This window comes from Triticum aestivum, chromosome 5D (genome assembly GCF_018294505.1).
Source record: "Triticum aestivum cultivar Chinese Spring chromosome 5D, IWGSC CS RefSeq v2.1, whole genome shotgun sequence".
Taxonomy (NCBI): domain Eukaryota; kingdom Viridiplantae; phylum Streptophyta; class Magnoliopsida; order Poales; family Poaceae; genus Triticum; species Triticum aestivum.
Genome location: NC_057808.1, coordinates 517,417,433 through 517,489,521, shown reverse-complemented (window position 1 = coordinate 517,489,521; position 72,089 = coordinate 517,417,433). Strand labels below are relative to the sequence as shown.

At 45.8% G+C, this 72,089-nt stretch overlaps 2 protein-coding genes and 1 pseudogene across 2 annotated transcripts; 1 reads left to right on the top strand and 2 right to left on the bottom strand.

Annotated features, from left to right (window-relative positions):
* Positions 1–16,378: 16,378 nt before the first annotated feature.
* On the top strand, positions 16,379–18,004 carry LOC123121079 (BTB/POZ and MATH domain-containing protein 1-like; annotated as a pseudogene).
* A 2,894-nt stretch (positions 18,005–20,898) lies between these two features.
* On the bottom strand, positions 20,899–22,420 carry LOC123125888 (uncharacterized). Its single transcript, XM_044546332.1, has 5 exons — positions 22,288–22,420; positions 22,015–22,082; positions 21,711–21,909; positions 21,527–21,613; positions 20,899–21,376 (listed from the first exon to the last, which is right to left on the bottom strand). Exons 1-5 carry the CDS (start codon positions 22,313–22,315, stop codon positions 21,003–21,005), a joined length of 756 nt encoding a protein of 251 aa, XP_044402267.1. The 5' UTR covers positions 22,316–22,420; the 3' UTR covers positions 20,899–21,002.
* Positions 22,421–22,480: 60 nt separating this feature from the next.
* On the bottom strand, positions 22,481–23,198 carry LOC123121078 (putative glycine-rich cell wall structural protein 1). The gene is made up of 4 exons (XM_044541005.1): positions 22,976–23,198; positions 22,802–22,888; positions 22,566–22,676; positions 22,481–22,533 (listed from the first exon to the last, which is right to left on the bottom strand). Exons 1-4 carry the CDS (start codon positions 23,112–23,114, stop codon positions 22,481–22,483), a joined length of 390 nt encoding a protein of 129 aa, XP_044396940.1. The 5' UTR covers positions 23,115–23,198.
* Positions 23,199–72,089: the final 48,891 nt, after the last annotated feature.

Here is a 72,089-nt window from a genome sequence, read left to right as displayed (position 1 = left end):
CTTTGTTATTATAGTTGGATCATATGGTGTTTTTCCCCCTCTACCTTCTTGTGGTGAATTGAGTTTTACCTTTGAGGTTTCATTATTATCGGATTGAATACTATTATGGATTTGAGAACACTTCATGTATGTCTTGCGTGAGATACCCGTGGTGACAATGGGGTGTTCTATTGATTCACTTGATGTATGTTTTGGCACTCAACTCGCAGATTCCCGAGGTGACATTGGGGTAATCTATGCATAGGGGTTGATGCTCGTTTTCGTCCTTGTTTCTCCGGTAGGAATCTTGGGGCACTCTTTGAGGTTCTTTGTGTTGGATTGAATATTATGAATCTGTTATGTGATGCATATCGTATAATTGACCCACGGATACTTGTGGTGACATTGGAGTATCTAGGTGACATTAGGGTTGATTAATGTGTGTCATATGGTGTTATTTTACTACGAACTCTAGGGTTGTTTGTGACACTTATAGGAATAGCTCAATGGATTGATCGAAAAGAATAACTTTGAGGCGGTTTCGTAGCCTACAAGAAATTTTCATCTTATGTTCTCCATGATAGGAACTTTGGAGTGACTTTTGTCGCACGTTGAGGGATTGCCATATGTACTAATTATGTTATCATTGTTGAGAGAACTTGCAGTAGTGAAAGTATGAACTCTAGGCCTTGTTTTCAAGCATTGCAATACCGTTTTTGCTCACTTTTACCACTTGTTACCTTGCTGTTTTATATTTTCAGATTACAAAAACCTATATCTACCATCCATATTACACTTGTATCACCATCTCTTCGCCGAACTAGTGCACCTATACAATCTACCATTGTACTGTGTGTGTTGGGGACACAAGAGACTCTTCGCTATTTGGTTGCAGGGTTGTTTGAGAGAGACCATCTTCATCTTACGCCTCCCACGGATTGACAAACCTTAGGTCATCCACTTGAGGGAAATTTGCTACTGTCCTACAAAACTCTGCTCTTGGAGGCCCAACACGAGTCTACAAGAAGAAGGTTGCATAGTAGACATCACTAAGGCAAGACCTTGTTTCAGAAATTCTGATCAGTTAATCTCGGTGATTCCGAAATGAAGCAACTACATCATAGAAACTTGGTCAGGCCATCTCGGTGAAACCGAGATTGTCACATCCCAAATTTTCAATTTGGAATGTTATACATAGATCATTCATGCATATCATATTTCATTTGCATATTTGCTTTGCGATCCTAGCAATTCTCAGCAACTCAAGGACCCACGGAGAGAGTTGGGGATTTCATCGTTTTCATATTTGAATTCTATCAAATATTGAAACAAGGGTCATTTGTTTTAATTATTTTTCTCTCCGAAAATATTTCATATCAAAATATATGAGAGGGGATAATATGACTTCCCCAAAGTAATGAAATATTGGAGGAAAAATATTAAAAAACAAATAAGCATTTTTATTTGGATTTTATTGCTATTTTATTTGAATTAGGAAAAATACGCGTTTTTCAAAATTGCATTAGAGTCCTAAATAAATGTCCACCTTGTCCGATATACTTTTAGAGAATGGGGAAATTTTATTTCAGGATTTTTGGAGTCCCTTTCGTATTTCTTTTCTTCATTTTTTCTGCGCGTCGGAATATTTTTTTAAAAAAGTGCAACCGCCTTACCGGGCCGTGTCCGACCTGGACACCAACCCGGCCGGCCTCTTTATAAGCCGGGGGCCCGAGACCCTGCAGCCTACCAGCCGCCGCGCCGTGCCTCCCGAACCCTAGCCGCCAGCCCGCGCTGCCGCCTTGATCCGTGAGCCGCTGCCGCCGCCGCCACTCGCCGCCGCCGCCCGGAGCCGCCACCCCGCCCCGCCGGATCCCGCCGCCGAGGTAGCCACCGCCGCCGCCGGTTTTCGCGAGTTGACCGTCATTTTTTTTGGTTAGTTCGGGTTTTTTTTCTAGAAACCCTAGATCTGTTTTCTTTAAAAATAGATCGATTCGGTTTTTCTCGGTTCGGTTAAATTGCGGACTATCGTCCGTACGTTCGATTTTAACGAATGCCGTTCACCCATTAGTTGCAGACAGCGAACGTCCGTTCGTTAGCCTGTTCGTCAGTTTTCTTTTTCCAGGGTTTTTCGCGATTATTTTCGATCGCGATTTCTGACCCGATTTTCGTTTTAGTTTATTTGTTCGCTCGTTTATCGGAATTAGGCGATTCAAGTGCCTAGATCTTCGTCTCGAATCCCTCTTTCTGTTTAACCAACTTGAACAAGATTTTGGTACTGTAAAATTTGACTTTAGTCCAGATTAGTAAACAGATCTTGTTTCTTTCGTAGTTTGAGTTTCGTTGCTCCGTTTGATTTGATTCTTTTTGCAAATCGAATCTCTTCAGTTGCATTTTCAGATTCGATCTTCTTATTTGAGTTTACCTGTGCATCTATGATTGATGCTTATGTAAGCTATTGTTTGTTTGCAATAGAATTCCCGGAGTGCGAAGCGTGCTACTACGAGTCTCTAGGTTTTGCAGATCGTCAGCAAGGCAAGTAACACATTGATCATACTCTTTTCATACCCAGTTTTTATGCATTAGTTAAAATCCTCAAACACTACATGATTAGGATGTGATTAACTTGTGGGTATTGGGAAGTAGATGATGAGGTAGAACCTATTGCCCTGTTTATTATCAAACCTTGGGAGTTGCTTCTACGTTATGCTATTATTGCTATGCTATGCTCGTAGACGTGGTTTGGGTGAGTGAATCCATGACAGATGTGAGATTGTTATTTAATGGTTCAACTTAAGGTGGCAACTTTAACACACATCTGGGTGGATTGCTTGTTTTGGGCACCTGGGGAATCCAGTGTTGTCCTAGGAGATCCCGGGGATATACCGTGTGATCCTCCTACGGTCCGCCACCCAGGCTCAAAGGGATCGCGAGATATTTCATGCTAGAAACTTTCGTGTGCAGCCACAAGCCATTATGGGCTCTCGCATAGTTGAGTATGCTACATGACCTCTTGAAGAGGTGGACTAGCAGATGTAGGGGAAAGTAGGTGTACCGGTCCACCCGGAGTAAAGAGTTAATGTTTCGGAAAGACTGTGTCTCGGTCATCCGTTTCTCAAACACCATGTAGAGTGCGAGAAATCCAACGGAGGAGATCGAGTCTTGTGGGGAAAAGTGCGCAAACCTCTGCAGAGTGTACAATCTAATCATGGTTAGCCGTGTCCCCGGTTATGGACATCTTGAGTATCTAGTACTTGGACTATTCTATTGTATCTCATCACTCTAAAATTAACTGTTGGGTTGATGAATATTTTCCTTAATTGGGATTGAGATGGGGGGTACCATTCTCAGTGTTGTTCAACCACCATGATAGTTAAATAAAATTTATTCCTTTGTTGTAGGGAAAAATTGGCTTTTCGCAAAACATATTAACCATACAGCCTCCACCAGCCATATATGCATGTAGTGATAGCAGTTATTCTGTTCATTGCTTTACTGTGTCACTTTGCCAGCAAATTCCATGTGCTGAACCGTTTTTGGGCTGCTACGTATTATGTTCCAGACTTTTCAGACGATGAGTAAGGAAGCGGTTAGGCCGTTGTCGTGCACTCAGCTATGCCGTTGGAGTTGATGGACTCACTTTATCTTCCAAGCCTTCCGCTGTTAACTTATTTAGATGGCCTTAAGCCATATTTATTGTAATAAGTTTTCTTTTGAGACGTTCGATGTAATAAGTGTGTGATTGCACTCTGTTATAAATCCTTCGAGTATTGTGTGTGTCAGCATTACCGATCCAGGGATGACACTTATGCACAGAGATTTGACCGTCTGAGGTCAGATCGCTACAAGATGGTATCAGAGCACACGTTGACTGTAGGACACGACCACTAAGACAAGCCATAGGTCACTCTTCTCTACTCATTTTTGACTTCTCTCCATTTTTCCACTCTTTAGGATGGCGGATTCAAGGAACAAGTTTGCACAACCGGATGAAGACACACCTTTGGACGACACTTGAAGGAGGTCACTAGGTACCTGAACATCAGAATACCAAGCTTCACCGGGACCTACACCGCCACTTTACCAGAAGAGGAGCGTTGGAGTGTTCGAGCTCATATTCCAGGAAGGACATTAACGCCAGTCACTGAGCCCATAGAGTTTTCCTTCGATGCACCCACCTGGAGTCTAGGCAAGAGCATGGCAGCCCACATTGCTATGGGACGTATTGGAGAAGTCTACAAACAGGAGCTGAAGGGCACTATCTACCAGATATGTGGGCGCCGAGATGAGCAATGGGAGATGATCAGCACCAGGAAGGACAGGTCCATTGCAGCTTTCATCCAGGAGTTAAACCAGCACATTCGACGCGAGGAGAACCAGATGTGCGCAGGCATGATGGATCTGAAGAAGGCAATGACCAGGATCACGGAGCTAGAAGAGGAACTCAAGTCTACGCGCGACGGATATGAGGAGGAAATCGCAATACTACTGGAGAAGAATGACGACCTGATAAAGAAGATCGGAAAATTCATGGGAGATCCCACGCCAGGAGGAGAAGACGACGAACCCAAGGAGATTCGTTCCGAAGACTACACCATCATCGACGACACCGACTCAGACCCTGACAGCAGTGATGATGATTATGAAGACAAGGCTGGAGCAGATATCGTGGAGTCTTCCACCGATCAAAATTTCTAGATGACCCCCATATGACTAGTAGTATTCCCCCATGTATATAGTAGTAGTCTGAGCACTGTAACGATAGTTAGACCGTTTGTATGCCCTTGCTTGATTGATTGAGTGATATGATATGATTGTGTTTGTCTCATGTGCATATGGGTAGTGCTTTCTCACTAGACCTCATTCTATTCTAAATCTCTTCCCTCTAAACCCATCAGATGCCTCCGAGACGTGATATCGGATTTGCCTTCCCACCGGAGCTCACTCAGTTGATCCAGCAGCAGAATGCCTTGATGCAATTGTTAGTTCAGAACCAAGGCAACAACAACAACAATAACAACAACCCACCGCCACCACCTCCAGTTGACAACTTAGCCCGTTTTCTGAGGTTGCAACCGCCGGTGTTTTCCAGTAGCACCGAGCTGATAGTTGCAGATGATTGGCTACGCCGTATTGGAAGGGAGTTGACCACCACAGGTTGCACAGATGCTGAGAAGGTGCGCTTTGCCGCACATCAATTGGATGGACCAGCAGCATCATGGTGGGAGAATTACACAACCACCTTCCCTATAGCCAATGTCACTTGGAATCAGTTTCAGCAAGCATTCCGCACAGCACACGTCTCAACTGGAGCTATGAGCGTGAAGAAGCGTGAGTTTTGCAACTTACGCCAGGGAAACCGTACTGTAGCTCAATACGTGGATGAGTTTAGCAAGTTATCTTGCTATGCCCCTGATGATGTGGCCACAGATGCCGCGAAGCAGGAGAAGTTTATGGAAGGGCTGAATGATGAGATGAGCATGTAGTTGATGGTGGCGACATTTAACAACTACCAGGAGTTGGTAGACAAGGCTCTCATGATTGAAGGGAAGCAGCAGCAGATTGATAGCCGCAAGAGGAAGTACGAACAAGGGAAGTACAATTCAGGAGCTCAGCAGAAGCCTCGCTTGACTCCGAACTTGGGAGGATTTACCCATAACCATGGAGGCCACACTCACAATGGAGGAAGTTCTCATAACCACAATGGCCACAAGAATGGGAATGGGAATGGAGCAAGCAACAATCAGAACCGCTCTAACCCAGCCACACCTGCCAAGAAGGACCAGAGTCACATTACTTGTTTCAAGTGCGGGAAGACTCGACACTACGCCAATGATTGCCCTGAGTTTGAAGAATGGCAATGGAAATGGAAGCTCTGGGAAAAAGCCTAACCCATTCAACCGAGGACAAGTGAACCACGTTAACGTGGAGGAGGTTGAAGAGCAGCCAGACGCCGTTATCGGTAAGTTTTTGGTTAAGTCATTTACTGCACTCGTTCTTTTTGATACTGGTGCATCGCATTCATACGTATCAAGGGGATTCGTGGATAAGTATAAGTTGCCCACTAAAGTTCTTAAGACACCTATGCCAGTAACCTCACCCAGAGCTGAGTATATGGCAAGTAGAGGATGTTTTCAGATGCCATTAACCATAGGTAGTCATACTTTCCCCTCGGACCCTATAATTCTGGAGTCACAAGGGTTGGATGTGATACTGGGCATGGATTGGCTGTCGATGTATGGAGGGAACATCGATTGCGCCAGTAAGTCGATTTATCTCACCACCCCGGAGGGAAAAAGGATCAAGTATGTATCCAGGCATACGTCAAGGAGAACCCAAGTAAATTCCCTCTCAGGAGTTGTTCAGGAGGAAGTACCTGTGGTGAAGGATTACCTGGATGTGTTTCCAGAGGAATTACCAGGCATGCCACCGGATCGAGACATTGAGTTCTTAATAGAACTATTGCCAGGCACCGGGCCTATATCGAAGAGACCATACTGGATGCCCGCAAACGATCTGGAGGAGATTAAGAAGAAGATTAAGGAGTTATTGGATAAAGGTTACATCCGACGAAGTTCATCACCGTGGGGAGCCCCAGTGCTCTTGGTTGAGAAGAAAGATGGATCGTTGAGGATGGTTGTTGATTATCGGGCATTGAATGAAGTGACGATCAAGAACAAGTACCCACTGCCGATGATCAATGATTTGTTTGACCAACTGCAAGGAGCTAAAGTGTTTTCAAAGATCGACCTGCGTTGGGGTGTACCACCAGTTGAAGATTCGGGAGAAGGATATACCTAAGACAGCTTTCACCACAAGGTACGGGTTGTATGAGTATACGGTTATGTCATTTGGATTGACTAATGCCCGTGCCTATTTCATGAGTATGATGAACAAAGTGTTCATGGAGTTCTTGGATAAGTTTGTTGTGGTGTTCATAGATGATATCTTGGTATACTCGAAGAATGAAGAGGAGCACAAGGAGCATTTGCGTTTAGTTCTCGAGAAACTCAGGGAACATCAGTTGTATGCCAAGTTTAGCAAGTGTGAGTTTTGGTTGAAGGAAGTTGGATTCCTTGGACATGTTATATCAGGAGAAGGTATAGCAGTAGACCCCACCAAGGTTCAGTCAGTCACTGAGTGGTTGGCACCCACTTCAGTTAGCGAGATCCGCAGTTTTCTTGGACTCGCGGGATATTACCGGAGATTCATTGATAATTTTTCCAAGATTGCGAAGCCCATGACGGAGTTGTTGAAGAAAGACACCAAGTTCAAATGGACGGAAGAATGTGAGGCCAATTTTCAGGAGTTGAAGAAACGTTTGACTACAGCCCAGTGCTAATTCTGCCAGATATACATAAGGACTTCCAAGTGTATTGCAATGCTTCATGCTTAGGACTTGGAGGTGTACTTATGCAAGACGGAAGAGTTGTCTCGTATGCCTCACGACAGCTTCGACCGCATGAATTGAATTATGCCACGCATGATTTGGAGTTAGCAGCCGTGGTGCATGCACTCAAGACTTGGAGACACTTTCTGATTGGAAACCGGTGTGATGTGTACACGGATCACAAGAGTTTGAAGTACATTTTCACACAGAAGGAGCTGAACCTCAGGCAGAGGAGATGGTTAGAACTCATAAAGGATTATGACATGAAGCTGCATTATCATCTAGGAAAGGCCAATGTCGTAGCAGACGCCTTGAGCCGTAAGAGTTATGTTAACACCCTCGTAAGCGGAGGGATGCCAAAGGAGTTAGCCGAGGATCTCAGGGAACTTCGTTTGGAGATTGTTCCTAGAGGTTTTGTTGCAGCTATGGAAGTTCAGTCTACATTGTTGGGAAAGATTCGGGAAGCTCAGAAGGATGGTAAGGAGATTACCGAGATAAAGGAGAGAATGGGCGAGGGAAAAGCCAAAGGTTTTCGTGAGGATGATCACGACACCTTATGGTTTGAGGACCGCGTTTATGTGCCCAATAATGCAGAGATCAGGAAGTTGATACTTCAGGAGGCTCATGACTCACCATACTCAATTCACCCCGGAAACACCAAGATGTATTTGGATTTGAAGGAGCGTTTCTGGTGGACTGGTATGAATAAGGATATTGCCGAGTATATAGCCGTATGTGATGTATGTCAGAGAGTGAAGGCAGAACATCAGAAGCCAGCAGGATTACTGCAGCCTATGCCGATACCCAAATGGAAGTGGGATAAGCTTGGCATGGATTTCGTCACCGGATTGCCCAGGACCCGATCGAGATATGATTCTATCTGGGTAGTAGTTGATCGCTTGACTAAAGTGGCTCACTTTATCCCAGTGAAGACCACCTATACAAGTGCGAAGTTGGCCAAGATATATATGACCAGGATCGTATGTCTGCATGGAGTTCTGAGGACCATCGTATCAGATAGAGGAACGCAGTTTACTTCAAAGTTTTGGCATCAGTTGCACCAGACTTTGGGTACGAGGCTAGAGTTCAGTACAGCCTTTCATCCGCAGATAGATGGACAGACAGAGAGAGTCAATCAGATTCTGGAGGATATGTTGAGAGCTTGTGCGCTGGATTATGGATCTAGTTGGGATGACAATTTGCCCTACGCAAAGTTCTCGTACAACAATAGCTACCAGGCCAGTTTGAAGATGGCACCGTTCGAGGCCCTGTATGGAGGAAGGTGCAGAACACCATTGATGTGGGATGAAGTTGGAGACCGACAGTTGTTTGGACCAGATTTGATCAAGGAGTCCGAAGAGAAGGTTAAGTTGATTCGAGACAGACTGAAGGTAGCTCAGTCAAGGCAGAAGAGTTATGCGGACTCAAAACGCAAGGAGGTAGTCTATGAAATCGGAGACAGAGCATATCTGCGAGTGTCGCCTCTGCGAGGAGTTAAACGTTTTGGAGTTAAAGGAAAGTTAGCCCCGAGATTTATAGGACCATACCGAGTTTTGGAACGTATGGGAAAGGTTGCCTACAAGTTGGAGTTACCCGAAGGACTGTCAGGAGTTCATGATGTGTTTCACGTTTCCCAGTTGAAGAAGTGTCATGCTGAGATGGCCGATATACCCCTAGGAGATACAGTGCCCCTGGAAGCGGTTCAGTTGGACAGTGATTTGACATATGAGGAGAAACCCGTCAAGATTCTCGAGTTTGCCAGCCGAGTCACACGCAGTAAGGTTATCAAGTTTTGCAAAGTCCAGTGGAGCCACCATACCGAGGATGAAGCCACCTAGGAACGAGAGGATGATCTTCTCAAAGACCACCCACACCTATTTTCTAGCCAACCCGAATCTCGAGGGCGAGATTCATCTTAAGGGGGGTAGGTTTGTAACATCCCAAATTTTCAATTTGGAATGTTATTCATAGATCATTCATGCATATCATATTTCATTTGCATATTTGCTTTGCGATCCTAGAAATTCTAAGCAACTCAAGGACCCACAGAGAGAGTTGGGGATTTCATCGTTTTCATATTTGAATTCTATCAAATATTGAAACAAGGGTCATTTGTTTTAATTATTTTTCTCTCCGAAAATATTTCATATGAAAATATATGAGAGGGGATAATATGACTTCCCCAAAATAATGAAATATTGGAGGAAAAATATTAAAAAACAAATAAACATTTTTATTTGGATTTTATTGCTATTTTATTTGAATTAGGAAAAATACGCGTTTTTCAAAATTTCATTAGAGTCCTAAATAAATGTCCACCTTGTCCGGTAGATTTTTAGAGGACGGGGAAAATTTATTTCAGGATTTTTGGAGTCCGTTTAGTATTTCTTTTCTTTGTTTTTTCTGCGAATCGGAATATTTAAAAAAAAGTGCAACCGCCTTACCGGGCCGTGTCCGACCTGGACACCAACCCGGCCTGCCTCTTTATAAGTCGGGGCCCAAGACCCCGCAACCCACCAGCCGCCGCGCCGCGCCTCCCGAACCCTAGCCGCCAGCCCACGCCGCCGCCGCCCCGCCCCGCCGGATCCCGCCGCTGAGGTAGCCGCCGCCGCCGGTTTTCGTGAGTTGACCGTGGTTTTTTTTTGTTAGTTCGTTTTTTTCTAGAAACCCTAGATCTGTTTTCTTTAAAAATAGATCGATTCGGTTTTTCTCGGTTCGATTAAATTGCGGACGTTCGTCCGTACGTTCGATTTTAACGAACGCCGTTCACCCGTTAGTTACAGACAGCGAACGTTCGTTCGTTAGCCTGTTCGTCAGTTTTCTTTTTCCAGGGTTTTTCGCGATTATTTTCGATCGCGATTTCTGACCCGATTTTCGTTTTAGTTTATCTTTTCGCTCGTTTATCGGAATCAGGCGATTCAAGTGCCTAGATCTTCGTCTCGAAGCCCTCTTTCTGTTTAACCAACTTGAACAAGATTTTGGTACTGTAAAATTTGACTTTAGTCCAGATTAGTAAACGGATCTTGTTTCTTTCGTAGTTTGAGTTTCGTTGCTCCGTTTGATTTGATTCTTTTTGCAAATCGAATCTCTTCAGTTGTGTTTTCAGATTCGATCTTCTTATTTTAGTTTACCCGTGCCTCTATGATTGATGCTTATATATGCTATTGTTTGTTTGCGATAGAATTCCCGGAGTGCGAAGCGTGTTACTACGAGTCTCTAGGTTTTGCAGATCGTCAGCAAGGCAAAAACACATTGATCATACTCTTTTCATACCCAGTTTTTATGCATTAGTTCCAATCCTCAAACACTACATGATTAGGATGTGATTAACTTGTGGGTATTGGGAAGTAGATGATGAGGTAGAACCTATTGCCCTGTTTATTATCAAACCTTGGGAGTTACTTCTACATTATGCTATTATTGCTATGCTATGCTCATAGACGTGGTTTGGGTGAGTGAATCCATGACAGATGTGAGATTGTTATTTAATGGTTCAACTTAAGGTGGCAACTTTAGCACACATCTGGGTGGATTTTTGGGCACCTGGGGAATCCAGTGTTGTCCTAGGAGATCCCGGGGATATACCGTGTGATCCTCCTACGGTCCGCCACCCGGGCTCAAAGGGATCGTGAGATATTTCATGCTAGAAACTTCCGTGTGCAGCCACAAGCCATTATGGGCTCTCGCATAGTTGAGTATGCTACATGACCTCTTGAAGAGGTGGACTAGCAGATGTAGGGGAAAGTAGGTGTACCGGTCCACCCGGAGTAAAGAGTTAATGTTTCGGAAAGACTGTGTCTCGGTCATCCGTTTCTCAAACACCATGTAGTGCGAGAAATCCAACGGAGGAGATCGAGTCTTGTGGGGAAAAGTGCGCAAACCTCTGCAGAGTGTACAATCTAATCATGGTTAGCCGTGTCCCCGGTTATGGACATCTTGAGTATCTAGTACTTGGACTATCCTATTGTATCTCATCACTTTAAAATTAAACCGTTGGCTTGATGAATATTTTCCTTAATTGGGATTGAGATGGGGGGTACCATTCTCAGTGTTGTTCAACCACCATGATAGTTAAATAAAATTTATTCCATTGTTGTAGGGAAAAATTGGCTTTTCGCAAAACATATTAACCATACAGCCTCCACCAGCCATATATGCATGTAGTGATAGCAGTTATTCTGTTCATTGCTTTACTGTGTTACTTTGCCAGCATATTCCATGTGCTGACCCGTTTTCGGGCTGCAACGTATTATGTTGCAGACTTTTCAGACGATGAGTAAGGAAGTGGTTAGGTCGTTGTCGTGCACTCAGCTATGCCGTTGGAGTTGATGGACTCACTTTATCTTCCAAGCCTTCCGCTGTTAACTTATTTAGATGGCCTTAAGCCATATTTATTGTAATAAGTTTTCTTTTGAGACATTCGATGTAATAAGTGTGTGATTGCTCTCTGTTATAAATCCTTCGAGTATTGTGTCTGTCAGCATTACCGATCCAGGGATGACACTTATGCATAGAGATTTGACCGTCTGAGGTCGGATCGCTATAGAGATCCATTCCGGTTGCACCGAAGTATTAGGGTTTGGCATGTGGCAGTGTATATGGTAATCCGGCGAGCCCGGATGGGAGTGTTTTGGTGGCACCGAGATCAACTTCACGATTTTGGATGGGAATGAAGTGGAGAAATATTTGATGGTTTTGGAGCAATATCACTAAGCACTTGAGCAATTGAGTCATGACCAAAACCTCATCCCCTTTTAATAGTATTGGCTTCTCCTATGGACTCAATGTGATCTTGGATAACTTAACCAAAAATGTAGATCCTTGAAGCTTTGCCAATCTTTGTCCTTTGTATTTTGAGAGGTCCACATCCACTAGTCTTTGCCATGCCATTCATTGACCTTCTCTGAAATTTATTATCAATGTGCATTAGATCAATGATATATATGTTGTTATTAATTACCAAAACCACCCGGGATTACTTGCACTTTCACTAGCCAACGTTGCTAGAGAAATAAAGGATGGTACCTTTTATTGATTAAGTGAGTTTTCTCATTAAAAAAACTTAGAAGCCACAGATCGATCCTATAAATCCGTCACTCATGATAGGACTCCCATCCGCACCGTGTACATATTGTTCGGCCTTTGCACACACTACGCAGCAGCCCCTGTTAGGCCTTTTTCGAGCATCATCGAACTGGGCCAAGTTGGGCCAAAAAAATTGTTATCGTGGATGATCAAACTCTTACGACCTCCCTTTCGAGGGTTCAACCGGTTCAACTAGCTTTCGATTGTGATAAAAGACATCATTCACTTTGTTTTGAACGGTAAAGACATGATTCACTTATGACTTATTAATCAATAGTCCATCCTCGCTGTTTTATATCGGATATCACCAATTTACATATGTCTGCGTGTAGACAATCAACAAGCCCCTTTAAAGGAAAGAAAAGAATTATGATAAATAGGGTGAGATGTGAAACATACATGATTGATTGGCTCTAATTTAAGCAGGACCGTGGGGGAAAAACTATTCGTGGTATTTATAGACTGGAGCCAAAATATTTAAAGAAGATAACATACATGGCTGATTGGCTCTAACTTAAATGGGATTGTGGGAAAAAATATTCCAGGAATAGGCCAGGCAAAGGTGATCTTTAAAGGAGAATGTGACCAGTGATGACCTGCTGGGTACAATCAAATAATGCTTTGATTCATGTGGCAACGCCTGTCCATTTAGTATTGGGCCGTCATCCCATGAAGATGTGCATGAGGTGTGTGGGGGGCGCGGCTTGGCCTTGCGTCTTCAATAACAATCATGTCGAGCAGTCAGCACCTGTCCATTTTGTATTCGGTTGTGTCATCACATGGAGACGTCTATGAGGTGGGGGGGGGGGGCCTAGCAGTCGATACCCGTCACCAACACGCTCTAATCCTAGGCGTCGCCTCGCAAATGTCTACCTTGCTCGACCGATTGTCATCCGTCACCAACGCAGGAGGAGTACTCAATCGGAATCAAAATCGAAATCTAAAAGTCCATGTTGTGTCTAACATAAATTGTTTTCATGTTTTTAAGGACTTATTTTTTTCCATTACAACACACGCTTTTTTTTGCTAGTCTAGGAGAAAATAACGTTCTTGATGAGGTTTCCTCACGAGCGAACGATCCAGCCTGGAACATGCTCGAGGCAACCTCCAAATCTGATGGCTCGGTACGTAGCTATGCGCAATAGAGACCGCTTCAAATCCTCTAAGTTTGGGACCTACTACGAGACACCCTTTGGAACTCCAGGCCCAGCCAGATTAATTCTCATGAGAGCAGATATGTTGAATGCAACTTCCTTACAACAAGTACTAGATACCTATTATGCAAACTCAGGACAATTGGTGAGTCTGGCAAATCAAGCATATTTTTTAGTCCCAATACAAGTGTGGTGTCAAAAGCAGAAATCAGTCAAATCCTTCATATTGACACAGATGCCTTATCAAATAAATATCTTGGGCTGCCAGCTATAGTTGGGGCAGATAAGAGTGTTTGTTTCAGGAGAAGTGCATGGATGAACCCGGGTACATATGAACCCATTTTGGAAAATACATTTTGCAATGTCGAAAAATTCTGAAAAAAAAGTGCGCGCGGACATCTCCATATTCTATGTGTGTGCAGACAGTTTCACAGAAAAAACAACTTTTTTTGTAGCCTGTGCAAAAAAGACAAAATTTTGTGCCGTGAAACGCTATTTAGAAGCGGTAAAATTTGTCTTTTTTACTGAGACAAAACAAAAATAATTTTTTACACAAAACTTTATGCCGTGAACATACCTTTGCCAACATGTATACATATTTTTCTTTAGAATTTTTGAACATTACAAAACGCGTAAAAAGTACATTTTTGAAAAGCGGGTGTAGATGCCCCCATGTGCAGATCGTCCACTCTCTTTGTTTCAGGCACTTTCTTGAAAGAAGTAAGGTGAAATTATTAGGGTGGATGGAGAAACGATTGTCCACTGGGGGCAAATAAATATTGATAAAAGTTGTCGCACAAGCTATTCCACTTTTTGCAATGTCAGTGTTTAGTATTCCTAAGGGGATATGCAAGGAAATTACAAATATTATTGCTCAGTTTTGGTAGGGTGATGATGAGATCATAAGAGGATGCACTGGATGGTATGGTGGAAACTTTGTATTCCTAAGAGTGAAGGAGGGATGGGGTTTCGTGACCTATACTCTTTCAACCTAGCTATGCTCGCAAAACAATATTGGAGACTTGTTACTGAACCGAACTCTTTGGTGGCAAGAGTTTTAAAGGCTAAGTACTATCCTAATGGGAATATATTAAATGCTACACCAAAGAACGGGTCCTCTTTCACATGGCAAAGTATCCTAAAAGGATTGGAAACCTTAAAAAAGGGGTACATTTGGAGAATCGGTACAGAAGAGGAAGTGAACATTTGGTAGGACCCTTGGATTCCTTCTAGCTCGGACATGAAAGTAATCACGCCAAGGAACCAAACAATTCTCAAGGGTTTGTGAACTTATAGATCCTGTGTCCGGCACTTGGGACGAGGACCTTGTGAGAGCTATATTCTATTTAGTGGATGCTCAAAGAATACTGCAAATTCCTATTCACCATCAAGCATTCGATGATTTCATAGCATGGCAATCGAACCGTTCAGGTTTCTTCTCGGTCCGAAGAGCTTACCATTTGCAATGGTTACACACTTTCAGGGCGCATGCGAATAGGATGGAGTGACCGAGTTGTTCTGCACCTTTGGCAATATGGAATACGTTATGGAAACTACCAGTGCCACGTAAAGTTCAGGTATTCGGATGGAGGGTATTGCGTGGAATCATTCCATTAAAGGCTATCCTGACGAACAGACATGTCAGTTCGAACGGAGCGTGCCCAATCTGTCATCAGGGGGCGGAGGACATGCATGTGAAGGATCTTTGGCGTCGGCTGGGCATGTGGGAGCTTATTGAACAATCGATTCCAGTTGATAGATCGGGTTCAATTATATTTGAGCATATCCTATCGCTACATGATCGTCAACTATCTTTACACCCGAATGTTAACTTCAAGCAAGCCTTGGCTGTAGGGGCATGGTACCTGTGGTGGATTAGGAGACAAGTGACGCAGAATGAAGGAGTTCCACCTCCTTGGAGATGGCCAATATCAATTCTTTCAATCATTCCGAATTTCCAATCATCATCTAGTAGGGCATTGGAGTTATCTCAAACAAAATGGTCAGAACCAGATCCGGGATTCACCAAACTAAATGTGGATGCAGCGTTCTTTGCAGATGAAGGAATGGGGGCGACATCGGCTGTTCTTTGAGATGGAAGGGGAAATTTCATCGCCTGCCAAAGCAAATTTATTCCTATCGCAGCTGATGCAATCACTACTGAAGCTCTGGCAATGAGAGATGGTCTTTTATTTGCTAATTATCTTGGCTTTAATCGGAAAGAGGCGGAATCCAACTCTCTCCAAGTTATTAACTTTTGCGCTGGTCATACACGATGGTGGAAGAAGCAGCCGCAATGTTTGCGGAATGTGTGGATATAGTCTCTTCAATTGGAAAGGTTATCTTTAAGCATTGTTTACGTTCTTGTAATCAAGCAGCTCATGCGCTGGCGAAATTTAGTTTCACTAATAAGTACTCTCTTAGTTGGTTGGATGAGCCTCTTGACTGTTTGGTGAAGGAGCTCGTGGACGATGTAAACGTTATTTCTACTCAATAAAGCTAGTCGTGATGGCCTTTCCTCAAAAAAAAAAAAAATCTCACATAAAAAGGGAAGTCGGGGCGACTAGATCCTTGGCACCGCCACCACAGCCGATAACCTCCGGTCACCATCAAAGGCCTGAAGGTACACCTAGATGACTCCCACGTATCCTGATTCTCTTTCCCTCTGCTTTTCTCTGGGATTAATGCGTTTTTCCTTCACATCAGCACCCAACGGCGCAGTCGCGGAGATTCTTTCTCCTCTGTGCCGGCAATCTTTCCTTCTCTTCACGTGATGAAGACATGTAAGACGATGCCTATGTGCAACCCACTGGAGGAGGCTCAAGGCACACATGTGTTCAATATCTTGGGTTACAGCAAGCATAGAGTTATGGGCCACGACGACAACAGCTACATACGGTCCGGGGTTTTCATGGTCGGCGACCACAACTGGGTAATACGCTTCTACCCTGATGGGTACAAAGGAGAAGGCCAAGATTACATCTCAGTTTATCTTGAGCTTGTGTGCATCACTGAACGCCGAGCGTTCTGCGACATGAGGCTGGTGGACCAGTGCACTGGAATCTCGTATTCAATGCATAAAACAGGTCCTAGGATTTTGTCCGGTGATATTAGTACGTTTGCTCCACTGACTCCTATTTTCATAAGGCGAAGTGAGATCGAGAGATTTGTGTACCTTAGGGATGATCGCTTGACGATTGAATGCACCGCCACTGTTTTTCAAGAGGCCACATGTTACGGAAACCAAAATCGACATGCCACAGCTAACATGACTGACCACGTTGCCAAGTTGCTCGAAGAAAAGGAGGGATTTGATGTTAGTTTTATTGTTGGAGGAGAGATGATTGAAGCACATAGGTTTGTTCTTGCTATACGGTCGCCTGTTTTGAAGAAGAGCTGTATGGGTCAATGCAGGAGGCGAGGCCGGGGCAGTGCATAACCATCCAGGACATGCAACCTGTTGTTTTCAAGGCCCTGCTCCATTTCATCTATACTGACTCTTTGCCTAGCGGTGAGGATGAGATGGTCCGACTTTTACTAGTGGCTGCGGATAGATATGCAATGGATAGGCTCAAGCTGGTTTGCCAAAGTATCCTTTGTGAGGATCTGAACAAGGACACTGTGGCAACCACATTGCCTTTAGCTCACCAACATAACTGCCACCAGCTTAAGGATGCTTGCCTTCAATTTATCAAATTATCAGGTTTCAGGACGATCAAACATCTCTTTTTTAATTGCCCGTTTGCCAGAGTACTTTGGCGGACGGTCCACATTGCTTTTAATATTACTCCACCGAATTCTGTCACTACATTATTTGGGACATGGCTCACTGGGATTGAGTCTGAATTAGCGAGACATATTCGTGTTGGAGTTTGCGCTTTGTTGTGGACTATCTGGATTTGCAGAAATGATTTGGTCTTTAACAGAATATCACGTATTCACTTTTTGCAGGTTATTTTCCGAGCCACGGCCGTGATCCGTTCATGGTCGCTACTCACTCCGATGGAGGCCAGGGAGCATTTGGTTACTGGATCTATCCGCTGGGAGATGGTAGCTCGGGATATTTTCAACCAGTTTGGATGGCGGTCATCTAATAGGATAGGCAATTAGTTTACCTATCTATCTTTAGCCAGCCGGTTGTGGCGTCTTATCTTGGCTAGTCTGTGTGCCCAGCCTCTTTAGCTCTGTGTGAGCTGTCTTTTTATTTCTTTTCAGTCGGAGACTTTGGAACCTTGTTGGAACCTTTTATTTCGTTAATAAGATGGCCGTATGCATCATTCTGATGCAGAGGCCGAGGAGATCCCCTTTTCGAAAAAAAAAATCAGGTTTCAAGGATGTCAAGGTGACTTGCCCATCTTTCATAGAGGACACATTGGAGAAGAGAAGAAAATCTTCATAAATAAAGTACAAAGGTTGCATTACTGAGAGAAGAACATCAATCAGGTTCAGGTTCTGGGCTGTTCTCGACATCAGAAAGCCAGCGGACTGAGAGAGTTGGTTGTAGGATGTCCTGCTTGAGGAGCTGAAGGAGAGCAGACTCTTGCAAAGCTTTGTGATCAAAGACGCGTCGATTTCTGTCCTTCTAGATGTTCCATGCTGTGTATAGTGTCCTGACAACTGAAACTAAAAAAAAAATTGAGCACTCATTCGGTTTAGCTGAAACTAAACCAGTCAAACATACGAGGTGAACCAAAGCATCAGGAAACAACAAAATATTATTTATGAATCAGTCAGTGATTTAGAGCACCATGGCCTTTTCTCCACGCCAAATAATTTACCGACAACAAAGGACTGAAAGACATAAAAGGAAACAACACGATTAATCTGATCTACCAATTAGTGTGCTTCTACTTTTACCAGTAGCTACAGATAATAATATTTGGAGAATAAGATGATAACCCGTTCAACGAATCGCAGAAGGTTAACTGAAGTTCAACGAATCGCAGAAGGTTAACTGAAGTTACACGCAGTGAACAGAGTTAACTGTCTCCCGCAAAAAAGAGAGTTAACTGAAGCTTACAGAAGTTAAACTTCATTTGACTGTGTATTTTCAGAAAAGAAACTTCAGTCAACTGTAGCCTTTGTCGGACACTGAACAGGGGAGCCCTTGGTCTTCGAGGGGCATTGATCTTTCACAAGCGGAGCATCCTAGCCGTCCGTCTTTCTGGTAGCTGTCCAGTTCTTCAGATAAGGTGTCAATTTCTTCAGGTATGTTCAGGGACAGGAAGTTCAGAGAAATTGACACAAGTAGTACTGGTGAGTGCACCATATCGATAAAAATCGATACATCCAGGTTTAGTTCACCAATTATCCATCATGCGTCGGCAAACCTAGAATACCAATTAGCTATCTAGCTTATTACACGTACTGCTACGTGAGCTAGCTTCGTCTTTGTAAATTAGAAAAGAGAGAATCAGATAGCTAGCTTACTACACGTACTGGAATCAATTTGATCGATGTGTCTCTATAAATTAGATGTAAGAAGTGTTGAAATTGGACTTGTGGTCCCTTTGTAAACTTTATATATTTCATATTATCATCCTTGCTCAGGTCATAATTTTGTTGTATCATTAAAATATATTTTAGAGAATGTTCTAAGTAAACCAACCGCCGAAAAAATATGTAAAAGATAGAAGTTGGGTCGACCCGGGATACCCATTGGGCTAGTGTGAGATCGCTGACTTTTTTTGAATTGGGTCGGCCCATGGCCTCCAAAATTGGCTCGAGGCCAACAGGGCCAGGTCGGCTCATTCCCATCCTGAGTCCAGGCTCCTGGAAAGTACTCCCTCCGTCCCATATTGTAAGAAGTTTTTTGACACTACATTAGAGTCAAAAAACGTCTTACATTATGGGATGGAGGGAGTAGCATTAAGCTCGTGGATCTGCGGCTCCAAATCAACCCCAGGCGCCAGCGCCACCACTTGAAAGTACATGCAGTGAAACAGAGTTAACTGAAGTGTACAACAGTTAAACTTCAGTTATCTGTAGCCGTTGTTACCCCACAAAAAATAAGAAAAGTTTAGCCGTTGTCGGAGACTGAACAGGGGAGCCCTTGGTCCTCTAGAGGCGTTGATCTTTCATAACTGCAGAACATCCTAGCCGTCTGTTTCCCTGGCAGTGTACCGGTTCGCGTCTTGATAATTGTAGTTGTCGAATTCTTCAGACAAGGTGTCGATTTCTTCAGCTATGTTCAGAGACGGAAAGTTCATAGAACTAGTGTCCTGACGGATAGTCCGATTTTTTTAGCACTCATTCGCTTTAACTCGTACTCCCTCCGTTCCAAAATAGATGACCCAACTTTGTACTAACTTTAGTACAAAGTTGGGTCATTTATTTTGGAACGGAGGGAGTACGAGTTAAACCCATTTAAACATACGATTTAAACCAAAACATTAGGAAACAACAAAAGATTACTAACGAATCAGACTGTGCTTTAAGGACTGCAAGATATAGAAGGAAACAACCACAAGCATATGCACCAAAAAATGATCAATTATATGTGTTGGCCTTGGCCATAGCATACTAGTATAAGAATTTGCAATGATATCACTTGTGAAGTGTAAGCTTAAGCTGAAGGATAATCACTAGTAGCAAGGAAGCTCACTCATTTGGTTAAACTGGAAGTGAAATAGTCGAACACTTGAGTCAGAAAAGAACAAAAGATTAACGGATATATAGTTTCATTTATTAATGCCATAGCACTAACGGATATATAGTCTGAACAAAAGTTGAGTGCTCGTTCTGTTTAACTGAAATTAAACCAGTCAAACATTCGAGGCAAAAACAAAGAATCCACAGCCTTATTCCCACGCTGAACCACTTACCGACGACAAGCATTAAAAAGTGTTAACTGTCCCCCGCAAAAAAAAAAGTATTAACTGAAGTTTACATCAGTTAAACTTCAGTTAACTGTGTGTTTTCAGAAAAAAAAAACTTCAGTCAACTGTAACCGTTGGACTGTTATATATATTGGCCGTAGCAATAGTATCTACAATGATCATCACTCGTAAGCTTAAACCAGAACAGTAGCAACTAAACTCTGATTACTCATTTGGTTATACTAAAAGTCAAACACTTGAGGCAAAACTAAGAGCATAATTAAGCTTAAGCTGGAACAGTAGCAACTAAACTCTGAGTCTGAGCACTCATTTGGTTAAACTGAAAGTGAATCAATCAAGCACAAAGAGCCAAAAATCAGTTAAAACAAGGCAGGCAAAACAAAAGCGTCAGAAAAGAGCCAAATATTAAGGAATCAGACTGCACTAGACTTAATGACATGGATCCACAGCAAGTATATAGTATCATTTACTAAGTCCTACAAGTTCATCATCTACTCGATCAAGTATGTATGCATTCGGCCGGACTGATGACATCACATTTGGCTACATTTGGATTGATCAGTTGTTGAAGCAAAGCTCGCACACTGGAAACCCGCCCTGAGACATCCGCGTGTGCTCCGGCGCTCCGCAGCGATGGCATCGGCCTTGAGCTTGAGCGTGGGGCGGCGCCGCGGAAGAAGACTGGCCGTGGTCGAGCTGGCGCCGCGGACCAGTGAGAATGCTCCGACCCTGAGCCAGAGCCTCAGCCACTTCCTGGTGAGCCCGAGCCTTGTCATCCCGAATCTGAGCCAGAGCCTGATCCACAGCCTGGTATTCGTAGACAGCCATTTTGTCGAGAGACTGGTCGTAGCAAGGCCAGCACATGGGCAGATTGTCCCATAACAGCTCCGCGAGAAAATTGCAATTAACGCACCACAGGAGGGGCGACGTTACTGCGGTGCAACAGAGAGAGAGAGAGAGAGAGAGAGAGAGAGAGAGAGAGAGAGAGAGAGAGAGAGAGAGAGAGAATTACACGACAGAAACCAAGAAATCCAACTCGGGCCGGTGTCAGTGCAGAGAGAAAGAATTGGGAGGGAACGCACCTGGATTAGCCGCCCACTGAGAGTATCCGCCGCCGTGACCGTGAGCTGCAAGAAACTCCGGTATCGACCCGCCGCCGCCGCCGACAGCTGCAAGAAAGAAGCTGCGCGCTGTCACAATTAAACCAAGAGCGCAAGAACCAAGGACCCGAGCGCTAGATGCTGTAGAGGCACCCAACCCACCCACCTGTAGAGGCAAGATATTGCTCTAGATGATCTAGAGGCCTGCCGCCGGCCAAGATTTTTCCGTAACAATCCCAGCAAATGGGCAGCGGGCTTCCCACCCGTGTACCTTGCGCAGTCTTCGCGTTCCAGAGCAGTGGTGTGGGCGCCCCTTTGCAAATAGTGCACTCCCGTTCCAGTGAGGCTGCCGCCCACGCGGAAGGCTGCAAAAAGAATTACACTAGGCATCAAGAACCGCATCGCACGAACCAGAGAGACAGAATTTGGCGCTTTTCTTGGGTTGGGAGGAAGGCAAGTTGGGAACGCACCTGGATTGCCCACGGGCGGCTGGAATCCAGAGTCGGCGCCGGTTGAGAGAATCCCCCGTGCCCGAGACCTGCAAAAAGAGAACCAGCAAGGTTTAGTCTGACACATGTTATCGAATCCCATCACTCGCGCGCACCGGCTGCAACAGACAGAATTACACGACAGAAAACAAGAAATCCAACCCCGGCCGGCCGGCGTCAGGGAAGAACCGCACGGCACGGACCAGACAGAAAGAGTTTTGGAATTTTTCTTGGGTTCGGAGGATGGGAACACACCTGGATTGCCCACGGGCGGCTGGACCATCGGCGTCGACTGATAGAATCCCTCGTACCCGCCCCCGCCTCCGCCTCCACCCAACTGGGAGTTGCCGTTCTGGCCGCTCGGTGCGTGGATGCCCAAGGCCGCACTCCCACTCCCACCAGCTGCAACAGAATTACACAACACAAGCCAAGAAATCCAACTCCGGTGTCAGTCAAGAACCAAGAACCGCACGGACCAGAGAGAAAGAATTTGTCGCTTTTCTTGGGAGGGGAGCGGGGGGAAGGGAACACACCAAACTGAGAGGATCCCCCGAACCCCGCCCCTGACCCGCCCCCGCCGCCACCTCCAGCGAACTGTGGGTTGGCGATCTGGTTCTGGCCGCCGAAGGGCGCACTCCCACGGGCTGCAACCACAATTACACAACAGAAACCAAGAAATCCAACTCCGGCGTCAGTCAAGAACCAAGAACCGTACGGATAAGCAGAGAGAAAGAATTTTGCCATTTTCTTGGGAGGGGAGAGAACGCACCTTGATTGCTCAGCGGCTGCTGGACCGTCGTCGTAGGTATCCTCAATTGCGACTGAGAGAGCCCCGTCCCGCCCCCGCCACCGGGAGCTGTAAGAAACAAAGGCATCGGATGTTACTATCCAAGAAGCGGGCACCAACGCAAGAACCAAGGACGCCGGCTTCTTGGGCACCTACCTCCACTGAACTGGTAAGAGATGCCGAGTGGAAGATCCTGATGAGTCCCGCCGCCGCCGGCAGTCTCCGTCCGCCCTGAAGTCCGCGACGAAGTACCGGCAGTGTCGTCGACGGCTTTCCCCTTCCCCTTGTCGGCCATCTCGCCACCGCTGGTGCGCTCAGATGAAGAGGAGAGGGGGGCGGGCGGATGGAAGGAAGCTACGTATGAGAAAGGATGGCGAGGCGCGGGAGGCTAGCTATATAGACGACGACGGACAGAGCGCCCGCTGCAACCGATCGATTTCAAGCGGTTGGTCGTCGGTTGGTTTTGGAGGGAACGACACCGGAGGAAGGAAGAGCCTCAGAAACGGGCCTCTTCCCAATGCAATTCGGATAGCCCAACCAACGGCCCAAATCATCAATAGCCGGGGGCCAGGCCGATGCTATCCAGTCTTATCATTTTCTTTCTTGGAATTCTAGAGAAACTATTCCGTTATTTTCTACTCACTCCGTCCGAAAATACTTGTCATCAAAATAGATAAAAAAAGATATATCTAGAACTAAAATACATCTAGATACATCCACTTTTATTCATTTTGATGACAAGTATTTCCGGAAAGAGGGAGTACAAATTAAGTTTCAGTGTTCCATTCCTGAGATGGCTCCAACGGCTCCTGTACGGCCTGGCGACCAGGGTGCCTCGGGCGGCGACACCGCGAGCGCCTCCGCCCTGTGCGTCCACACCGCGGGCGTCTCCGTCGAGGGGGGCGCGTGGACTGAGGTCCGGCCGGCGACGGGGCAGGTGCGCCTCTCGCCGGGCAAGGAGCAGGACCATCGGCCAGCGCGCGCGGGTGGCTGGTCGGGGAGCAGATTCTAGGTCCTGGCCGGTGAGTGTTCGGACGAGGAGGAGGAGGAGGTGTGCGATGCTGTGGTTGATTTGGAGCGCGACAGGGCTTCATGCTCCGTCGGCGACTTCGTGGCGCGGGCGGAGGAGCTTGGGGGCTCCTTCAAGGTCGGGCGGCGGCGCGCGTTCGCGCCCGGCGGCCGCGGTCCCAGGCGGGCTGGGTCGCTGTCACGGATTGCGCCTCGTGCTGCTTCGGCGGGGGCGGCTGTGCCCAGAGACGGGCGCCGACCTTCTTCTTCTCGCCAGTCCGGGGCAGATCTGGCCGGAGGTGGCTCGATCCGCGGTGGCGGCGGCGCCGGCGGAACCTCGGGCTCCTGCGCCTAGGGTTGGGGAGGAGACGTCTCCAGGCCGGTGGCCAGGTCGGGCAGGTGGGCCGCGACCTAGCGCTGGGGCCTGCGAGCGCCTTGGTACAACCGCCTGCGTCTGTAGCAGACCCATCGCGCGTGTCCGCGCCGCTGGCCCAGCTGGGTCCGCAAGAGGCTGCCCAGTCCGGCCCAGGCCCACTCGCCAAGCCATATAAGTGGTTGTGGCTGCGGCAAGGAACCCTAGACGCCTCTTTAGGGTTTCCAGCCACCAGATCTGAGGTGAGGCGTTTGACCGATCCGCTCGCACCCACTTCCCCACCCCTCCCCCTCCACCCCACGTGCGCTCCTTCGCCGAGGTGGTGGCGATGGGCTCCAAGACTGATCGTCGTGCGGACAAGCGGGCCATGGGATCCCAAGAGCCGGCAGCGGAGCGGGCGCGGGACCACGAGCGGCGTCAGCAGCCCATAGCGCAGGGGGCGGAGCGCGCCGGCGAGGAGGGAGGCTGGGGGCCATCGCCTGCTTGGTGGCTCAAGGAACAGGAGAGGAAAAAGAAGAAGAAGAAGGAGCACAAGAAGCGTGGCCTCGAGCTCAAGCGCAAGGGGCTGCCGCTTCCCCACAGCGGCGACCCCGTCGGAGATCCATATGCGAAGAAGAAGAAGTTCAAGTCTGCAGGGGCGGCAGCCTCCAAGCTGCCCCTCCCACAACATCCTTCGACGCCTTCCTCTTCCAAGGGCACGGCGGCGGAGCCGATCCCCATTGAGGAGGCGGACGACCCGGAATGCTTCAAGTGCGGCCGCTCCGGCCACTTCCAAAACAACTGCTCCTTCAAGCCGTTGTGCGTGGTGTGCACCCAGGAGGGCCACACGTCTGCCCACTGCCCCACCTGAGGGAAGGCCCTTCTGCACCAAACCATGGGGCACACCATCTCCGGGGAGGGGTTCTATTACCTGTAGTACGCTGAAGACTCAGAGGAGGAGCCGCAGGACCTGCTCAGGGCCAACGCGGTCATTCTGTACGCGGCCCCGGGCTCCCTCTCGAAGGCCATTCTGGAGGCGGAGCTGCCGCACTTGTTTGAGGGGTCATGGGACAGGCAGGTGACCCAGCTCGACGGTGACACTTTCTCTGTGGTGTTCCTGGACCCGGCCATGCTGCGGATGGCCACACGCAGCGGCAAGCTTTACCTTTCCCTCAACAACATCACGGCCGACATCCGCGACACCGTTCTCAACGAACCAAAGGGAGAGGCTATGCCAGAGGTCTGGGTCAAGCTACGGGGGGTGCCGCCCAAGCAGTGGCGGACTGACCGGCTCATGGCGGCAACTACAATGCTCGGCAGGCCCCTCTTGGTCGACGAGGAGTCGTTGATCCGTCCGAGGCCTGTCCACATGCGCTTCGTCTGCCGCAACCCTTCCAAGCTGTGGGGCATGGTGCATATCTGGTTCAATGGTGCAGGCTACAACATCAAAGTGGAGCCGGAGCTCGACCCGCCTCGTCAGGGGGCTCCTGCCCTTCCCCCTCCTCCTCCTCCCAACAATGGCAAGGGCCCGGATTATGGCTACCAGGGATGGGACGGGGACAAGGATCAAGATGCAAGTATGGAGGACGATTCCATTGACACGGCGGTTTGGGAAAAGCTTGGCATCACGGACAGGGGAGTGGCGGCGATCCCTCCTCGGCAGGCGGCTCACGTGGCAGAGGCGGCACGGGACGAGCTGTCCAACGGGCTGGAGGTGTCGATCCCCAACCAATACGGCTCCAACCTGGGCTCGGTGACCTCTCCTCCGATGCGTGCAGTGGACAAGGGGCTCTCGGACTTGGAGGACATGGTCGTGCTGGAGGGCACGCGCACCCCTCTGGTCCTGTCCATGGACACCTCGCAGCTCCCATCATCGCGCTCCCCAATCCAGGGCGGGCGCAGCAGTAACAAGGCCAGTGGGGTGCAGCAAGCCAAGAAGGCGGCGGTGCGCGAGGTGAGTGCGGAAGCGGTTCGGCTTGCGGAGCAGCTGGGAGCACCAGCCACTCCACGCCAGACGGTGATGGCGTTGGCGGCCCCCACGGCCCCCCTCGTCGACCCGCTCCTGTAGGAGGCCACCAAGACGGCGCCCATCTCCAAGGCCAAGTGCTCCAAGGCCGTGCCGGCGCCACCGGTGAGGACTAGCTCCCGCTCCAAGGGCGCCAAGAGGAACATGCCATCTCTCCAGCACGCTCAACTTCTCTAAGCCCAGAAGAATATGGAGATCTCAGGTAATCCCCCCCCTCGCTTCATGGTTCTTGATTCCTTTTCTAATGATCCCTTGAGCGAGGTTTTGGGAGACAGTGGAGTGGACCCGTTGGGAGCGGGAGGGACTAGCGAGTTGATCTCGCTGATCCGTGCCAAGGAATTGGCGCAGGCAGCGCTGGCCGCGGCGGCTGCGAAACACGCGAACCAGTTGGCAAACGAGGCAGGGGCCTCGGATGCGCTCGTGGTCCGGCCCGATAAGGAAACGGCAATAGGGGTTGCTTCTCCTCCCTCGCCTTGTCGTGACAGGGTGAGGCGCGTGGCCAAGGCGATCACCTCTCGAGGTGTTCGTTTGCGAAACCATATAATCTAGATGCAGGCTATGTTCTTGTCGGTGGGAAACGACACCTATGGGATCACAAGAATCCCTACTGCGGTTGGCGTGGCGCGGGGTTGTGAGAAGAGCAGGTCTAACAGGAAGCACACGAATCGTTTACCCGGGTTCGGGCCGCGAGGATGCGTAATACCCTAGTCCTGCTTTGGTGGATGTATTGAGTGTTCTTGAGCTCTCGAACTAGCTACGGTGGCTGAGTAGTTCAAAAGAGCCGAATCCCCCTCCAGTACGCCATGGTCCTCCTTTTATAGTCGAAAGGGGCTGCCACAGTGGCACACAGGAGGTGGAAAGGCCTACAGTACTGCGAGCTTATCGGCCGTATTACAGGACAAGGCGCATTTAATGCCTCTCCTAGGTGTCCCTTAGCTTTATCGGGGATGGGAGTGAGGCCTGTCCCGTCCGTCGCCGCTCCTCCTCGCTCCGACACGCGCCCTGGCCAGCGATGCGTGCGGTGCCATGTAGGTAGGCAGGCAGCTGAGGTGGCGTGGTGGTAGGGTCTTCACGAAGATCTGCATGCCGCCACGTAGGAGCTTGCTGGTTTGGCCTGGAAGCCGCATGTTGCCACGCAGGTGCCTGCCCAGCTGGTTGGGCTGGCAGCTGCATGCGAACGGCGGCGGAGTCCTGGTCGACGCGGGCCTGGCTGTGGCCTCGCTAATGTCTTTGGCAAGGGCCTTGTCGGGGGCCCGGCAAGGGTCTTGCCGTGGCGTTGCAGTCGTCCCCGGCAAGGCGCTTGCCGGGGGTCTTGTGGGTTCCCTCGGCTGGGATCCCGCCGAGGGTCGCCGTCTTCTGGTCCTCATCTAACCTGACATGTCTATGGTCTTGACAAAGATCTGTATGCCACCACAGAGGTGCCTCCCGAGCCTGGGTTCCAACGTAGTTGGTTGGGTCGGAACCCGTGGGCTCAAGGGTGGCTCGCTCTGTTGGTGTTTGGGCAAGTTGCCCCTGCAAGGCTCTTGCCGGGGCCGCGGAGGCTGCCCCGGCAAGGGCCTTGCCGGGGGAGTCCACCTTGCCCCTTCGCTGTCTTGTGCTTCTGGCCTTGGCGTTGCCTTTGATCGTCTTGTGCCTTTGGCTTCTCTCCGGCTCCCCTTCTCTGCCCTGCTTAGTGTGGCCGCGGCGCGCGGCTCTGACTGCCCGTGCACAAGTAAAGGGGTACAAAAGAGTGCCCCTACTTTTGTACACCGACAGGAGCCCCCGGGCCTGGGCCACACATAAGCGTGACACGTTGTTGGGCCAGGCCCAAAACAGTGCGCGGGCAGGTGGGGTGGATTCCACCGCAGTAACGGTTTCGTCTGCTGCGCTTCCCCATGACCCGCGCGTGACATGGAGGGCCGTGCGTGACCTGGGGGTCATGCAATGCGGTTTCTGCATGCATACGTCACATCATGGTAAAGAGGCGGCTCGCGCATTCCCCATAGAAAGAGGAAGACGTGGAGGCGCGGCTCATTTACTGGGTGGACTCGGGTCGCAGTCTTCAAGGCGCCTACGCCCCACGATCACGGGACGGGGAACGGTCGCCTCACCCGTCCTTTCGATCCTGCCCGCTCGCCACGCGTCCTCCGTGCAAGTGGCAGGCGGTGGAGGTAGGAAACCGGGCCGTCGCTGATTGGGGCAGCGGGTCGGTCCTGATTCCCTGCGCCTCTGATGGCTGGATTGGCGGAGTGGGGCGGCCGAGCCTCGACCCCGCCCCTTTATAAGGAGGGGAAGAGGGGGTGTCATCCCGCATTCCTTCCGTATCCATCCTCCTTCACCTTTGCTCCTTCCTTCCACCTGTCATGGCGAGAGGAGGTGATGGGCCTTCGACGGTGGCGGCGAGGGTCGCTGCTCGTCAGTGCGTCCCTCCTTCCCACGAGCCTGCGGCGGCGGAGCCAGCCATGAGAGGAAGGGGTAGGGCGTGGCCGAGGTCGTCGCGGCGGTCGGGGAAGAGGGGGACGAGGTGGCGCGGCGGCCGTGCCTCCGCCGGCGGTGCCTCCCGCGATGGAGGGTCACGTCGGGGACCAGCCCCGCGAGTTCTTCATCAGGCTGCGCCGGCCACCGCATCATCGTCTCCGTCTCCCCACCTCCTTTGCTCAGGAGATGGAGCTCGATCTGCCCCAGACCCTCAGATTGCACATGAGGGGCTGCGGGACCGGCGGCACGCGGGTCGACGTCGACGTCCCCGCTCCGCATGTTATGTATCTCCGTCATGGATGGAAGACGTTCGCCCGCATCCATAGCCTGATGGTGGGACTCGTCCTCTACTTCAAGTTAATGGAGGGCGGCCTGCTCTCTGTCAAGGTCTTCGGAGATCTTGGAACTCGCCTGAAGTGTTGCGTGGAGAGCTCCTCCGACGATGAAGATTCCTCCTCGAGCGAGAGTGGCGAGGAGGATAGCGACAGCAACGACAAGGGTAGTAGGCGGGAGGATGATGGGTCCGACTAGGTGTCGGGCCCGCCGTCCCGGGGCGGTGTCGGCAGCAGCAGCATCTGCACTGGGCCCCTTGAACTTCTCGGGGTCGCCTCCTTGGGCGGCTGGTGTAGGAGGCCCGGAGAAGGCGAAGAAGGCGGGTGGCGGGCCGTCAAGTCGGAGTACGCGAGCACCGACGCCTTGATCGCGTATTGCCGGTCCTGCGCCTCGTCTTCCAGCTCTTCTCCCGTCATCATCATCACCAGCCTCTCTCCGGGATGGCCACCAGGATGTTCTCCTGGTGCCTTCTGCTGCACGTGCCTCGCCTAGGCGCTCCTTTCGCCCTCCCGCTGTCCTGTTTCACCTTCTGAGGAGAGGGACAAGAAAGGGATTACGGGCACCTTATCTCTTTTTAGTTTGTAAGCCTGCGAGCACTTGTTAGATTTGAAACTTGTAATCCCCTTGCTCATATTTTTTATTCCGTACGAACTGTACCTGTATGGGATGTTTTTAATGAAAAGGGGTGTTTGCCGGGTTCTTTGTGCATGAGCGAGGCACATGCCAAGGACGAATCCTTGTTATTTTTAAGATAAACATTGTCGCTCGGCAACAGGCCTTGCCCTTCCCCCACTTCAGCCAACCATTCTCACGCTCTCGGCGGAGGCAGGGCGATGCAGAGTTAGGCCCCTCGTCCGTTTCTCTTGCCACCGTGACTACGACCAAGTTCCGACCCAGGGGATAGCTCCTGGGTACGGGAAAAGGGGAGTACGGTGGTTTTAAGAATATAAACGAGGTTTCACATGTCCCAGTTCCATACGGAAATGCATAACATAGGAATGAAAGACTTATCTGAATTTGCAGCCCCTGGCAACCTTGGCTTGCCGTGGTTGGATCCTTGTGTCTTCAGCCCCCGGCAACCCTGGCTTGCCCAGGCCGGAGCACCGATCCGTCCTCTTTCTCCCAAGTGGCTCAGGAGAAGTGTCCACGTGCCCTGCGAACCAAAGAGGACAGAAATACGCACACTCGACCTCTAGGCTAGGGGTTAGTCGCCGCTAAGCACTATCAACCCTAACCGAGGGAGAGACTCAACCTAGCATGCATGCTATAACTTAGGGCGCCAGCGCTTCATTTATTTATGCTCAGGGTCTGCGCCTGGCTTTGTACAGAGGGTTACATGCCGTGCCGGCAAAGCTTGTACAAAAGGTGGCTTGCCAGGAGGCCCGGCAAGCTACGCCTTATGGGTAAAACTTGTGAAGATGCTCGATGTTCCAGGAGTTGCTCACTGGGACAGCATCTTCGGTCTCCAGGTGGACTGCGCCGGGCCTGGTGACTCGTATTACCCGATAAGGGCCTTCCCACTTCGGCGTCAACTTGTTGGAATTCTTGGCCGACTGAATGCGCCGAAGAACAAGGTCGCCTTCCTCAAAGCTTCGGGCATGAACCTTGCGGCTATGGTAGCGGTGCAAGGCTTGCTGGTAGCGTGCTGCTCTCACAGCCGTCTGAAGACGATCTTCCTCAAGGAGTGTTGCGTCATCTTGCCGCAACTGCTCTTGCTCAAACTTGTCATAAGCGAGCACTCGAGGTGACCCATGTATGAGTTCCGTGGGGAAAACTGCTTCTGCCCCATATACTAGGGCAAAGGGTGTCTGGCCGGTGGCTCGATTTGGCGTCGTCCTGATCGACCAAAGAACCGCCGGCAACTCATCAATCTAGGGCCTTCCGCACTTGTGTAGCCTATCAAAAGTCTTCGTTCTCAGGCCTCGCAACACTTCAGCATTTGCCCTCTCCGCTTGGCCGTTGCTCCGGGGGTGTGCCACGGAAGCAAAACAGACCTTGCTGCCGAGGTCTTGAATGTACTGCATGAAGGTGTGGCTTGTGAACTGCGTGCCGTTGTCGGTGATGACCCTGTTTGGTACACCAAAACGGCAGACTAGTCCTTTGAAGAACTTGACGGGTGACTGTGCTGTCACCTTCCTCACTGCTTCCACCTCCGGCCACTTTATGAACTTGTCGATTGCAACGTACAAGTACTCAAAGCCCCCGATGGCACGGGGGAAGGGGCCCAGTATGTCGAGCCCCCAGACTGAAAATGGCCAGGAGAGAGGGATTGTTTGAAGGGCTTGAGTTGGTTGGTGAAGCTTCTTTGAATGGAACTGACACGCTTCACACTTGGTTACTAGTGCCGTTGCATCCTGGAGGGCAGTGGGCCAGAAGAAACCCTGCCGGAATGCCTTGCCGGCAAGGGCCCTTGATCCTATGTGGGAGCCACATATGCCTCCATGTATCTCTGCCAACAGCTCCAGTCCTTCCTCCCGGGGGATGCACTTCAATTTCACACCGTTCGGTCTTTTTCTATACAGGACGTCATCGACGAACTGGTACAAGGCAGACCGACGGGCTACTTTCTCCGCTTCTTCCTGCTCCTCAGGAAGCTCCCCCGTTTGGAGGAATCGGACGGTATACTGTGCCCACGCCGGAGCCTAGGGCTCGACGGCGAGGACCAAAGGCATCTCTTCTACCATGGGAGCGGCCGTCTCTACGGCCAGGGCTTGATGGCCTGCCGGAGTCGGTCGCTCCTCGGCAGGCTCAGGGTCCATGGCAACACCTTTGCCGGTGGCCCCTAGGGGCTCGGCGGGAAAGTACTTGCCGGGGCCTGATTTCCTCCGCTTGTTCTGCTCCGTTGGTGGTTCGACGGACGGTTGAGTTAACCGAAGCAAAAAGGTACCTGGTTCCACAGGTAGCTTGAATGCGGCGCGCTTTGACAGGTAATCGGCGATGTCGTTCTCCGCACGGGGAACGTGATCCGCTTGTATACCGTCAAAGCGCTCCTCCAGCTTCCTCACCTCATCTACGTAGGCCTCCATCAACGGACTCTGGTAATCTTTGTTGACTTGTCTGACAACAAGCTGCGAATCACCCCTGACGATGAGCTTCTTCACCCCGAGGTCTGCCGTGATCCTGAGACCGGAAAGCAGCCCTTCGTACTCAGCAGTGTTGTTCGTGGACATCTCCCTGGGAAAATGCATCTGGATCACATACTTGAGGTGCTCTCCGGTGGGTGCGACAAGCAGCACACCGGCACCGGCGCCTTACAGCGAGAAAGCCCCATCAAAGTACATAATCCAGTCACGAGTTGTTTCCTTGCCGGGGAGAGTGGTCTCCTGGATTTCTTCGTCAGACGTTGAGGTCCATTTTGCAATGAATTCCACCAAGACTCTACTCTGGATGGTCGAAGTACTTTCAAACTTCAGCCCAAAGCTTGATAGCTCCAAGGCCCACTCGACAATCCTTCCGGTTGCGTCTGGGTTGTGCAGTATCCGTTGCAATGGGAGGCGGGTGACGACAGTGATCTCGTGGGCTTGGAAGTAATGACGCAGCTTCCTTGAGGCCATAAGGAGGTCGAAGAGCAATTTATGCACACCGGAATACCTTGACCTAGCCCCCTGCAAGAGGGAGCTGACAAAGTAAACCGGGTGCTGCATCATCTTCTTCTTCTGCACCACTCCACTTGACTGCGCGGGCTCTATCCCGATGGCGTCAGACTCTGCCGGGAGCCTTGCCTTGCCAGGGGAGTCTCTGACTTGCCGTCTGCCGGTCCTGCCATTGCCACTGTCTCTTCGTCAACCTCCCTCTGCGCCACTAGCACAGCACTGACCACTTGATTCGTCGCCGCTAGATACAGCAGCAACGGCTCTTGTGGTTTAGGCGCAACTAGTATCGGTGTAGAGGAAAGGTATCTCTTCAGGTCCTGCAATGCCGCCTCAGCCTCTGGGGTCCACTCCATTGGGCCTGCCTTCTTCAAGATCTTGAAAAAGGGAAGGGCGCGCTCGGCAGACTTGGAGATGAATCGGCTCATGGCGGCAACGCAGCCAGTGAGCTGACGCACATCCTTGATCCGCTTGGGCGCCTCAATCTGCTCGATAGCCTTGATCTTGTCTGGGTTTGCCTTGATCCCACGCTGCGATACAAAGAATCCGAGAAGTTTGCCGGACGGAACGCCGAAGACACACTTCTCAGGGTTCAGCTTGAGGTTGATCTTGCGCAGGTTGGCAAACGTCTCTTCTAAGTCTTGTACAAGAGTTGCCCTGTCCTTGGTTTTGACCACTATGTCATCCATATAGGCTTCCATATTTCTATGTAGCTGGGGTTCAAAACCAATTTGGACTGCCCTTGCAAATGTTGAGCCAGCACTCCTCAACCCGAAATGCATCCGTAAAAAGCAGTACGCACCACATGGGGTGATGAATGTTGTCTTCTCTTCATCTTCTCTTGTCATGAAGATCTGGTGGTAGCCTGAGTAGGCATCGAGGAATGATAACAGATCACACCCAGCCGTGGAGTAAACAATCTGGTCGATGTGCGGCAACGCGAAGGGGTCCTTAGGGCAAGCCTTATTGATATTTTTGTAATCAATACACAGCCTCCACTTCCCGTTTGCCTTGCGCACCACCACCGGATTGGCCAACCACGTCGGATGGAGCATTCCCCTCACCAAACCTGCTGCTTCCAACTTCCTAATCTCCTCTGTGATGAACTCCTGCCGTTCCAGAGCTTGCTTCCTGACCTTCTGCTTGACGGGTCGCGCATGGGGACAGATAGCAAGATGGTGCTCAATCACTTCCCTGGGAACGCCGGGGATGTCAGATGCTTGCCACGCAAATACATTGACATTCGCCCGCAGGAAAGTGACGAGCGCGCCTTCCTATTTGCTGTCGAGGGTGGAGCTTATGGTGCAAGCCCTCCCGTGCCATCCTCCCTGACAGACACCCTCTTGGTCTCTGGCGGCGCAACTCTGGATTTCTTGCTCTTGCCGGTGGAGCTCTCTGGCACGTCCTCGACGGTAGCACAGCACTCCGAAGAGGTGCGCTTGCCGGGGTGGGTGCAAGAGGTCTTGCCGGTCTTCTTATTCCCTCCCGGGGCTTCAACGGTAGGAGCAAGTGCCTTGGCGACAGCTGCTGCAACCGCTTCCCGGTAGAGTAGGTCGGCGCAGATCGGCGCGTCCTTCTTGTCGGAGGGGACGGTGATGATGTTCATCGGCCCGGGCATCTTCAGCGTGTTGTAGGCATAGTGCGACGCCGCCAGGAACTTGGCTAGTGCCGGGCGGCCGAGGATCCCGTTGTAGGGCAAGGGGATCTCGGCTACATCGAAGACAATCCTCTCTGTCCTGTAGTTCAACTCGCCTCCAATCGTCACATGCAATGTGACCTTTCCTTCGGCTGGCTCCTTCCCGGGTTGACCCCTTGAAACGTGCCCGTTTCCTCAAGGTCTCCATCAGGAATTTGCAGCCTCTTGATCACAACGGGCGAGATCAAGTTCAGACCGGCCCCGCCGTCAACCAGCATCTTGTTCACCTTGAGGTTGCGTATCGTTGGTGAGACCAACAATGGCAAGCACCCGACCGTAGTTGTGCGGTCAGGGTGGTCCTCGCCGTCAAAGATGAGGGGCATGCTGGACCACTTCAGCGGTTTCTGAGCGTCGAACGAGGGCTCCGCTCCTGTAATCTCACGCGCCCACTATTTGAGCTGGCGGTGAGAAGTATGCAGCAAGGCGCCACCATCGACGCACATGGCCTCTGTAGCCTTCTGGAACTCTTGCTCGCCGGACTCGTCGTCCTCGTCATGATCATCATCTTCTTGCTTCTTGTTGCGGCCCCGAGCGGGCCTCTCTTGTTGGTTATCCTTGCCGCGGCGACCTCCTTGGCCGCCACGCTTCTTGTCGGATCCCTCGGCACCATCCTGGCCCTTCTCCTTGTCCCGCCTTTCATACTCGGCCTTTTGCTTCTCAGCAAGCACCTCGACTTGTCGGCAGTTCTGGAGGTCGTGGCCCTTGGTGCGATGGATCTTGCAATACTGCTTGTCGGAGCCTCCTGGCTTGTCAGCAGCCGCCAAGGCCCGGCAGGCGGCGCACCCGGCAATCTCCTTGCCGGGGTCGTCTGCCTTGGCCTTCTTGGCGACGCCGGTGCTATCGGATCCCTCGACGGCAAGCACGGTCTTGCCCTTGCGTTTCCTGTTGTGACGCCGGCCCTTCTTCGTCGGGGCGGCGGTGTCTTCATCAGTAGAGTCGGTTTCCATGCCGGCATCCTTGCCGGGGTACTTCCTTCCCTCTTCGGCCCGGGCGCACCTATCGGCCAGAACATAAAGTTCGGCCACATCCTTGACCTTGTTCATCGCCAGCTCTTCGCGCATCTTGCGGTTGCGCGCGTTCTGATGGAATGCGCTGATCACGGCGGCGGGATGAACATCGGGGATGTTGTACTGCACCCGGCTGAACCTCTAGATGTACTTGCGCAGGGTTTCCCCTTCCTTCTGGGGAATGATATGCAAATCACTGGCCTGGCCATGAGCTTGGTGGCCCCCGGTGAAGGCACCAACGAACTCATGGCACAGATCCGACCAAGAAGAAATGGAATCCGCCGGCAAGTGCATCAACCAAGACATGACGTTGGGCTTGAGTGCCAATGGGAAGTAATTGGCAAGCACCTTGTCGTCGCGAGCTCTGACAGCTTGCATCGCGATGGTGTAGATGCTGAGGAACTCTGACGGATGGGTCTTGCCGTTGTACTTCTCGCCGACGTCGGGCTTGAACGTGTGGTGGGACGGCCACTAGAACTGCCGCAGCTCACGGGTAAAGGCCGTGCAACCCACCTCATAAGGTAGGCCGCCGGAGCCCCCCGGTGCTGGGTGGTCCATAGCGGGTCCCGCCCGTTTGTCCGACTGGTGGTGTGTATCGCGTTGGCGCTCGATAGTGGTTCGAGCATCTTCATGGGCTTGTTCTCGAAGAACTTGGCGTTGGTCGCGGTGGGTCCGTGGGTCGGACGACGCTATGGAAATATTATCACAAGCGTCATCGCGACGGACTGACACCCGCGGTGGCTGGCGTGGAGGAGGAGAGTGCACCATGGCTGCTGCACCCCCGGCCCCTCCACCGCTGGCGTGTGGTGGTTCGACAGAGCGCCGGCCTGAGGGCCCCGCCGGTCGCGGATCATCTTTATTGGCGACGGCGACGAGGCTTCGGATGGTGGCTCTCCACTCGTCGAGCTTCTCCGCAGCAGGAGGGAAGTCGAGGAGCAGTTGCGCGCGTGCCAAAGCTTCTGCTGGCGTGGGTGGCGGCGACAGCTGCGTGGACCGTGGTGCTCTTCGACTTCTAACCATGTTAGAAGGAGCTCTATCATGGCCCAGCGGCTGCGTGCCATTTTTGCCAGCACTTCGGCGGGCATGCTGGACTCCTTCGTCCCGCAGATGATGTACACGACTCTTCCCACGGCGGCGTTCTGGGTCTCGAGCGCGGTGGCGCTGCTCGTCGCGCGCACCCTGGGAAGAGCGTGTTGTGGGCGCCGGCGTAGGCGTCTTGGAGGTCGCTGCGCCGCCCGTGGGTAGTATAGCGACACTCCTGGAGGGCCCCGCGCCGCCTGCGGGGGGTCCAGTGATACGTCCATTTTGGATCATGCTTTTATATTGATATTTATTGCATTATGGGCTGTTATTACACATTATGTCACAATACTTATGTCTATTCTCTCTTATTTTACAAGGTTTACATAAGGAGGGAGAATGCCGGCAGCTGGAATTCTGGGCTGGAAAAGGAGCAAATATTAGAGACCTATTCTGCACAACTCCAAAAGTCCTGGAACTCCATGAAAGTTATTTTTGGAAATAACAAAAAATACTAGAAGAATAATCCACGTCAGGGGGGCCTCCACCTGTCCACGAGGGTGGGGGCGTGCCCTACCCCCTGGGCGCGCCCCTGCCTCGTGGGCACCCTGTTGGCCCTCCGGTGCCCATCTTCTGCTATATGAAGTCTTTGGTCCGAAGAATAATCATAAGCAAGCTTTCGGGACGAGACTCCGCCACCACGAGGCGGAACCTTGGCGGAACCAATCTAGGGCTTCGGCAGAGCTGTTCTGCCAGGGACACTTCCCTTCGGGAGGGGGAAATCATCGCCATCGTCATCACCAACGCTCTTCTCATCGGGAGAGGGCAATTTCCATCAACATCTTCACCAGCACCATCTCCTCTCAAACCCTAGTTCATCTCTTGTATCCAATTCTTGTCTCTAAGTCTGGGATTGGTACCTGTAGGTTGCTAGTAGTGTTGATTACTCCTTGTAGTTGATGCTAGTTGGTTTATTTGGTGGAAGAGCATATGTTCAGATCCTATATGCATATTAATACTCCTCTGATTATGAACATGAATATGCTTTGTGAGTAGTTATGTTTGTTCCTGAGGACATGGGAGAAGTCTTGCTATTAGTAGTCATGTGCATTTGGTATTCGTTCGATATTTTGATGAGATGTATGTTGTCTATCCTCTAGTGGTGTTATGTGAACGTCGACTACATGACACTTCACCATTATTGGGCCTAGAGGAAGGCATTGGGAAGTAATAAGTAGATGATGGGTTGCTAGAGTGACAGAAGCTTAAACCCTAGTTTATGCGTTGCTTCGTAAGGGGCTGATTTGGATCCACATGTTTCATGCTATGGTTAGGTTTACCTTAATACTTTTTTGTAGTTGCGGATGCTTGCAATAGGGGTTAATCATAAGTGGGATGCTTGTCCAAGTAAGGGCAGCACCCAAGCACCGGTCCACCCACATATCAAATTATCAAAGTACCGAACGCGAATCATATGAACGTGATGAAAACTAGCTTGACGATAATTCCCATGTGTCCTCGGGAGCGCTTTTCTCTATATAAGAGTTTGTCCAGGCTTGTCCTTTGCTACAAAAAGGATTGGGCCACCTTGCTGCACTTTATTTACTTTTGTTACTTGTTGCTCGTTACAAATTATCCTATCACAAAACTATCTGTTACCTATAATTTCAGTGCTTGCAGAGAATACCTTGCTGAAAACCGCTTATCATTTCCTTCTGCTCCTCGTTGGGTTCGACACTCTTACTTATCGAAAGGACTACGATAGATCCCCTATACTTGTGGGTCATCAAGACTCTTTTCTGGCGCCGTTGCCGGGGAGTGAAGCGCCTTTGGTAGGTGGAATTTGGTAAGGAAAAATTTATATAGTGTGCTGAAATTTACTGTCACTTGTTACTATAGAAAGTAATCCTCTGAGGGGCTTGTTCGGGGTATCTTCACCCCGACCAGTAGAGCAAAGAGTTGCTCCTCAACCTACTGAACCTACTGAAGATGAAAATGTCTACTTTGAAATTCCTTCGGGTATGTTAGAAAAACTGCTAGCTAATCCTTTTGCAGGAGATGGAACAATGCATCCTGATGAGCACCTAATATATGTGGATGAAGTTTGTGGATTATTTAAGCTTGCAGGTATACCCGATGATGTTATTAAGAAGAAGGTCTTCCCTTTATCTTTGAAGGGAGATGCATTGACATGGTATAGGCTATGTGATGATACGGGGATCATGGAACTACAAACGATTGAAATTGGAATTTCATCAGAAGTTTTATCCTATGCATCTTGTTCATCGTGATCGCAATTATATATATAATTTTTGGCCTCGCGAAGGAGAAAGCATCGCTCAAGCTTGGGGGAGGCTTAAATCAATGTTATATTCATGCCCCAATCATGAGCTCCCAAGAGAAATAATTATTCAAAGTTTTTATGCTCGGCTTTCTGATAACAATCGCACCATGCTCGATACTTCTTGTGCTGGCTCTTTTATGATGAAGACTATTGAATTCAAATGGAACTTATTGGAAAGAATTAAACGCAACTCTGAAGATTGGGATCTCGACGAAGGTAAGGAGTCAGGTATGACACCTAAGTTTGATTGTGTTAAATCTTTTATGGATACCGATGTTTTCCGTAAATTTAGCACTAAATATGGACTTGACTCTGAGATAGTAGCTTCTTTCTGTGAATCTTTTGCTGCTCACGTTGATCTCCCTAAGGAGAAGTGGTTTAAATATCATCCTCCCATAGAAGTAAAAGTAGCTGCACCTATTAAAGTTGAAGAAAAGACTATCACTTATAATGATCCTATTGTTCCTACTGCTTATGTTGAGAAACCACCTTTCCCTGTTAGGAATAAAGGATCATGCTAAAGCTTCAACTGTGGTTCGTAAAAGCAATATTAGAACCTATACACCTCCTGAGCAAGTTAAAGTTGAACCTAATATTGCTATTGTTAAAGATCTCTTGGCTGATAATATTGATGGGCATGTTATTTATTTCCATGATGAAACTGCTAGAATTGCTAAACCTTGTGCTAAAGATAAACATAGACCTGTGGTAGGCATGCCTGTTATTTCTGTTAAAATAGGAGATCATTGTTATCATGGCTTATGTGACATGGGTGCTAGTGCTAGTGCAATACCTATTGACTTATACAAAGAAATTATGCATGATATTGCACCTACTGAGTTAGAAGATATTGATGTCACAATTAAACTTTCCAACAGGGATACTATTTCACCCATGGGAATTGTTAGACATGTTGAAGTCTTGTGTGGGAAAACTAAATATCCTGCTGATTTTCTTGTTCTTGGTTCCCCACAAGATAGCTTTTGTCCCATTATATTTGGTAGACCCTTCTTGAACACTGTTAATGCTAAGATAGACTGCGAAAAGGATGTTGTTACTATTGGTTTGGGTGATATGTCTCATGATTTTAATTTCTCTAAATTTAGTAGACAACACCGTGAAGAGGAATTGCCTAGTAAGGATGAAATTATTGGTCTTGCTTCTATTGCCGTACCTCCTAGTGATCCTTTAGAACAATATTTGCTAGACCATGAAAATGATATGTTTATGAATGAAAGAAGGGAAATAGATGAAGTATTCTTTAAACAGGAACCTATCCTGAAACACAATTTGCCTGTTGAAATCCTAGGGGATCCTCCTCCACCCAAGGGTGATCCCGTGTTTGAGCTTAAACCGTTACCTGATACTCTTAAATATGCTTATCTTGATGAAAAGAAGATATATCCTGTTATTATTAGTGCTAACCTTTCAGAGCATGAAGAAGAGAGATTATTGAAAACTCTGAAGAAGCACCGTGCTGCTATTGGATATACTCTTGATGATCTTAAGGGCATTAGTCCCACTCTATGTCAACATAAAATAAATTTGGAGAAAGATGCCAAACCAGTTCGTGATCATCAACGACGGCTGAATCCTAAGATGAAAGAAGTGGTAAGAAAGGAAATACTAAAGCTCCTTGAGGCAGGTATAATTTATCCCATTGCTGATAGTCAGTGGGTAAGTCCTGTCCATTGAGTCCCTAAGAAGGGAGGTATTACTGTCGTTCCTAATGATAAAGATGAATTGATTCCGCAAAGAATTATTACGGGTTATAGGATGGTAATTGATTTCTGCAAATTAAATAAGGCTACTAAAAAGGATCATTGCCCCTTACCTTTTATTGATCAAATGCTAGAAAATTATCCAACCATACACATTTTTGCTTTCTAGATGGTTATTCTGGTTTCTCTCAAATACCTGTGTCAGCCGATGATCAATCAAATACCACTTTCACTTGTCCTTTCGGTACTTTTGCTTATAGACGTATGCCTTTTGGTTTATGTAATGCACCTGCTACCTTTCAAATATGCATGATGGCTATATTCTCTGACTTTTGTGAAAAGATTTGTGAGGTTTTCATGGATGATTTCTCCGTTTATGGATCCTCTTTTGATGATTGCTTGAGCAACCTTGATCGAGTTTTGCAGAGATGTGAAGAAACTAATCTTGTCTTGAATTGGGAAAAGTGCCACTTTATGGTTAATGAAGGTATTGTCTTGGGGCATAAAGTTTCTGAAAGAGGTATTGAAGTTGATAAAGCCAAGGTTGATGCTATTGAAAAGATGCCATGTCCCAAGGACATCAAAGGTATAAGAAGTTTCCTTGGTCACGCCGGTTTTTATAGGAGGTTCATTAAGGACTTCTCAAAAATTTCTCGGCCTCTGACTAATTTATTACAAAAAGATATACCATTTGTCTTTGATGATGATTGTGTAGAAGCATTTGAAATACTTAAGAAAGCATTGATCTCTGCACCTATTGTTCAGCCACCTGATTGGAATTTACCTTTTGAAATTATGTGTGATGCTAGTGATTATGCTGTAGGTGCTGTTCTAGGGCAAAGAGTTGATAAGAAATTAAATGTTATTCAATATGCTAGTAAAACTCTAGACAATGCTCAAAGAAATTATGCTACTACTGAAAAAGAGTTCTTAGCAGTTGTATTTGCTTGTGATAAGTTCAGACCTTATATTGTTGATTCTAAAGTAACTATTCACACGGATCATGCTGCTATTAAATATCTTATGGAAAAGAAAGATGCTAAACCTAGACTTATTAGATGGGTTCTCCTGTTACAAGAATTTGATTTGCATATTATTGATAGAAAGGGAGCTGAGAACCCCGTTGCAGACAACTTGTCTAGGTTAGAAAATGTTCTTGATGACCCACTACCTATTGATGATAGCTTGCCTGATGAGCAATTAAATGTCATAAATGCTTCTTGTACTGCTCCATGGTATGCTGATTATGCTAATTACATCGTTGCTAAATTCATACCACCTAGTTTCACATACCAACAAAAGAAAAGGTTTTTCTATGATTTGAGACATTACTTTTGGGATGACCCACATCTTTATAAAGAAGGAGTAGATGGTGTTATTAGACGTTGTGTACCTGAGCATGAATAGGAACAGATCCTACGCACGTGTCACTCCGAGGCTTATGGAGGACACCACGCTGGAGACAGAACTGCACATAAGGTATTGCAATCCGGTTTTTATTGGCCTACTCTCTTTAAGGATGCCCGTAAGTTTGTCTTGTCTTGTGATGAATGTCAAAGAATTGGTAATATTAGTAGACGTCAAGAGATGCCTATGAATTATTCACTTGTTATTGAACCATTTGATGTTTGGGGCTTTGATTATATGGGACCTTTTCCTGCCTCTAATGGTTACACACATATTTTAGTTGTTGTTGATTACGTTACTAAGTGGGTAGAAGCTATTCCAACTAGTAGTGCTGATCATAACACTTCTATTAAAATGCTTAAAGAAGTTAATTTTCCGAGGTTTGGAGTCCCTAGATATTTAATGACTGATTGTGGTTCACATTTTATTCATGGTGCTTTCCGTAAAATGCTTGCTAAGTATGATGTTAATCATAGAATTGCATCTCCTTATCACCCACAGTCTAGTGGTCAAGTAGAATTGAGCAACAGAGAGCTCAAATTAATTTTGCAAAAGACTGTCAATAGATCTAGAAAGAATTGGTCCAAGAAACTTGATGATGCATTATGGGCCTATAGAACTGCATATAAAAACCCTATGGGTATGTCTCCGTATAAAATGGTTTATGGAAAAGCATGTCACTTACCTCTCGAACTAGAACATAAGGCTTATTGGGCTATTAAAGAGCTCAACTATGATTTCAAAGTTGCCGGTGAGAAGAGGTTATTTGACATTAGCTCACTTGATGAATGGAGAACCCAAGCCTATGAGAATGCCAAGTTGTTTAAAGAAAAAGTTAAAAGATGGCATGACAAAAGAATACAAAAGCGTGAGTTTAATGTAGGTGATTATGTATTGCTATACAACTCTCGTTTAAGATTTTTTGCAGGAAAACTTCTCTCTAAATGGGAAGGCCCTTACGTTATCGAGGAGGTCTATCGTTCCGGTGCCATAAAAATCAACAACTTCGAAGGCACAAATCCGAAGGTGGTGAACGGTCAAAGAATCAAACATTATATCTCAGGTAATCCTATAAATGTTGAAACCAATGTTATTGAAACCGTAACCCCGGAGGAATACATAAGGGACACTTTCCGGAACGTTTCAGACTCCGAAAAGGAATAGGTATGTGGTACGGTAAGTAAACCGACTCCAAAACAGTTCTAAGGCAATTTTTCTCCGTTTTGGAATATTTAGAAAAATAGAAAAAATAAGAAGCAGTCCGGGAAGGACACGAGGCCTCCACGAGGGTGGAGGGCGCGCCCTACCCCCTGGGCGCGCCCCCTGCCTCGTGGGCACCTCGTGCGCTCTCCGGACTCCGTTTTCTTGCACGATACGTATTTTGGTCGGTAAAAAATCATTATATAATCTCCCGAAGGTTTTGACCACCGTATCACGCAAATATCTCCTGTCTTTGTTTCGAGCTGTCCTGCTGCAGATTAGAGCAACATGTCGTCCCAGGATTCGGAAGGAGAAAGCTATGTGGCTGATTACCTTGCAGATCCTAAGGTCTAATAGGATGTGGAGCATTGTGGTTGGACTACGGAAGAAGAAGAGGACTATGAGCCCAAGAGAAAGGAGGAGACGAGCTCAGATGAAGATGAAGTCCCATTACCTCAACCTGGGGACATGCATGTGGAGTTCAAAAAGTCAAGCCTCCCTGATAGAGCAAAGAAATTTAAGATCGAGTTTATCCCTTTTCGTCTCTTGCAGGAAAACAAGCAGGAATTATGCAAAAAGATATTAAGCGTGGAGCAGGAGATTGATGACTTGAGGGATCAAAATTCTGTCCTCAAGCGCAAATTAAGGAAGAAGACTACGCCATCAACTAAACCATCATCTTCTTCTTCAACAAAGGAGACATAATCACATGGGTATGGGCACTCCCCTTGGCAACTGCCAAGCTTGGGGGAGATGCCCCGGTATCGTATCACCACCACATCTCCTATCTTTACCGTTTTTCTTAGTTCGATCCTATTAGTAGTATCTTGATCTAGTAGAATAAAGTTTTGGTATGATCTATTTTTGAGTTTTGCTTTATGATCCCTCTATGTAATCGAGTCCGTGAGCTATATATAACAAAGATTAGTGTTGAGTCAAGGGCTTGATTATCTTGCTATGATCTTGAGTGAATAAAAGAAAAGAGAAAAGAATAAAAAGAAATAAAAAAGAGATCATATTGAGAGTAATGACTTCACATATAAAGAGTATGATGATTAAAAATTGTTGAGAGTTGACAAACATAGCTTTGGTCATCGTTGCAATTAATAGGAAGTAATAAAGAAAGAGAGGTTTCACATATAAATATACTATCTTGGACATCTTTTATGATTGAGAGCACTCATTAAAATATGACATGCTAAAGAGTTGATGTTGGACAAGGAAGACAACGTAATGGGTTATGTTTTCTTATATCTGAGATAAAGTATATTGTCATGGATCATCCAACATGTTGAGCTTGCCTTTCCCCCTCATGCTAGCCAAATTCTTTGCACCAAGTAGAGATACTACTTGTGCTTCCAAAAACCCTTAAACCAGTTTTGCCATGAGAGTCCACCATACCTACCTATGGATTGAGTAAGATCCTTCAAGTAAGTTGTCATCGGTGCAAGCAATAAAAATTGCTCTCTAAATATGTATGATTGATTGGTGTGGAGGAAATAAGCTTTATACGATCTTGTGATGTGGAAGAAATAAAAGCGACGGACTGCATAATAAAGGTTCATATCACAAGTGGCAATATAAAGTGACGTTCTTTCGCATTAAGATTTTGTGCATCCAGACCTAAAAGCGCATGGCAACCTCTGCTTCCCTCTGCGAAGGGCCTATCTTTTATTATTATCTTCTACCTTGTGCAAGAGTCATGGTGATCTTCACCTTTTCTTTTTACATTTTATCCTTTGGCAAGCACAGTGTGTTGGAAACATCCTGATATATATATATATATATATCTATATATATATATATATATATATCTAATTGGATGTGGGTTAGCATGAGTTATTATTGTTGACATTACCCTTGAGGTAAAAGGTTGGGAGGCGAAACTATAAGCCCCTATCTTTCTCTGTGTCCGACTAAAACTCCGTAACCACAAATATTGCGTGAGTGTTAGCAATAATGAAAGATTAAATGATAGTTGAGTATGTGGACTTGCTAGAAAGCTCTGACATAGACTCTTTCTGATGTTGTGATAAATTGCAATTGCTTCAATGACTGAGATTATAGTTTGTTGGTTCTCAATAAAGTTTCTGATTCATACTTTGCATTGTGAATAGATTATTACTTGAGCATAAGAAATCATATGAGAATATCCATATATGTTGCTGTTATAAGAATAAGCATGATGCCCTCATGTCTGTATTTTATTTTATCGACACCTCTACCTCTAAACATGTGGACATATTTATCGTTATCGGCTTCCGCTTGAGGACAAGCGAGGTCTAAGCTTGGGGGAGTTGATACGTCCATTTTGCATCATGCTTTTATATCGATATTTATTGCATTATGGGCTGTTATTACACATTATGTCACAATACTTATGTCTATTCTCTCTTATTTTACAAGGTTTACATAAGGAGGGAGAATGCCGGCAGCTGGAATTCTGGGCTGGAAAAGGAGCAAATATTAGAGACCTATTCTGCACAACTCCAAAAGTCCTGAAACTCCACGAAAGTTATTTTTGGAAATAATAAAAAATACTGGAAGAATAATCCACGTCAGGGGGGCTTCCACCTGTCCACGAGGGTGGGGGCACGCCCTACCCCCTGCCTCGTGGGCCCCCTGTTGACCCTCCGGTGCCCATCTTCTGCTATATGAAGTCTTTCGTCCGAAGAAAAATCATAAGCAAGCTTTCGGGACGAGACTCCGCCGCCACGAGGCGGAACCAATCTAGGGTTTCGGCAGAGCTGTTCTGCCGGGGACACTTCCCTCCGGGAGGGGCAAATCATTGCCATCGTCATCACCAACGCTCCTCTCATCGGGAGAGGGCAATCTCCATCAACATCTTCACCAGCACCATCTCCTCTCAAACCCTAGTTCATCTCTTGTATCCAATTCTTGTCTCTAAGTCTGGGATTGGTACCTGTAGGTTGCTAGTAGTGTTGATTACTCCTTGTAGTTGATGCTAGTTGGTTTATTTGGTGGAAGGTCATATGTTCATATCGTATATGCATATTAATACTCCTCTGATTATGAATATGAATATGCTTTGTGAGTAGTTACGTTTGTTCCTGAGGACATGGGAGAAGTCTTGCTATTAGTAGTCATGTGCATTTGGTATTCGTTCGATATTTTGATGAGATGTATGTTGTCTATCGTCTAGTGGTGTTATGTGAACGTCGACTACATGACACTTCACCATTATATGGGCCTAGAGGAAGGAATTGGGAAGTAATAAGTAGATGATGTGTTGCTAGAGTGACAGAAGCTTAAACCCTAGTTTATGCGTTGCTTCGTAAGGGGCTGATTTGAGTCCACATGTTTCATGCTATGGTTAGGTTTACCTTAATACTTCTTTTGTAGTTGCGGATGCTTGCAATAGGGGTTAATCATAAGTGGGATGCTTGTCCAAGTAAGGGTAGCACCCAAGCACCGGTCCACCCACATATCAAATTATCAAAGTACCGAACACGAATCATATGAACGTGATGAAAACTAGCTTGACGATAATTCCCATGTGTCCTCGGGAGCGCTTTTCTCTATATAAGAGTTTGTCCAGGCTTATCCTTTGCTACAAAAAGGATTGGGCCACCTTGCTGCACTTTATTTACTTTTGTTACTTGTTGCTCGTTACAAATTATCCTATCACAAAACTATCTGTTACCTATAATTTCAGTGCTTGCAGAGAATACCTTGCTGAAAACCGCTTATCATTTCCTTCTGCTCCTCGTTGGGTTCGACACTCTTACTTATCGAAAGGACTACGATAGATCCCCTATACTTGTGGGTCATCATCCAGCTCCGTCTTTGGATCTGGTGATGCGCGGCCCGTCGTCTGGCGCACGAACGATGCCGCTCGCCAGGCTCTGACTGCCAGAGCGATGCTGGTGCTCGCGGGCCACGGCTCGGGTTCTGTCCGCGACCGGCCCACTGCTCGTCCGCACTGGCACGGGCCGTTCGGCTCCCGACGAGCCGATCGCCGTGGTCGTCTTCTTCTTGGGTGCCATGGCGATGAAGAACCGCTAGGCTAACGGCTAGACCAGATTCTCACAATCGCGCTTCCCTACCTGGCGCGCCAAACATGTCGGTGGAAAATGACACCTATGGGATCACAAGAATCCCTACTGCGGTTGGCGGGGCGCGGGGTTGTGAGAAGAGCAGATCTAACAGGAAGCACACAGATCGTTTACCCAGGTTCGGGCCGCGAGGATGCGTAATACCCTAGTCCTGCTTTGGTGGATGTATTGAGTGTTCTTGAGCTCTCAAACTAGCTACGGTGGCTGAGTAGTTCAAAAGAGTCGAATCCCCCTCCAGTACGCCATGGGCCTCCTTTTATAGTCGAAAGGGGCTGCCACAGTGGCACACAGGAGGTAGAAAGGCCTACAGTACTGCGAGCTTATCGCCTGTATTACAGGACAAGGCGCATTTAATGCCTCGCCTAGGTGTCCCTTAGCTTTATCGAGGATGGGAGTGAGGCCCGTCCCGTCCGTCGCCGCTCCTCCTTGCTCCGATATGCGCCCTGGCCAGCGATGCATGCGGTGCCATGTAGGTAGGCAGGCAGCTGAGGTGGCGCGGTGGTAGGGTCTTCACGAAGATCTGCATGCCGCCACGTAGGAGCTTGCTGGTTTGGCCTAGAAGCCGCATGTTGCCACGCAGGTGCCTGCCCAGCTGGTTGGGCTGGCAGCTGCATGCGAACGGCGGCGGAGTCCTGGTCGACGCGGGCCTGGCTGTGGCCTCGCTAATGTCTTCAGCAAGGGCCTTGTCGGGGGCCCGGCAAGGGTCTTGTCGCGGCGTTGCAGTCGTCCCCGGCAAGGCGCTTGCCGGGGTTCTTGTGGGTTCCCTCGGCTGGGATCCCGCCGAGGGTCGCCATCTTCTGGTCCTCATCTAACCTCACATGTATATGGTCTTTACAAAGATCTGTATGCCACCACGGAGGTGCCTCCCGAGCCTGGGTTCCAACGTAGTTGGTTGGGTTGGAACCCGTGGGCTCAAGGGTGGCTCGCTCTGTTGGTGTTTGGGCAAGTTGCCCCGGCAAGGCTCTTGCCGGGGCCGCGGAGGCCGCCCCGGCAAGGGCCTTGCCGGGGGAGTCCACCTTGCCCCTTCGTTGTCTTGTGCTTCTGGCCTTGGCATTGCCTCTGATCGTCTTGTGCCTTTGGCTTCTCTACGGCTCCCCTTCTCTGCCCTGCTTACTGTGGCCACGGCGCGCGGCTCCGACTGCCCGTGCACAAGTAAAGGGGTACAAAAGAGTGCCCCTACTTTTGTACACCGACAGTTCTGGAATATACGTGGCTTCGGTCATGTGGGGCGTCGCACCCAATTTAAGGAGTACATCAGGAAAGAGGACGTAGATATTGTAGGGCTACAGGAATGATCAAAGCAGATTTTCGTCACCATGAGCTACTTTCTGTTGACCCTCTTGAACGCTTCGCATGGAACCACGCTCCTGCGATAGGGCATTCGTGTGGCATGCTTTTAGGAGCTAGTGGTCATCCAGGTCTACGGACATGCGGATCACTCCCGTTCGGCGGAGTTCTTGGGAGAACTCCAAGCCAAGGTGCTCGCGGTCTCCGCAGCCCTAATCCCTGTGATGGTAGGGGGTGACTTCAATTCGATTCGCTCGGGAGCGGACAAAAACAACAATATCATCAACTGGCCTCGGGTGGCTATGTTCAACAACGCAATTGCATACATGGCTCTTCGGGAAGTGGCTAGGATCGGCGCTAGGTACACCTGGGCGAACAAGCAACTCGCCCCGATGCGTTCAGTGTTGGATCGGGTGTTCATTTCACCCGACTGGGAGGTGCGTTATCCTTTCTGCTCGCTCATCACAGAAACACGCATAGGGTCCGATCACGTACCCATGATCTTTTCCTCGGGAGAGACCGGATCCGGGGCAGCCCGCGCTTCTTTTTTTAGACGGCCTGGTTTGAGATACCAGAATTTGACACCATTTTAGGGAAAATGGTTGAGAAGCGTGCAACAAATAGGCCCTCAACTTGGCCCTATGGAGTTCTGGAACGCGGCAGGGGGCCGCCTCCGTTCAAGCGTCAAGGGATGGGGCACGAACCAAGGGCGGGACGACAAGTTACTCAGGCGAGTCTAGTCGATGAAATAGCGCGGCTCGACGCCCAGGCCGATGAGAGGCCCTTCTCAGAGCAAGAATGGGTGCACCGCTACGCCCTGGAAGGACAAGTCGAAGCGCTGCTTCGTGTCGAGGAGGAATACTGGAGGCGCCGGGGTGGCCTCAAGTGGACTCTTAAAGGGGACACCAACACCAAGTACTTCCATGCCTATGCCAATGGAAGACGTCGGAAATGCGTGATCCTGAGGCTGCAATCAGAACAGGGGTAGTTGTTGTGCCAAGCGGATATAATGAACCACGTTTGCGAGTTCTATACCCAACTGATGGGGGCAAGCAAGGACCACAGGGCTGGTCTGCGCACGGACGTCTGGATGCCCTCTCAGTTAGTCCTTGACAGCGAGAACGCGGAGCTAGGACTTGCGTTTCTCCCCAAGGAGATCGATGACGCGCTCATGAGCATGAAGTCGGACACCACACCGGGCCCAGACGGGTGGTTGGTTGCGATGTTCAAACATTTGTGGCCACTGCTCCGCGGACCCATTTTTGAGGTGTGTAATGGCTTTATGCGTGGTACAGTAGACATCGCTAGGCTCAACTATGGCTTTTTATCGCTTATCCCCAAAGTGGCAGGGGCAGACAACATTCGCCAGTATAGACCCATCGCGCTAATCAACGTGCCTTTCAAGATTTGTGCCAAAGCGTGCACTACGCGCCTCGTCCCGATCGCTCAACGCACGATTAGTCATTCGCAATCCGCTTTCATCCGTGGCCGCCACATCCTGGAGGGCCCTCTGGCTCTACAGGAAATTATTCACGAGCTCAAACGTACGAAAGAACCAACCATCTTACTAAAACTGGACTTTTAAAAGGCATACGACTGGGTGCGTCAAGTTCTCCTTGGTCGGGGTTTCTCGGCTGTTTGGTGATCGCTCTCTGACTATAGCGCCAGAAAAGCTCCTGTCTGCTAGGAGTACGTCGGTATTTCCCCAAAGAGGAAGGGATGATGCAGCACAGCGATGGTAGGTATTTCCCTCAGTGAAGAAACCAAGGTTATCGAACCAATAGGAGAACCAAGCAACACAACGTAAACAGCACCTGCACACAGATAACAACACCTCGCAAACTGACGTGTTAAAGGGGTTGTCAATCCCTTTCAAGTAACGATGCCAGAAATTTGTAGTAGATTGAAATAATATATCGCAAATAAAATAAAGTGCAGCAAAGTATTTTTGTATTTTTGGTTTAATAGATCTGAATAAAAATGCAAAGGAAAAGTAGATCGCAAGCAAATATATGAGGAAGAAGACCCGGGGGCCGTAGGTTTCACTAGTGGCTTCTCTCGAGAAAGATAGCAAACAGTGGGTAAACAAATTACTGTTGGGCAATTGATAGAACTTCAAATAATTATGACGATATTCCAGGAAATGATCATTACATAGGCATCACGTCCAAGATTAGTAGACCGACTCCTGCCTGCATCTACTACTATTACTCCACACATCGACCTCTATCCAGCATGCATCTAGTGTATTAAGTTCATGGAAAAACAGAGTAATGCAATAAGAACGATGACATGATGTAGACAAGATCCGTTTATCTATTGCGTACATATATATCCCATCTTTTTATCCTTAGTAGCAACGATACATACGTGTCGGTTCCCTTTCTGTCACTGGGATCAAGCACCGTAAGATCGAACCCACTACCGGGCACCTCTTCCATTGCAAGATAAATAGATCAAGTTGGCCAAACAAAACCCGAATATCGGAGAAGAAATATGAGGCAATAAGAGATCATGCATATAAGAGATCAAAGAAACTCAAATAACTTTCATGGATATAAAAAGATATAACTGATCATAAACTCGAAGTTCATCAGATCCCAACAAACACATCGCAAAAAGAGTTACATCATATGGATCTCAAAGAGACCATTGTATTGAGAATTCAGCGAGAGAGAGGAAGCCATCTAGCTACTAACTACGGACCTGAAGGTCTACAAAGAACTACTCACGCATCATCGGAGAGGCACCAATGGAGGTGGTGAACCCCATCCGAGATGGTGTCTAGATTGGATCTGGTGGTTCTGGACTCTGCAGCGGCTGGATGAATATTTCGTCGACTCCCCTAGGGTTCTGGTATTTTTCGGGTATTTATAGAGCAAAGAGGCGGTCCAGGGGCACCCGATGTGGGCACAACCTACCAGGGCGCGCCTGGGCCTCCTGGCGTGCCCTGGTGGGTTGTCCCCTCCTCGGGACTCCCCCCAGGTGCAACTAGGGCCCAACGTGTTCCTTCTGGCCCATAAAAAATCATCGTGGAGTTTCGTGGCATTTGGACTTCGTCTGATATTGATTTCCTGCGATGTAAAAAACATGGAAAAAACAGCAACTGGCACTTGGCACTATGTCAATAGGTTAGTACCAAAAATGATATAAAATGATTATAAAACATACAAGATTGATAATATAATAGCATGGAACAATAAAAAATTATAGATACGTTGGAGACGTATCAGCATCCCCAAGCTTAACTCCTGCTCGTCCTCGAGTAGGTAAGTGATAAAAACAGAATTTTTGATGTGGAGTGCTGTTTATCATGTCATATCATATTCTTTTCTTTATAGCATGGACATTTGGACTTTTATGTGATTCAAAGCAATAGTCTAGTTTTGACATAATAATTTAGATACTCAAGCATATCAACAAGCAACCATGTCTTTTTAAATATCAACGCTAAAATAAGTTATCCCTAGCCCATCATGCTCAAACATTGATCCATTCATGAAACACACTCAAATATTAGCTACACCTAATACTTAAGTACGATCATATTGCCTCCTAGTTGGTGCTTTTATAAGAGAAGATGGAGACTCAAAATAAAAATAAAAATAAAAATTGCATAAAGTAAAAGAAAGGCCCTTCGCGGAGGGAAGTAGGGATTTGTAGAGGTGCCAGAGCTCAAAGCGAAAAAAATAGAGATAAAAACATTTTGGGAGGTGTATCCATCCCACCAACGAAAACGACTCAGAGTTCCCAACACTTTCCATGCTAGATATGCCATAGGCGGTTCCCAAACAGAAAATAAAGTTTATTTCTTTTTCCACCATTCTTTCACTTTCCATGGCTAACCTTATCCACGGGTGCCCTCCATACCAACACTTTCCAAGGAATTTATTATTTGACAACATAAAGTAAATTCATTTTTGCATTTCGGGACTGGGCATCCCTAAGACCTTTGCCTTACTCTCGTGCAATGACAAGTGAATAAACACTCATCGTGAGAATAACACATCCAGCATGGAAAATATTAGCCACCCATTACCGTTCCGCGAGCGAAACAAACACACAAAAGAGAAGTTTATTTTGAAAATTAGAGATGGCACATGCAAATTTGCTTAGAACAGCAAAAGAATACCACATATAGGTAGATATAGTGGACTCATGTGGCAAAACTGGTTTAAAGGATTTTGTATGCACAAGTAGAGATCATACTTAGTGCAAAATGAAGGCTAGCAAAAAGATTGAGAAGCGACCAACCAAGAAACGAATAATCTCATAAGCAAGCATTAAGCATAATTAACACCGAATAATGCACCAAAAGTATGATATAATTTTCATTGCATGACTATTGACTTTCGTGCATGCATAGGGAATCACAAACCTTAACACCAATATTCTTACTAGAGCACAATTACTCATCAACATAACTCACATATCACGTCATCATATCTCAAAACTATTACTAAGAATCAAGTTTATTTTGTCCAATGATCTTCATGACATTTTTTATTTTTCTTTTTTTCTTTACCTTCTTGGATATCTATCACTTTGGGACTAATTTTCATGTGTTGCTTTTCATAAGCTCAATCAAATATAAGTGAAGATCATGAGCATAACAAATTTTCTTTCTCTCAAAATAATTTAAGTGAAGCAAGAGAGAATTTCTTTAAAATTTTACTAACTCTCAAATAAATCTAAGCGAATCAAGAGAGCATTTCTTCAAAAAAATACTAAGCACACCGTGCTCAAAAAGATATAAGTGAAGCACTAGAGCAAGTCCTAGCTCATAAAAGATTTAAGTGAAGCATAGAGAGCTATTCTAGCAAGTCATGACATAATTTTGGCTCTCTCAAATAGGTGTGTCCAGAAAGGATTGATGACTTAAAACACAAAATAAAACAAGCAAATACACATATCATACCAGACGCTCCAAGCAAAACACATATAATGTGACGAATAAAAATATAGCCTCGAGTAAAATACCGATGGTCGTTAGAAGAAAGAGGGGATACCACTCGGGGGCATCCCCAGCTTAGTTGGTTGCTCATTCTTGGATAATAGCTTGGGATGCCGGGGCATCCCCAAGCTTAGTCTCTTCTATCCTTCCTTCATCCATCGTAAGATAACTCAAAACTTGAAAACTTCAATCACACAAAACTCAACAAAACCTTCGTGAGATCCGTTAGTGAAAGAAAAACAAATCACTACTATAAGTGCTGTATCAAACCAATTCTTATTTTGTTTTTGTATATATCTACTGTATTCCAACTTTTCTATGGCAAAAACTCATCAAAGAAAACCATAGAGCCATCAAAATAAGCACACAACACAAAGAAAACAGAACAGACTGTAGAAAACTGATTTGTTCGAATACTTATGGAACTCCAAAAATTCTACCAAATTAGGAAGACCAGGGTACTTTGTATACTAATCTTATGCAAAAAGAATCAGGGCAAAATCTCTTTTCTGTGATTTATTAAAATTATTTTCGTGAACGCAAAGTTTCTGTCTTTTTCAGCAAGATCAAACAACTATCACTCAAGAAGATCCTAAAGGCTTTACTTGGCACAAACACTAATTAAAACACAAAAAACACAATCATAACAGTAGCATAATTGTGTAAACACACAAGAACAGAAAGCAAAAAGCAAAAATAAAATTTATTCATTGGGTTGCCTCCCAACAAGCGCTATAGTTTTACGCCCTTAGCTAGGCATAAATTTTCAACGATGCTCACACAAAATATAATAATTGAAACACAAAGAGAGCATCATGAAACATGTGAAAACACATTTAAGTCTAACATACTTTCTATGCATAGGCATTTTATAAGAAAACAAATTATCAAAACAAGCAAAGACTAGCATATGCAAGGAAGAAGAACAAAACATAGACAATCTCACCATGACGAGAGGTAATTTAGTAGCATGAAAATTTCTACAACCATATTTCCCTCTATCATAATAATTATATGTGGGGTCATATTCAAATTAAACAATATAGCTATCATATAAAATTTTCTCTTCATGATCCACATGCATAAAAGTTTTATAATCTTCCAAGATAGTGGGATTAACATCAACTAAAGTCATGACCTCTCCAAACCCACATTTATCAAAAAATTCATAAGATTGAGCACTCTCCAAATATGTGGGATTATTTTTATCTAAAGTTGACGCTCTTCCGAACCCACTTTCAATATTATTGCAAATAACATATTCGTCATGAGGCTTAAATAAATTTCAAGATCATAAGAAGAATCACCCCAATCATGATCATTGCAACAAGTAGTGAACATAGCAAAATTAGCATCCCCAAGCTTGGGGTTTTGCATATTATTAGCACAATTGACATTAATAGAATTTATAGTAAAATCATTGCAATCATGCTTTTCATTCAAGGAGCTATCATGAATCACTTCATAAATTTCTTCATCACAATTTTTAGATTCACGAATCTCAAGCAAAACTTCATAAAGATAATCAAGTGCACTCAAATCACTAGCAACTGGTTCAACATAATTAGATCTCTTAAAAATATTAGCTAGTTGATACGTCTCCAACGTATCTTCCAAACACTTTTACCTTGTTTTGGACTCTAACTTGCATGATTTGAATGGAACTATCCCGGACTGACGCTGTTTTCACCAGAACTGCCATGGTGTTATTTTTGTGCAGAAATAAAAGTTCTCGGAATGACCTGAAAATCCACGGAGACACGTTTTGGAATTAATAAAAAATATTGGCGAAAGAATCAGCATCAGGGGGCCCACACCCTGTCCACAAGGGTTCAGGGCGCCCCCCTTGGGGCGCGCCCCCCTGCCTCGTGGGCCCCCTGGGACTCCACCGACCTCAACTCCAACTCCATATATTCACGTTCAGGGAGAAAAAAATCAGAGAGAAGGATTCATCACGTTTTACGATACGGAGCCGCCACCAAGCCCTAATCTTCCTCTAGAGGGCTAATCTGGAGTCCGTTTGGGGCTCCGGAGAGGGGAATCCGTCTCCATCATCATCATCAACCATCCTCCATCACCAATTTCATGATGCTCACCGCCGTGCGTGAGTAATCCCATCGTAGGCTTGCTGGACGGTGATGGGTTGGATGAGATTTACCATGTAATCGAGTTAGTTTTGTTAGGGTTTGATCCCTAGTATCCATTATGTTCTAAGATTGATGTTGCTATGACTTTGCTATGTTTAATGCTTGCCACTAGGGCCCGAGTGCCATGATTTCAGATCTGAACCTATTATGTTTTCATGAATATATGTGAGTTCTTGATCCTATCTTGCAAGTCAATAGTCACCTACTATGTGTTATGATCCGGCAGCCCCGAAGTGACAATAATCGGGACCAATCCCGGTGATGACCATAGTTTGAAGAGTTCATGTATTCACTAAGTGTTAATGCTTTGGTCCGGTACTCTATTAAAAGGAGGCCTTAATATCCCTTAGTTTCCAATAGGACCCCGCTGCCACGGGAGGGTAGGACAAAAGATGTCATGCAAGTTCTTTTCCGTAAGCACGTATGACTATATTCGGAATACATGCCTACATTGCATTGATGAACTGGAGCTAGTTCTATGTCACCCTATGTTATAACTGTTGCATGAGGAATCGCATCCGACATAATTATCCATCATTGATCCATTGCCTACGAGCTTTTCACATATTGATCTTTGCTTAGTTACTTTTCCGTTGCCACTGTTACGATTGCTACAAAAACTACTACTGTTACTTTTGCCACCGTTACCGTTACTTCCATACTACTTTGCTACTAAATACTTTGCTCCAGATATTAAGTCTTTCAGGTTGAATTGACAACTCAACTGCTAATACTTGAGAATATTCTTTGGCTCCCCTTGTGTCGAATCAATAACTTTGGGTTGAATACTCTACCCTCGAAAACTGTTGCGATCCCCTATACTTGTGGGTTATCAAGACTATTTTCTGGCGCCGTTGCCGGGGAGCATAGCTCTATACTTTGATCCACTTGGGATTTATATCTGTTGATCACTATGAGGAACTTGAAAGATGAAAGAACCAAGATTTTTCCCTCAACTACGAGGGGAGGTAAGGAACTGCCATCTAGCTCTGCACTTGATTCACCTTCTGTTATGAGTAAATTTGTGACACCTACACCTGTTATTGATTCTGATATGTCGCATGTTATTGATGATGCCACTTCTGCTATGCATGATGCTTATGATGAAACTACTTCTATGCTTGATAATACTGTGCCATTAGGTGAATTTCTTGATGAACAACTTGCTAGGGTTAGAGAGAATGAAATTATTGAAACAGATATATTGATGAAAGTGATGATGAAGATTCTCCCCCTAGATATGAATTGCCTGATGTACCTGAGGGTTATGTTATGGATGAAGAAACTGCTAGAGACCTTTTTGCTTGCGAAGATAGATACGATCTTAAGAAACTGTTAGCTAAGCTGAAAGAAAAGTCTTTGAATGCTAGAATGAAATATGACCCTGCTTTTGCTACTTCACCTATCTGTATTTCTGATAAGGATTATGATTTCTCTGTCGATCCTGAGTTAATTACTTTGGTTGAATCTGATCCTTTTTATGGTTATGAATCTGAAACTGTTGTGGCACATCTTACTAAATTGAATGATATATCCACCCTATTCACTCATGAGGAAAAAATTCGTTACTACTATATCCTTAAGTTATTTCCGTTCTCATTAAAGGGGGATGCTAAAACATGGTTTAATTCGCTTGCTCCTCGTTGTGTGCGTGGTCCCCAGGATATGATTTATTACTTCTCTACTAAATATTTCCCCGCTCATAAGAAACAAGCTTCCTTAAGGGAAATATATAATTTGTGCAAATTGAAGAAGAGAGTCTCCCAAGCTTGGGGGAGGCTTCTCCGATTACTTAATGCTTTGCCTGATCATCCTCTCAAGAAAAATGAAATACTTGATATCTTTTATAATGGACTAACTGATGCTTCCAGAGACCACCGGATAGTTGTGTTGGTTGTGTTTTCAGGGAAAGAACTGTTGAGCAAGCTGAATTGCTATTGAATAATATATTGAGTAATGATAATGATTGGACACTTCCTGAACCAACTCCTAAGCCAACTCCGAAGAAAAGGGGTATTCTATTTCTCAGTCATAAAGATATGCAAGAGGCAAAGAAATCTATAAAAGAAAAGGGTATTAAAGCTGAAGATGTGTTAAGAATTTACCACTTATTGAAGAAATACATGGTCTTGATAACCCGACACAGGTAGTAAAGGTAAATTCTCTCTATAGATTTGATGAAGGTGATATTCCTCATAATAAGTCTGCTAGCCAATGCTTGGATGAGTTTGATAATTTTATTATTGAACAAGAAAACTTCAATGCTTATGTTGGTAGACAATTGAAACGTAATGCTTATATGATTGAACACTTGAGTGATTATATGTCTAGAGTTAAAGGTGACCTTAAACTTATTAGTAAAAATGCTTCTATGTTCACCACTCCGGTAGAACAAGTGCTTAAAGCTCAAGATGATTTTCTCAATGAATTGAATAATAAGGAAAATGATAATGTTGTTAGAGTTGTGACTAGAGGGGGTAGAATGACTCAGGAACCTTTGTATCCTGAGGGGCACCCTAAGAGAGTTGAGCAAGATTCTCAGAGAACTAATGTTGATGCACCTAGTCCTTCCAAGAAGAAGAAAAAGAAAAATGATAGGACTTTGCATGCTTCTAGTGAACCTGGTATTGACACACCTGAGAATCCCAATGATATTTCTATTTCTGATGCTGAAACACAATCTGGTAATGAACATGAACCTAGTGATAATGTTAATGATGATATTCATATTGATGCTCAACCTAGCAATAACAATGATGTAGAGATTGAACCTGCTGTTGATCTTGATAACCCATAATCAAAAATCAACGTTATGATAAGAGAGACTTCGTTGCTAGGAAGCACGGTAAAGAAAGAGAACCACGGGTTCAGAAACCCATGTCTTTTCCTCCTAAACCATCCAAGAAAAAGGATGATGAGGATTTTGAGCGCTTTGCTGAAATGATTAGACCTATCTTTTTGCATATGCGTTTGACTGATATGCTTAAAATGAATCCCTATGCTAAGTATATGAAAGATATTGTTACAAATAAAAGAAAGATACCAAAAGCTGAAATTTCCACCATACTTGCTAATTATACTTTTAAAGGTGGAATACCAAAGAAACTAGGAGATCCCGGAGTACCAACTATACCATGCTCCATTAAAAGAAACTACGTTAAAACTGCTTTATGTGATCTTGGAGCCGGTGTTAGTGTTATGCCTCTCTCTTTATATCGTAGACTTGATTTGAATAAGTTGACACCTACTGAAATATCATTGCAAATGGCCGATAAATCAACTGCTATACCTCTCGGTATTTGTGAGGATGTGCCTGTTGTGGTTGCAAACGTTACTATTTTGACGGACCTTGTTATTCTTGATATTCGCGAGGACGATAGTATGTCGATTATCCTTGGTAGACCCTTTTTGAATACTGCAAGGGCTGTTATTGATTGCAACAAAGGAAATGTCACTTTTCATGTTACTGGCAATGGGCATACGGTACACTTTCCGAGGAAACAACCTCAAGTCCACAGTATCAATTCTATTGGGAAAATTTCAACGATTACTATTGGAGGTTTTGAATTCCCTCTTCCTACTGTCAAGAAGAAATATGATGTTCTTATTGTCGGGGACATGCATATCCCCGTTGAGGTAACCTAGTGTTATTCGAAAATTCTCCGGTTTCATGTGATTCGGAAAGAGTTTGTTAACAAGACTTGATCAACCTTGTTAGTGGATTCCTTTTGACGAGCATGAGATGGATGAAGTTAGAAAGCACAACTCTATGTACCCTCCTTTTACTTTCTTTTATTTAAATTAAATAAAGCAAAAATAGTTTTTTTGTCTGTTTTCTGAATTATCCTTGCAATAAAAATACCCCGAAAATAAAAGTTCTCCAAATGTCCTGAAAATGAAATATGAATTTTTTTGTAGAATATTTAAGAATTACTGGCACTGAGAACACACCAGAGGGGCCACCATTTGGCCACGAGGGTACAGGGCGCGCCCCCTGCCTCATGGACCTCACGTGGACCCCCTCCACTTATTCCAGCACCCACTCACTTCGTCTTCCTCCAGAAAAAATCCTCCCATAGCTCAAACCCGTGTTCTAGCCCATCTTGCTGCCATTTTTTATCTCTTTGCTCAAAACTCCATTCACAAAACTGTTTGGGGAGATTGTTCTTCGGTATGTGACTCCTCTAATGGTCCAATTAGTTTTTGTTCTAGTGCTTTATTTATTGCAAATTTTTGCTGCTAAGGTGACCCTGTTCTTGAGCTTGCATGTCAAATTTATATGGTCAAAAGTAGTTTTAATGCATGATTTAGCCTCTAGGCACTTGTGGGAGTAGTTGCTATCAATCTTGTTGAGTTTGGTTCACTTTTATTTTGAGTCACTAAAAATTTCAAAAAAAAATCAGAGAAGGAAAAATGTTTAGGAAAATGTACCAAGGTGGTTCCTCAAGGAAGCAAGGACCAAGGCTCGCGATACGTGAGCCACACGATGAACCACCAAGGGAAGCTCAAGTGCAGCCTTGTGAATGGCCGTCAGAGGAGTTCATGGTCCAAGCAGGCATCAAGTATGAATTTGAAGCGTATGTGTGTAATGCTGATCATGAAGACTTCGTGTCAGATAAGTGCCTTCAGTACCGCTACCTGACTGATTCTTTTGTGAGAAGGTTTAAATTTACATCCTCGCGCAATTCTCACACTGTTTTATTTGATCTTTATGATAAATCATATACCATGGACCTAGAAGATTTTAATACTGCTTGTAAACTCCCGCAGTGGGGCAATGTTAGTGAACCTCGCAAATCTGAATATAAAGACTTTCTTGCTAGTATCACTGTGGGGGGATCTAGAGAAATCACACAAGCTACCATAGGGAGCATTCATTTCCCTTCCATACATTATTGCTCTCTTTATAGGTAGATGTATTAACGGTAAAGATGAGGCTTGTCACATGTGCGTTCCAGACCTTTGTGTCCTCAAGAGTGCGGTCTCAGGTAATAAATAAACAATATAACTTGGGGGCCATTGTTGCACGAAAGTTGCATCTTAACGGTACAAGTGGAGATTTGTTTGGTGGAATTTATGCAACTCGTGTAGCTAATTATCTTGGTGTACCCATACATAGAATTGATATGAAGTTACCTACTGCTTATCTAGATTATAGTGCTATGGTTCACCATCAGTTTCTTGAGAGGAATGAACAGTGAATCATTGACCCGACGGATAGAGCGGTAAGAAACGGCAATGGGACCTCCTATTTAGCACGCCAAACGATGTTCAACGAGACAACACGCACTCCCCGGGAGCTTTGCGGCGAATAGATGGCTCTTCGCACATACCGCGCTCGAATTGGGCCGGACCATTGGGGTCAAACCCTTAGCGTAGAGTGGGGCGCAAAAATACTTAAAAGTAAGGATGCGTTTGGATGCTGCCCTAGCAGGCCCTACCAAATCGTTGGCGAGCCAAAATATTGGCGCAGCATCTAGCCGCCCGCGTTCTCGGCCAGGGTTGGCGTCAAATTAACTAGAGAAGGCAGGGCAGCCCGGGCGAGCCAAATATTTGGCCACAATCCAAACGAGCACCCTGCACTTGGTCAACGTCCAACATTTGGCTTGGCAGCTGTTGGATGGAATCCAAACAAACCCTAAATGTGTGAGAGCCAGGATTCGATCCCGGGAGGTTCTGTTGAGGTCGGAACATCTCTAGCCAGTAGAACTGACACAAATATTGTGATGTTTGGGTAGCGCGAAATATAAAAACCAAAAGACCCGTAATTCAACATAACTAAAAGGTTTTAAGAAAACATTAAATTTATTAAATTCCAATCTCTTTCGAAAATGCGAATAATTTTTCGGTAACACGAATAATTTTAGAAATATTTGGAATAAATTCTTAAAATGAGAACAAGAAAGTTGAAATATGTACAAATTTTGAAAACACAAAGGAAGTTTCAAAGTCCAAACTTTCTTGAGAACACGAAGAAATTTATAAATTCTGAACAATTCTTAGAAACATGAACAAAATTTGAAACTCAAAACTCTTTTGGAAACGCGAATGATAGTTAAAATTCTGATTTTTTTAAATGAACAGATTTTTAAAATGCGAACCAAATTTTGAAACTCCAATCATTTTTCGAAAACATGATTTTCTTCATAAATTTTGAATATTCTTTACCATTGCAAAGAATATTTGAAAATGTGAACAAAATTTGAAAATTTCAAACATTTTTTAGAGCTGATAAAAATGCCAAACCTCCAAACATTTTTTTAAACACGAACAAATTTTAAAATTCAAAACATTTTGGGGAATTTCGATTTTGTTTGAAATTTTCTAACATCTTTTCAATTTGTCCCAAAAATTGTGAAAAATCGAAATTTTTCATAATTATGAACCAAATTTCGAAAATACGATGCTATTTGAAAACTAGAACATTTTTGAAAATTCTGAACAAATATTGAAATTTTCAAAAAATAAAAAGAAAAATAATAAACGAAATAGAAACAAAGAAAACGAAAAAAAAGGAAAAAAGAACTGAAAAATACGAAGAAGAGAACCCGAAAAGACCAGTAGAAGAAAATAATCAGAAAAAACTAGGTTCAGGGAACCTCTAAAAGGTTACCAAAAGTGGGCCAGCCCAGATCCCGGTTCAACGAAAAAAAGTTGCGGAGCGGCACATAGGGAATTCGGCAGATCCTATTTGGATAAACCTATTTGACGCATTTTGCGTCAAACAGTCGGGAAAACGCACAGGTCAGTCGACATAGCGAGCGATTTGGGCCGGCCCATTGGTAGCTTACGTACAGCTTTGTGGTACCTTCTAGTGGATTCCCAGCCGGTTTTTACTGGTTTTGGGAACGTTCAGGTTCCTGAACCGTTTTTATATTTCCTTTCTATTTTTGGTTTTTCTTTTCCTGCTTTTTTACTTTTTCTATCTTTTTTCTTTTCTGTTTTTACTTTTCTTTTTAAATTTTTATTTTTTCACCAGATTTTCAGAAACTTCAAAATGTTTGTATTTCTTAAAAAAATTCACTTTTCTAGATTTTGTTCCTGTATTCAAATTTTTTTCAAAACCCAAAAAAGTTACGTATTTCAATATTTGTTCACTTCTTTACAAAAAATGTTCGAAAATTTGAGAAAGATGAAAATTTAAAAAAAGTTTAGAATTCCTGAATTTGTTTAATTCTTTCAAAAAATGTTCGAAAATTTAAAGAAATTTAAAATGTTCAAACAAATGTATTTTAAACATTAATTCGGAAATTCAAGAAATGTTCGTGAATTACAGAAAATGTACCTTTTTTCAAATATTGTTCCCAAGTTTGAAAATGTTCAGTTTCTTAAAAAATTCGAAGATTCAATTTTTTGGTGGGAATTTTATAAATATTTCCCGTTCCAAAAAATGTTCCTATTTTTAAAATTTGTTCACAAATTCAAAATGTTTATGTTTTTAAATATTGTTCGCACATTCAAATTTTTTGGGGAAATTTTCATATAATGTTCGTGTTTTAAAAAAAAAGTTCATCTTTTCAAAATTTGTTCTCAAACTAAAAAATGATCATGTTTTCTTTTTTCACAAATTAGAATTCTTTTTGGGGAATTTCATAAAATGTTTGGGTTTCCCTTTTTTGTTCCTGTTTTTTGAAAAGTGTTTGCATTTTCAAAAAGTTATTAGTAGTTTCGAAAATATACTCGTTTTAAATTTTATTGCTTTTTTTCAAAAAATGTTTGAGATTTCCAAAGATGTTCGAGTCTTACAAATTTTGTTCAACTTTCTAAAAACATTGACTTTTGTGAAGTAGAAAAATTCTGTTCAAAATTTCAAAAGAAAAAAAATAAATCCTTCGCTCCCTACAGATTATATAAACTGAGCTGCCAGATTTAGACAACAAAAATTATGTATTATGGAGGGTAGGAATGTGGTTTACTCATCTTAGATCGTGTGTTCTATCCTAATCATGCACACTTTTTTGGGAGTTGTTTTTGAAGTTTTGCCGCTGTAGTTTGTTTCTTCAAAAGTCGTGCTGTAATATTTACGTGAAAGCAGCCGTGGCGCACTGGCTAGCAGCTTTTAGCTTTACTGCTGCTGATCCCTTGTTCGATTCCCACCTGAGGAGTAAGATTTTGTTCATTTTCATCGTGCGCGGCCAGGAATGGCCGGCCCAGATCAGTGAATCGCGCGCGCGGCCTACTAAGCCCGCCAGCTAGGTTCCTGTGTGAAACCCCAGCATCCTGACACAGAACGCGTCAGATAGGAGCCTGTCCACCCGATGCCCAGTTTGGCCTGGCCCACGGTCGCGATGCTTTTTCTTCTTTTTCCTTTTTCTTTCATTTCTGTTTTTCTGTTTCTATTTTTTTTCCTTTTTTCCGTCTTTATTTTTTTCTTTCTATTTCTTTTACGTGTATTATACACATTGTCTTGCATATTTTTATACAAAAATGTTCATCGTACTTTCAAGAAAATGTTCATTGTGTATTTTCAAATTTTTCAACATATATTCACAAAAATGCTCAACGAGTATTTAAACATTGTTTAGCGTATATCACCAAAATGTTCAATGTGTATTTAAATTTTTGTTCAGTGTACATTTAAAAATGTTCAGTGTGTATTTAAAAATTGTTCAGCATATACCACAAAATGTCCAATGTATATTTAAAAAAATCATCGTTTGAAATTTCAAATTTTTTGTTCATGTTTTCAATAAATGTTGGCGCTTTTAAAAGTTTGATCAAATTTCTAAGAAGTATTGATTTCAAATGTTATTAATTTTTTAACAAAAATTGTTCATTTTCTCACCAAGAAATGTTGAAATGTTTGAAAAAAGGAACTGAGCTCCCGTTGTACATGGTAGTTTAACTGATCAGGCGATGTAAATTGATTCTTAATGTCGTGCGCCACAAATCAAGCACTAGAACACGCCAGGTCTATTGGTTTGGACGAGCTATACACTAGCCGGAGATCACGAGTTTGAGCTCTCTTGACAACAGCTTGACGCTCGCGGGCGTCATAAAACGAAATCACTATTTGAGGAGTACTTGTTGCAAATATCACTTCAACTTCTCAATATGGGAGTTTTCCATTTTTTTTCGTAGATCCGTTTATTCAAAACGTTTTATCTCTTAAACCGTGCGTCCAAATCTCAAACCATTTTCACCTTTGGATTCCTCGCGTCGAGATCTTCAAAACTAGATCCCATGTTGATAGGTTTTGACGAACTTTTTTTCAGAAAAAAAATCGACTGAAAAAAACCGGATGAAAAAACCGGAGCGGGAGCACGGGGTTTTTCCTTTTCGAAAGAGGCACGCCCGTGCCTCTCATGAAATCACAACCGTACCTCACGCGAAAGCAAAATCGTGACTCTCATGGAAGGAAAAAAAGAAAAGAAAACACGTTTTTTTCGTTTTCGAGAAGGCACGGCCGTGACTCTCGCAGAAGCACACCCATGCCTCTCGCGGAAGCAAAACTGTGACTCTCGCGAAAGGAAAAAACAGAAAATGCATTTTTTTTGTTTCCGAGAGGCACGACCGTGACTCTCGCGAAAGCACAACCGTGACTCTCGCGAAAGCACAACCGTGCCTCTCGCAGAAGCAAAATTGTGACTCCCGCGAAAGAAAAAAACAGAAAAAAAAATAGATAACACGTGCCTCTCGTGGAAGCAAAACCGTGACTCTCGCGAAAGGGAAAAAAATAGATAACACATTTTTTTCGTTTTCGAGAGGCACGGCCCTGACTCTCGCGAAAGGGGAAAAAAATAAACGCGTTTTTTCGCGTTAATTTTTTTTGTCCAAAATTTATTTTTGGTCGAAAAGCTAAGGAAGACTGGTGAAAAACTAAAACGTCGAAAAAAACCCAAAAAACCCGTTTAAATGACCGAAAACGCGTGCAAAAAAAACAAAATCCGAAGGGAACGCCCAGCGCGACATGTGGCGAATGGCTGAGAGCGCGACATGTGGCGAATGGCTGAGAGCGCGCCAAGTGACGCTGATCGTTGCGAGGCTCCCGAAAGAGCGCTCGTTAAATAGTGGCTCCCGTCATACAAGAGCTCTCAGAGAATTCCGCACCTTTTGATGCTCGCACGCGTTCAAGGAGCCATCATCATGCACTCCCCTCACCCGCGCACCTTTTGGCGGCCCATGTGCCCGGAATCCTGTTTTATTTTTCTTAATTCGTGTTTTCAGAAAAGTTCCAAATTTTGAAAAATATTAAAGAAATCATAAAATTTTCATGGATTCAAAAACATATTCATGATTTTGAAACACTTCATATTCAAATAAATCCATGATTTGCAAAAACAATGGTCCCAGATATGGAAAAAATGTTCACGTATTCAAAAATATTCATGTATTTTTAAAAATTGTTCACAAAATTCAAAAAATATTTGTGAAATACAAAAATGCCTATCTATTCAATAAGTGTTTACTAATTCAAAAAAATATTCATGCATTTGAAAATTGTTTGTCAAAACAAAAATCCATGAATTATAAAAAACGTTTTTCGATTCAAAAATGTTGACGAGTTTTATTTTTTTAGAATAAAAAACGTTTATAAATTTATCAAAAATGTTAGTGAGTTTAAAATAGTTCACAAATTTGTAAAAAAAACATTCATGAATTTCAAAAAATGTTCAAGAATGCCTCCAGCACCCAGACCTCTGCGCATGGACACTTTCCTCCCTGAAAACTCCTCCTCTCAGATGGTGAATAACTAGATAACTTTCAAGATTTTCATTTTGCCTAGCACTCTTGCTATCTTCATACATTGCCCACAGCTTCAACAATGCATTCTGCATTGTTGGAGTCCACTAGTGATCAACCAATTCAACTAACCCACAATTTTGTCGTTCCTGCAGAATTAACAAATGCATTAGTCAGTTTACAATAGTAAAAGAGCATGTTCACTACAAATTAACTAATGCACTTGCTGAACAAAATAACAAAAGTTAACATCAGTACAACATTTTATTTGAATATTTAGTAGCTAAAGAGAAACATGTGCACTACAAAGTAACACCAGCATTTCATGTGACTGTAATTTGCTTTGACATAGAAAGTCAGTAGCGGGACTTTTTCGCTACTATCCCTTGGCCCTCAAAACACTAGCATTTCATTTGAGTAATTATAGCATCAGTACAAGAGCATATGTGTCATGGTTTTGTCACGACAGATGTCTTGAGAGAACTAAGTTGTGGGGCCATCGCTGCTAGGTGATCGCTTGAACGGGGTTGATCGGGAATGAAAGACACGAGTTACCCAGGTTCGGCCTCTCACGGTGGAGGTAAAAGCCTACTCCTGCTTGATTGCTATAGATGATGATCTCGATTATGAGGGTGGTGTTTCGCTACCTAGTTCTCGAGGGATCCTATCCTAACCTCCTCGTCCCAAGAATTCCCCTTTATATAATAGCTCGAGTTTCTGGTTTTACAGAAGTCTTCGGGTTGTACTCTTTAACCCGTCTCCTACTATAAATCGTGATGATTATTGCTTTCCAAGTTGGGAAAACCTCTCTCGGGCCTCGTAGTGAGTTGTCCCACTGTACTCACATAAGAGCCGGCAACCGTGGGCCGGATCTCGATCGGGCCCTTCGTCCTTCTGGCTTGGTTCCTTTCTGAGGCCCAGAAGTAGTGCGACTACAGAGCGTGTTCAGGACTACCAGGCCCATGGCTGGGTCTCACGACGTCAGGTGTCGCCCGTGGGGACTATCCCCAACAATATGTGCACCACAAAATAAGAGCATATACACTACAAAATAACACTAGCAATCAACTGAATATCTAGCATAAAAACAAGAGCATACACACTACAAAAAATAACTTAATATTAGCATCAGTATAAGAGCATATGCACTACATAGTATCAAGCCCACAATGGATGATCCATAACCAAACAAGCCTCTACCAATGTCACCCAAAAAAACCTAACCCTAGCCCTAGCTCCTATGCCAGTGTCAAGCAAGCAATGTTCTACATAATTAGTACCATGAAACTATGAATGGTTCTTACCGGCTCTGCACATGCTAAGAACCTTCTGCCAGTGTTAGTTCCTTCAAAGGCAACAAAGCGACTATGATGCCTTGTTCTTCTTCTTACAGAAAACCATCAGATCTAGCTCAAGGCCCACGTAATCGAGGTCTTTAAGGGAAAAAGGGACATGCACAAGCAAATCCAAGCAAGTGCCCAAATCAAAAACCACCTAAACCAAAACATCCCCATGTTCTGAAAACCTAACCCTAACCCCTAGCTCCACTGAACTCACCTGGTTAAGGCCGTCAGTGGAGGAGGAGCAGGAGTGCATGTACGGTAAGCTTGAGTTGTCGTCACTGCTTTCGTCCTCGAAACCATGGCGCAATGGTGCGGTGCTGCGGGCGGCCGCAAGGCGGGCGCCAAGAGAGATTGGAGGGAGATGGGAGAGAGTGATCCTGACCGGACCAGGTTAGATCCAGCCAGGGAGATAACTGGTTCGAGCCGGAGTGCGCCTAGTCAGCACGAGTGCACGCACCAATTGGCCAGCATGGCACCTGATTAGGGGGCCCCATCGGCCAATTTCCCCGTCAATACGGGCTTATACAGAGTTTAGACTGTATTGCAACTGCATGCCCAAGAGTTGGTACTAACATGCAAAAATTATGGAAGTTTGTACCAACCCACTTGCACTGCCCTAATTATGGTACTTCGTAATTAACTCGCGGCAAGAAGACAACAATGGCGGCAGGGGGAGAGGGCGTTGAAGGACGCACGGTTGAGGAAGGTCGAGTGATCAGAGGGGATCTCCAGTGCCGTCGCCCCCTCCGGTATGATGCGCTAGGCCGTGATCGGCAGCATCCTGATATTTGCCTTTGTGTGGTGGAAGATTGGAATACTTGAAGGGCTTTTGTCCAAGGGTGATTTTTATGGGCATTGCGTTGATCACGGGAGGCAGGAGAAGAGGGGGGGGGGGGGGGGGGGGGGGTTGGTGTGGGCAGTAATGGCCGGCGAGTTTAAGGGAGGGTGCCAACCAAACAAGGTTCATGCTAGTGTCCGGCTTGCTTCTGCCTAGGAATCTTTTCTCGGGGTGGCAACCAAACAGCCCTCTTGGTTCTTGGGAATCAGAAGTAGGTGACGTTTAAATGCGAGGAAGGCATGGCAAGGTGTCCTCTCCGTTGCCATTCCATGGGCGATGTTTGACCTCTTCATTCAAAAAGAAGAAAGAACGATCGTGTAGTGCTGCTGGTTCCGTAAAGGTAAAATAAAATGAATTGCTCGTTGCTGCAGTTGACAGTTCACACGCCACTCCTACTTCCAGGGGACCGAGATCAGTGACTTGCCTCACCGCGTAACATGCGGGCTCACGTCTGCCATGCATTCATGATCGGAGGGACACCAAGCGACCGAAGGCCTGCCCACGTTTTTTTTTGACGGGGAAGGCCTGCCCAGTTAGCAACGCACTGGTGACCATGGTGGAAAAGCGATACAGACTTTTCATGAGAAAACTTTTGTTGTACGTGATAAAATATACTGGAATGAAATAAATACGTAAATTGATCTGTCCGGATTTATTTTATGCAGACCTGTTTATGTTCCATTTTTCATTTTTCATTTTATATTTTTAAATAAAATTAATAGTCTGAAAATTGTTCTTCTTACATAGTAATAAATCATATATATCTCAATGGACGACTCACATAATAATTTCATTGCTTGTCGGCCGAAAACTAGATAGTTTTGCAACATTGTGTTAGTCAATAATGAAGTTTCGAAATGCCCTGAAATTAACATTGAGATGGAACGGATAAGCATGCGCTACTTAGAGCGTCTTGGGCTCTACCGTCCCTGCAATGAGTCCGCTCGACGGCAGCGGCTGGACTCCATCCGCTAGGAATTCATTGTGTCCGTTTAAATGGCGTATGGGTCCGGCGGAGGCAGTGCGGTCCATCTGACATCAGAACATCATGGTGGATGCGCAATCGCTTCGTTGCCGCGACGGAGCGGAGATCAATGCTTGGGCGGTGTCCGAGGCAAATATGGCCCGGCGTTCCAGCGGGACGAGGAGCAGACTTAGGAGACCATTCGTGGGGGCGGATTTTGGTAGGGCCAACGTCGCTGCCTCACCGGAGGCGGAGTAGTCCGTCTGGCATCCGAACGCGGTGGTGGGCGCGCAACCCCTTCGTTGCTGCGCCGAGACCATGGGCGCATCGTGGGCGTCGTCCGACGCAAAGATGGCACTCCGTGCCCGCCGTGTGCGGCAGCGAGCGCGGGACACGGCGGCAGCGCTCGCCGCGGTGGACGTCGGCGAGGCGGAGTCACATTCTCCGGCGCCTCGTACGGTGCACCAGTCCGGGCACCGCAACCGCGTCGTGGTGGATGTCGCCGGCTCGTTCCAGTACGGATCCATCATCGATCTGATGTCCACCGGCACCGGGCTCCGACGAGAAAGAGTAGGGCATGGGAGACGGCGGCTGTAGATGCTCTTAGAGATTTAATACGAACTACATACATATGTATGTAGACATATTTTAGAGTGAGATTCAGTCATTTTACTTCGTATATAGTCTATATGAAAATCTCTAAAAAGACTTATATTTAGAAACGGAGAGAATATATATCACTTTGATGAATCACATTCTATGATGCCCCGCAACGTTGTCAAATATCAGTCAGGCGTTCCCGAAAAATATTAGTCAAGGGTTCCCTAAAGAAAAATATTACTATCTCCGTTTAGGTTTACTGATCCCATTGTATTTTATGCTAAATTTTGATCATAAATTTAACTAACAAAATATTCATGTTTGTAACAAAAATTTATATCATGAAAATTATATTCAAATATGAATCCAATGATATAATTTTTATTAATATGCATGAACATTTTGTTAGTTAAATACTTGATCAAAATTTGACACAAATTTCGAAGAGGACTAATAAACCAGGATCGGAGGTAGTAGTCAGGTGCAGAAACATACATGAGATAAGACTAATTATGCACCATTCTTCCGCATCAATTTAATACTGATAGGAAATAAGAAAACGCAAAGTCAATTTTTTTCCACCATGGTCAACCCGTGCATTGCTAAGTGGGCAGCTTTGGCCTTCGGTCGCTGGTGTCCCTCCGATCATGAATGCATGGCAGATGCGAGCCCGCATGTTACACGGTGACTGCCAAGAGGAAAGTCACCTGATCTCGGTCCACTTCCAGGCAGGCCAAGATCGATCAGTACAAGCTGCAAGTCATTTGTACCGTGGAGTAGCAGTGCAGTGCTGCGTCGTGGTGTTATACATGCCATGGCGTTTACACTGAAGATATGTTTCAGCTATTTTATTCTATATTTAAAAGTAATTTTAACATATTATAAAATGGGGAATTAAGAAACTAGACTTGTCATGAACCATAAACAAAAATTTCCATAATACATGCATTTAAAATTGCCATGGTTCATACACAAAATAATTTTTGTCGTCAAAGTACTGGAATTGCCATGGTCAAAATACTAAAATTGCCATGCTCTATAAACAAAAATTGCCGCATGACAACTACGGTGTAAACATCATGGCAAAAAAAAAATTCGTCGAAACATATCAACATAAGATCTAGTCTTGAAGATCTCATCGAGATGGATTTAATGGTGAAAACGGATTTTAATTGAAAATTTTAATTAAGAGATAAAATATTTTTAAGCCGGAAACCAAAAAGATTCCCGCTGATGTCATTTGTTTTGATGTGGCAAAATGAATGGTACTGGAGGCGTTTGGACCATGTTGCTTCATGCCACACGTGTGGGCGTTAACATTTGCGTAAAATATTAAACTGTGTTTGCATGTACTCCTCTAGTCATTTTTACTTCGTTGTATTAGATTTGTGACAAGTCAAACTTTACAAAATCTAAAATATTAACATCTACAATACCAAATATATATTTCATGAAACAACATTTCATAACGAACCTAACAATATTGATTTGGCATTGTGAATGTTAATATTTTTTCCTATAAATTTGGTCAAAGTAGAGATACTTTGACTTTGATCAAAATTTATATGCAGACTAAAAAAACCGGAGGAAATACGTGCCTGACTTAGGCCTCCTATTTTGCTCGCCTGACTCGGGCTAATCGCATGCCTGTACGCTCAGGCCAACTCCAACGCACGAGCTCGGTGGACAACCTGCAAAGAACGACTACCACCGGATGTCGTGCTCGCCGAGGAGCCACGTATCCTAGAGCGGCAAGTCGAGGGCGTACCTCCAATCGTTGACGAGGTCCGGCGGCAGGCGGGCGCGGCGACGGTTGATCTCCTTCCGGCGGGCGCGGCGACGGTTGATCTCCTTCCGGCGGGATGGGAACCCGATCCATGGAGAGGTGCCAGTTGTTGGGGAGGTGTGCGTCGCTCCACGGCAGCGGCGTGCCCGTCTCCCAGTACCTCTGGTAGACATCGGCCTTGACGTACGGCCGCTGGCGAGGCGGGGCGCCGTCCGGCGAGATGTGGAAGGCGCGTGGTGGAGGCGGAGGTGGAGGTGGAGGCGGAGTAGTGGAGCGGCGACGGCGGCCGGAAGACGACCCGGCCTCGTGGTTGTGCCTCGTCTTGCGGCTGGAGAACCAACGACCCACCATTGTCGTCGGCGGGGAGATGGAGGAGCGGCGGGCCAGGGCTTGGTTGTCAGGCTACAAGGAGGCACGCGTCGTCGAAGTGG

Bases quoted from the DNA above. Each gene is read 5' to 3' on its own strand.
- LOC123121078 (XM_044541005.1), bottom strand. From the start codon at position 23,114: ATGGCCGACAAGGGGAAGGGGAAAGCCGTCGACGACACTGCCGGTACT. The intron at 22,677-22,801 runs GTGCGTTCTCTC...TTGTGGTTGCAG, and splicing joins GCAGCCGCTGAGCAATCAAG to CCCGTGGGAGTGCGCCCTTC. The intron at 22,534-22,565 runs GTGTGTTCCCTT...TCCCCTCCCAAG, and splicing joins CGGGGGATCCTCTCAGTTTG to AAAAGCGACAAATTCTTTCT.
- LOC123125888 (XM_044546332.1), bottom strand. From the start codon at position 22,315: ATGGTCCAGCCGCCCGTGGGCAATCCAG. The intron at 21,614-21,710 runs GTGGGTGGGTTG...TCTTTCTTGCAG, and splicing joins GCAATATCTTGCCTCTACAG to CTGTCGGCGGCGGCGGCGGG. The intron at 21,377-21,526 runs GTGCGTTCCCTC...GTTGCACCGCAG, and splicing joins TCAGTGGGCGGCTAATCCAG to TAACGTCGCCCCTCCTGTGG.